The sequence below is a fragment of the Microchirus variegatus genome (assembly GCF_963457635.1).
Source record: "Microchirus variegatus genome assembly, chromosome: 2".
Classification (NCBI taxonomy): domain Eukaryota; kingdom Metazoa; phylum Chordata; class Actinopteri; order Pleuronectiformes; family Soleidae; genus Microchirus; species Microchirus variegatus.
Window position 1 is genome coordinate 7,081,029 of NC_139803.1, and position 72,089 is coordinate 7,153,117.

General features: G+C 41.3%; 3 protein-coding genes across 6 annotated transcripts in view; 1 reads left to right on the forward strand and 2 right to left on the reverse strand.

Moving 5' to 3' along the window:
• Nucleotides 1–8,891: 8,891 nt before the first annotated feature.
• jakmip2 (janus kinase and microtubule interacting protein 2) lies at nucleotides 8,892–14,817 on the reverse strand (the record flags this gene model as incomplete). 2 transcript variants are annotated; one of them, XM_083910069.1, is made up of 22 exons in its annotated part: nucleotides 8,892–8,942; nucleotides 9,159–9,224; nucleotides 9,310–9,462; nucleotides 9,730–9,780; nucleotides 9,871–9,948; nucleotides 10,075–10,143; nucleotides 10,242–10,307; nucleotides 10,399–10,452; nucleotides 10,534–10,635; nucleotides 10,970–11,068; nucleotides 11,234–11,296; nucleotides 11,388–11,471; nucleotides 11,574–11,702; nucleotides 11,799–11,921; nucleotides 12,224–12,280; nucleotides 12,556–12,696; nucleotides 12,777–12,923; nucleotides 13,022–13,120; nucleotides 13,729–13,938; nucleotides 14,028–14,270; nucleotides 14,352–14,606; nucleotides 14,689–14,817. In XM_083910069.1, 22 exons carry the CDS (start codon nucleotides 14,815–14,817, stop codon nucleotides 8,892–8,894), a joined length of 2,469 nt encoding a protein of 822 aa, XP_083766195.1. The 2 variants fall into 2 exon arrangements, with proteins under 2 accessions (XP_083766195.1, XP_083766196.1); XM_083910070.1 differs by lacking the exon at nucleotides 11,234–11,296.
• A 5,382-nt stretch (nucleotides 14,818–20,199) lies between these two features.
• On the reverse strand, nucleotides 20,200–33,385 carry LOC310942663 (prolyl 4-hydroxylase subunit alpha-2-like). Of its 3 annotated transcripts, none has more exons than XM_083908078.1 (16): nucleotides 33,248–33,385; nucleotides 28,794–28,900; nucleotides 27,886–27,982; nucleotides 27,355–27,506; nucleotides 25,870–26,007; nucleotides 25,198–25,437; nucleotides 23,946–24,142; nucleotides 23,677–23,853; nucleotides 23,485–23,555; nucleotides 23,295–23,394; nucleotides 23,102–23,155; nucleotides 22,562–22,585; nucleotides 22,394–22,459; nucleotides 21,826–21,894; nucleotides 21,454–21,550; nucleotides 20,200–21,069 (listed from the first exon to the last, which is right to left on the reverse strand). In XM_083908078.1, the coding sequence occupies exons 2-16, from the start codon at nucleotides 28,876–28,878 to the stop codon at nucleotides 20,999–21,001; spliced, it is 1,638 nt and encodes a 545-aa protein (XP_083764204.1). In that variant the 5' UTR covers nucleotides 28,879–28,900; nucleotides 33,248–33,385; the 3' UTR covers nucleotides 20,200–20,998. The 3 variants fall into 3 exon arrangements, with proteins under 3 accessions (XP_083764204.1, XP_083764203.1, XP_083764205.1); XM_083908077.1 differs by having other exon boundaries at nucleotides 22,526–22,585; XM_083908079.1 differs by lacking the exon at nucleotides 22,562–22,585.
• Nucleotides 33,386–49,505: 16,120 nt separating this feature from the next.
• Nucleotides 49,506–72,089, forward strand: part of pdlim4 (PDZ and LIM domain 4) — a 34,244-nt gene continuing 11,660 nt past the window's right edge. Inside the window, exons 1-3 of the mRNA XM_083885797.1 lie at nucleotides 49,506–49,738; nucleotides 57,717–57,868; nucleotides 66,538–66,619. Coding sequence (XP_083741923.1) covers nucleotides 49,637–49,738; nucleotides 57,717–57,868; nucleotides 66,538–66,619 — 336 coding nt within the window. The 5' untranslated portion in view covers nucleotides 49,506–49,636. The remainder of the gene's footprint in view (nucleotides 49,739–57,716; nucleotides 57,869–66,537; nucleotides 66,620–72,089) is intronic.

Below are 72,089 nucleotides of genomic sequence, written 5' to 3' on the forward strand. Positions count from 1 at the left end.
AATAAGTTCTATTCATGTAGGTTCAGGGTTCAAATCAGGACCAGTATTTATTATTATATATTTAATGTCTTTGTTTTTCAAAAATACAGTGTGTGTGTGTGTATGTGGGGAGGAGCAGCTGTCACAGAGGCTGTCCACCACATTACACACACACCCCATGTCTACACACACACACACACACACACACATAGGGAGCACGTCCCCACCCATCCATGTGTCTCTTTTGTTTGGGCCTAAAGTGGACCCCCCCTCACTCCACCAGCCATTTCCTCTCTCTCACACACACACACCCCCTCTCCCTCTGCAGCACTAATGCACTTCTATTGACGTGACTGTGACTGAGGGCGTGTCTGTACAAAATCAGACTTTTCACAGTAGTTTTCTGATTGACGACGACGACGATTGAGTTTCATAAACTAACTCACGATGATCTCATCCATTGATTGTTTTCTTCCTGCGGTCAGGACACATGTGGACATGTCCTTTCATGGCAGCAGTGAGACAGTTAGTGAGACATTACCTCAGCATTCCCAGGCCTGAGAGAATGCAGCAACAACATGCTGTGTGTGTGCTTCCTGTGCAGCAGCAGCAGCAGCAGCAGCAGCAGCAGCAGCAGCACATTAACCAGCTGACACTGACAGATCAGATCAGATCAGGGCTGCAGAGAAGACTCTGTCAGGTCGTCACACTCACAACCAGCTGACTCTGATCACCTCTTCACCAGGACCGGAGCGGCGTCCTTTTGGGTAAAGGTTTTGAATTTCATCCATGGAGGGAGTTTGTATCGACTCACTCTGCCATAATAGGATCAATGTGTTTGTTTCTGGCGTAAACACTGACCATGTCAGGACCAAATAGAGAACCAAAAACCTGGTTCTAATGAGGCTTAACCACATTTCTGAGGAACTGGTTAAGTCATTAATGATTGAATTGTGGTGAGGTGAACGTTATGGGTCACGTTGATGTGAAAAGACTTTGTACCTGTAGAAATTAACAAACATTTTTGCTTCAAACGTTGATTAAATCTGATTTTGCTCTCTTGTATTCCCATTAAAGGGCAAATTTACCCCAAAATACATAGTGTTTTACTAATTTCCAGAGATAAATGTGTTATTTGATCATTCCCCACAACAACAGAGGAGAGTTGGGATAGTAAAAAAAAAAGACAAAATACTTCCTTAAACTATGTTTCTGATTTTTATCTGTAAAATATTTGGATAAAAATCAAATACTGGTCAAATTTCATCCGAATCTGTGATAGAATGTGCATTAAAACATCAGAATCATTATGATTTTAAGCTTATTCTTCCATATAAATAAGGAAAAAAAGAAAGAAAAGAGTTAAAACTGTGAGAATAAACACTGGATTATTAAGACTAAGAGAGACTGGTTCACATAATGTCAGGAGAGTGCCCGTGTCCTCCTGTCCCTGTTGTCAGTCTGATGTCCTCAAACTCTCTCAACTCACAGCAACAACAACAAAAACCTACGCAGTCATGTCTGTCTGTCTGTTTGTGCAGAGTCATCTTTTACCTCAGAAGACGCAGTTTGGTGCCAGGGCCACAAGGTGGGTAATTGGGTAATTGGCCACGTGCCACACTGGATAAATACTGTTTTAGGACGGATAGAGTTTATAGACTGATACTGTTATATAGACCGTGATAGATGATAGATTGTGAGTGTGCTCTGTCTTGGACTGTCTGCATCAAGAATCAATGAGGGATAAACGGTAAAGACAAACCAATCAAAATAGAGACAACAATATTGACAGGAATTCATTTGTTATGTCTGCCACGAGCACATGTCTCACATGATGTCTGTCTGAGTGTCCAAATACAACACAACAGCATAAAGAAAAGAGCTTTAGGGAAAAAACAGTATGTTTTGTTGTCTGTTGTCCGTCTGCCTTCGCCTCATCCCATGGTGCTGAAAAGTTCAAACCCTGCCTCCCTCTCCATGGTGCTGAAACATGAAAGCCTGTCCTCTCCTTGAACGTCTCTCCACATGCACTCACATGCACCATCGTGACACCATGAGGACACACAGCTCACTGCCCTCAGGCCCAGTTCAACCAAAAAACTCAGGTCACGGTCACTGTCACACACTGTTAAGGATCACTGAGAAAGAAACTTCAACCACTACAAACCAAATGGAAAAAAAAGTCCCACCCACGACTGAGTCTCGAGTGTGCGATGATAAAGATATAATTACAGAGAACACATTCAGATGTGTTTGAGCGTGTTACTATCATGAGTCTGCAGTCGTCACGCCATAACTGCAACACACAACACATTGCTCGACGTGCAGAGGCAGCACTTGTTGCCTCCATCAACATTTCTTTATTTAGGACTATTTCTTGATCTTATTTGAATACTTTTAGCATACACTGCAGTGAGAATACTTATAAAAATGGCATTTTCTTGTCATTGTTATTTCACTTAAACCTTAAAAATGCTCATGAATAATGCTATAACGGTTCACTTAGCCTCCATATCTCGTTTACTAGGGGTGGATCAAAATATCAATTAGGTGATATATTGTCGTCCTTCCTCGTGCAAGACGATATTCAAATGAATTAAGAAGCACTATGGGAAACTTGGGTGGAAGTTATCTGAACTAAAATGAAGTTTACAGCAGGATAAAGTGGAGAAAACTACATTAAGTCAGTTAGACAGACAGATATCGTGATGTATCACGTTACGATACAATATATTGATTATCGCAGAATTGTATCGTGATATTATCGGTATATCGTGGACCATGTATCACGTGATCCCTCCTCTAACACATTTGAAACACTTACTTCAGTCATCATGACTGTTTGTTCATGCATTCATTCATTCCTGTAGACTATTCATTATGAATCCATCCCTTCCTTGGTCATGTTCTAATATAAAATAACTGTTATATAAAGGTGTGGTGACAGCATCACTGCATGAGTCAGCTCATTGTTTTTCATCATATTCAATATTAATGTTATTTATCATGCATTTAATCACCATTTAACACCCACTAAAGTAAAGTAAAGTGAGAACCAGCACAGCTGTCATTGTCAGTAAAACTTTCTCCTCTCTTACCTTCTCTTCTTCTTCCAGGTTCTGCAGCACTTCTTTATCACCGGTTCTTCTCGTCTCCACACCGGCGGAGCTCCTGCTGTCACTCACCGGGCTCCTGGACACATCCTGCCCGCTGCTGCCTCTGTGCCCGGTGCTCGGAGTGCGGACGGAGCCTCTTTGGCCGACGCTGAGCGCGTCAAAGTCCAGGGTTTTGCTCTCGAACGCGTCCTCGACGCTGCAGAACAAGCCGCCGCGTTTCTGCCGGGCGACCTGGTCAGCCGTGCCAGGCCGTGCTAAATACACCGGGAAGTCTTCTTCCTGCTCCGCTTTTACCCTGCGCTGTGCCATCGTGGAGAACCTGCGAGTGACAGAGGAAGAGACTGTGGAAGTGTGGAGCTGCTGGAGCTGTGAGAACAGACAGACACAGACAGAGAGACAGACAGGATGTTAGGTGGCACCAAATAATGCAAAGGTGTTTTAAAAGTATAAAATAACCTGAAAATGAGTCATTAAATACCCTTGATATTGGATCCTGAAGAATGTCTTTCTCTTTCTGATCATCCTTGATATGACTGTTAATGAAGCAGCTGTAGATGCACCATGAAACACAGGAAGGAAAATAATAAAATCATCATTTATTTAATGATGTACACCTGTGCTTTTCTTACTGTGAAGCTATTACTTTAAGCAGTCCTGTATAAAGTGATACTTTTAAGTAAAAGTACAAGTATCTTTGCAGAAAATGACTTTATATATAATATTACTTCAATAAAAGTCTTAAATTATATAACATTTACTGTAATTAAGTATCAAAAGTCATTTAATTCTGAGGCATTAGGGTTGAGCCCTGGTGGCACAGTGGTAGGACAAGTTGTCATCATTCATCTGGAAGGTTGTGGGTTAAATTCCTCTGTCTGCAAAGACACTTAACCCCCACCTAAATAAACCATTTTATTTGGTAGTAACAAAGTATATAGTTAGAGGAAATACAGTGGAGTAAAAGTTAAAATTGATAGAAATATAAGTAACAAAGTTAACTCCAGATATGTGCATTTTAGACCCAAGTACACTAACTTTGTTACATTATAACACTGACTTTAATTTGCACTGTATACTCTGCTCCCCTTAAACTCTTTGGCTACAGGCTGAGACACTAACTGTAAGAATGAACTGGGATAAAAGTTGCTGCTTATTTAACTCCCTGAGGTGTTTACTTTACTTAGTCTGCACAAATAAGACAGGACTCTGTCAACACCACTGACTGAGAAACTACTGAGTCGACAGTGTAACAAACAGACCTGGAAACAGCCATGTAATCATCATGTTTCCCCAAGTGTAAGATGTGTTTGTAGACTCCCTTCTCCTTAGAGGGATAAAATAAAACACTGCAGCCTCCTGATTCAGTGTTTAAGTTTGGCAAAAATGACTAAATGTCACTTTCTGGACACATTTTTGGACATTAAGTGATGCTGAAAGAATGAGGACAAATGAGGACATCACTGTCTTTGTCTTTTGCCACACAAGGACACAAACTGGTTGAGAGGACTTGGAAATAATCTGTGAATATTGTGTAAGAGAACAAAGACATAAGGACAGAGCTCAGAGTGTGTTTGTAAACTGTGATAGAGACAGAGCAGAGGCAGCAGAGGCCCACACTGACTGCTCGTCAATGTCACTGATGTCATAATGGCTGCAAAGCATGAAATCAAATGAGTTGCATTCTTGTTTATTGTATAGAGAGACTGTTCAAGCAGACGGTGTAGCTGATGACTCCACTATTTCCTATACTGAGTCATTATTAGAATGACATGAAGCCGTCTGGCACTCGCTGCAGAGAATCACTCGCAGGACATTATTGTTCTGACTTAATGAGGCTTTTATAACAATGACTGCATCGATGCTGGAACCAAACCCAGGAGGTTATCTAACGTCCTCATAGGGCCTTGTAAAATGAAGACAATAGCTTTTCCATTTTGTTACTCTGGTTAATAAAGGAGTGCATGTGCATTCATTCAGGCGAGGAGGAATTTGGCAAATGCAATGTGAGTGATCTGCACCAAAAGCCTCGAGGCAAGAGGTGAAGAAGTGGGTAAATGGGCCAGTGTTTCACAGACAAGTCAACAGGAGATTATTTATATGAACAAGTCGACATTCTTAACGTCTGACTGAGTCGAGTACTGTAGAATAGTGTGCAAAGGTCAACACCAACTTTGTTGTTCATGTCAAATTCTGTGTTCATTCGCATTAGGGTTGGAATAATGTTGGTCTTCTATCAAAATGTGTGATTTTAAAACTGCATACATACCTTCTTCTGTGGCAGCTGCTACACTGAATGAATGAATGAACGTCCATGAACCTGTACTTTACAGAAAAAGACAAAAAGCACAACAGGTGATTAACACAGATATAGATTAAATGAATGTTTCTGTCTCACAGGAACACAGGTCATGGAGGTCAGCGTTGATGAGGAGCTGCAGAGAACAGATTGGGGCAGCTGCTTCCGCCGGTGATGGTTCTGGCTGTTGACCAGCTGCTGCTGAAATAAGGTTAAAGAGCCTCCAAGGATGCGGCGTGTACAGTATACACGAGAGGACTTCACTACTGAGTCACTGTCCATTCTGCTTTTTTCTCAGCGCTGTCAAGCGATCGGTGCTGGTGAAGCATCCACGGGTTTCCATTAGCACACAATAAATATGTCAACGAGGATTACGTGTCCACAAGAAGCTGAATTTAATGTAGATTGCAGGGAAACATCAGTGGACGCTGTAACCTCTGCGGTGACCTTTGGGGGAAGTTAGGGCAGAGAGAAGTGGTTTCATGGCAGACGTGGATCCACAACAACAAAACGATCTGGCTCGAACCTTTGTTCTTTTCTGGCTTGGCAGGAACAGTCGTGACCAAAGTGAAAAGACAGGCTGTTATCCTCGACTGACTCTGCTGCTGCTGCTGCTGCCTAAAAAATGTGGAAAACCCCAAAACTGTTTAATAAGCTTTGTGAGATAACTGGAGCATTCACTGGTTCTCTTTTAACAGAGCAAAACAAAAGCTGCGAGATTATGAAACGTGTTTACAACAGAATATGACTTTCACACAGGCTGAATGAGGACATTGATTGTGAATGAACACGCAGAGCACATTACATGACGGAATAAGCAGCAACAGCAGCAGCTCGCTGTGTTTTCTGTTTTCTAATCTGATCCACACACGACGACTGATGTCAGTTTTTAAGGCAACCAATAAAATTCTGCATAAAAAAGAGATATATTTGACAAAAACAATCACATTAATGACGTAGAGGCTGTTCTGAATCTGTTTTTGTTCCCCCGAGATCCAGAAATACATAGAACTATTGACATTTTAATAAAAGACAAACAATATTATGAGGAAGACTGATAGAGCAACTTATTTAAATAGAAAACTGTAACGCATATCAGGTAAATAAACATATTTTAGACAATAAATGTAAAAAAAGTAGACATATTAACCTTACAGGTCAAAGCCATAATTTTGTTTTATTATCTTTTTTTTTACAGCAGTTCACCTTTTTCCAGTTTATTTAATAATAATAATCTAGGTGAAATAAGGAGGAGGGATTAAATTTCTTGTTGGAAGACAGACAGGGTAACGTTAAAAAATAAATAAAAACAATATACATACATACATACATATATATTTATACTGTACATTACGTTAAAATAACAAATCGCCTGGAAAAATAATCATTAAAAAGAAACAGTGGAGGGGGAAAGAGAGAGAGAGAGAGAGAGAGAGAGAGGGAGGAAAGTGCAATTTAAGGCAACTGCTTCGTTCGAGCTGAGTTTGCACAAAAAGAGTCTCGGTCGTTCCCCGTTGTTGAGCGAGTGGTGTGTAACGAGACGCCGGTGAGGCTACACTAGACCTGTGAATGGAGGTCGTGTCATGGCAGATACACGAGCTCAGGTGTACGGGGGGAAACGAGTGAATATTGCAGGGATGATAAGAGAAAGAGAAGTGGAGCAGCAGGTATAGAGTTGCACTCACTTTCTCCCGTTTCATTTTGCGGGCAGGAGAGGAAACGGCCGGTCGAAGGTAGAACTGTTAGTATCAAAGACATTTTTGGTTACTAAAATAAATAAATAAAAAAAGCAAGGGTATGAGATCGTGAACCTGCAATATTCAGAGACTGAACCTACTGTCGTTTACGTTAATGTATAGATTTATTTTTTTGTGTGTGGACCAAGACTTTCATTCTGAAAATATTTACATGTTGGCTTAAAGATAATGTAACTTTAAAGGGTGCATCATTGAAAATCAACTCAGTGGAAACCACTGCCCCCTACTGGCCACCAAGAGCAACATAACCAAGTGTTCTGTATAGAGGGGGAGATAAAATGAGCCAGTGGGAGGAGAAGAGGGGGGGGCAAATAATCCATAATTCCACATTCATATTTTTCTGACGTTGTTATAATTTAAAAAGGAAATAAAAATCCATCTTTTGCAGCCGTCACCACAATAATACTGAGCAATTATGTGCTCATTCTGTGTAAACTGCAAAGTATACGACAACTGCTCGAGCTGCTTCAAGAGAATGGTTAAAAAAAATCAAAAAAAACAATAAACTATTCACAGAAATTAAAATTCACTCATGTAAATTATCCACAAATGTATATATATATATATATATATGTCAGAGTTCAGAATAGTGTGTTGTTTTCTTCAGTGGAAATCTTGGGGACACAGTTGTAAAAAAAAACAAAAGCTGGCTTTTTGACAATTTGTGGGTTTTTCTGTGGAGATTTTTCCCTCCTCTCATCATGTCTCTTCAGTCAGGTTATGTGCCGTGTCAACCCGAGTGTCCCTTTAGTGTCCCCCACTGTGTTGTCCGTACACACCTGCTGTCCTCACGGAGAGAGAGAGGGAAGTCCTGTCCTGTCCTGTCTGTGTAAAGCAGCACCATCCTGGGATCAGTGAGACACAGTGAGTCCAGGGCGTCCCCAGACCAGCGCTTGCTCCTCTCCACACTCCAGTGCCCTGAGTTGACTCGCTTCTACTCACCATTCATAAAGAAAGTCCTCTCAGGCTTTCGAAAAGTAAAGGAAATGAGAAAATGAAGAGAAGCTGTGGTCTGGTGTTTGTGTTTCTTCTTTCCTCTTTTGTCTATGAGTTGCTCTATGTGTCTCTTTATATTCCTACTGTGGCTAAACTGGTGGTGGATGACATATTATTACCCTGCATGGCAGAGAGAACATTTCCCAGGCTTTGGTTTTTGGATTTGTCAAAGCGTGTGTGTGTGTGTGTGTGTGTGTGTGTGTGTATAAGTGTGGTTTGCATCTGCATGCTTCTCTGCATGCCTGTCCGTAAACTGTACGCATGTATGTAGAGTGCATAAAGTGTGTGTGTGTCATTCTTCCAATCCGAAAAAAAATATATATCATCACGGAAATCATCCTGAGGACCCATCTCCATTTGAAAAATAGAAAAAGAAGAAGAAGAAGAAGGAGAAGCGGTAAATGTGAAGTGTGAACATCTATAGCCATTTTACACGACACATCATCCACCGCACACTGACTGACTGCTCCACGCTTGTTCCGGTAAATAAATAACACTGTGGTCACACAAACAAGATCTCCAAGCTGACACAGCACCTGAGAGACGGGAAACAGAGACGCAAAAACAATTACAACATGTTAGAAAATACTGGACGACTAATGTTTCTGTTGGTATTCAGCAGCATTCATCACTAAATGTGCAAGTGTTTTGACCAAGGTCCAGAAAAGAGACGGTGGTGGAGGTTTGAAGTGTCTAAAAGACGCCCACAGGACTCACTCACCTCTTCTACAGCACACGCCAAAGACTTCAAGGCCAAAGGATAAAGGCGAGAGAAAAGAACAAGAATAGAAACAAAAACTGAGGAAGGAAAGAGAGGAAGGAAGGAAGGGAGGAAGAGAGAAAGTGACAGAATTAGAGAGGAACACTTCAAAGATACGTTAGCAACAGCAGAGGCAGAGAAACTGTGTTTAAAAGTCAAAGATTAAAAAGTAAAATAGTCTCATAAACATAATCTAATATATTTGTGAGTTACGTCATATGTTCAAACTTTAAAGTAAAGGAAACCCGCCGTACCTTCTCCTCCAGGTCTTTAATCTGCCTCCTCTGAATTTCCGTCTTGTCCTCCAGGTCACGAATTCTCTGCAAACGTTCAGATCATGAAAGGATGAAGAAAAGTGTTTCTTAACATTTTATTATTATCACACACGTAATGACAAAGACAGACCTGGTGCGCCTGGTGCAGCAGCTCCATCCTCTCCTGGAGGATCTGGCAGTCGTACTCTCGACTCTTCCTCAGCATCTGCCTCCTGAGCTTCTCCACCGCCGTCCGCAGCTCGTCCCTCTGGAGCTCATCCAGAGGCTCGCCGTATTTTATCACCTGAGAGGAAACAGGTATTCATAATGATTTCTAGATTTACAGCATGTGATCACATCCATATCCAATGGAGCATGTAAATAGGTCACATTGATCCATGCAGTCTCCATGCAGATTGTGCTGATGTTCCAGTTTAGTGCATGTTTTCTCTCAGCCTGTGCTTCTCGTTTTTTTATAGCCATAACAGCGATTATTAGTCTAAAAATAATCAGAATACTGAAAGTACAAGTTTTGTTATTCTATGAAAAAGGCTGCAGTGTGTGGAAGAACCTTGTCCTGCTGCAGGGCGTTGTATAACGTTGCTTCCAACTCCTGGATTTGCTGTTAAAAATAAGAAAAGGGAAAAAAATACGTCATATCACAGTCCTGTTGTGTCACACATGGTGTCTCCATACTGTAAAGTACACATACCATGTAGGCCTGGTCCAGGGCCTGTTTCCTGTAGTCCAGCTCTTCTTCTAGATATCCTTTTTGTTTACAGAACATCTCCTGTACAGAGGAACAAGGTGTGAGAAACTGCGATATGAGCCTGAAATGACTATAAATCTAAAAACCTTTCACACCAGATTCATGCAGTAAGTTGTATTTTCCTATAGGGGGCATGTGTTGACTCACCATCTCTATCTCCAGGTCCATCATCTTCTGGTGCAATGCCGCCTCTGTCCCCTCAATCTGCTGAATCCACTAGAGGGCAATAAACATCGGGGACACAATTCAGTGCTGCACAAATGATTAAACGTGTGTTTTATATAATCTCTGATTTCTTAAATATAAAAACGTACCTTTTCCGCAAGTGACAGAACAGTGCTGGCCTGAATAATGGCCACTTGCTCTTCATTTCTTAAGTTCTACAAAAAAATAAATGTTGATTAATTAATAATGAGGCTGCTTATGCATCATAGGGCAATTTTTTAAATGAACATGAATTATTTGAATTACCCCATTATCTCCCAGGATATCGAGAAGCTTGATGAGATCTGGTATGCACACGTCCTGTCAGATAAAATGAAATAATCAGGAGCAAATAAAGACACTTTGCAACTTTACAGCTCTCATGTAGCTGAGATTGTGTACCTTCACGCCCTCCTTCATACAGTAGATCTGAAGAGCGCTGACTCCCTCAGAAAAGGGATGCATCCTCAGGTGATTAAAAGGAGGGGATCTCCTCTCACGCTCCTACACAGGAACAGAGAAGCACATTTATTATAAACAGATTATCAGAGATGATATTGTTTTGAGTTTCATAAAACCTTTGTGATGTTAGTACCTACAATAAAGTAGAAGGGTTTCAGTAGATGTCCCTCTTTCCATATTAAAAAGAACATCTAACAGCTATGGTTAATGCTTAAATTAAAATTGAAGTGAGATCTCTTTACCTAACTTGACTGACAGGGTGTTTAGAAATCAGCATCAACCATCTTTAGAGTTTGTTATAGTGTCTGTTAGTTGCTTAAACAGTAAGGGCAGACATATTTTTGAAGGCCTTTGTGTAAAGCTCTTTGTGACTCACCTCGAGCTCCAGTATCCTAAACTCCAGCAGCTCATTCTGGTCTCTGGAGTCTTGCAGCTCCTGTTGCAGCCGACTGCACTCAGACTCCAGCTTTTCCACCTAGACACCATTAAAAAATCAAATCAGATCGAATGAGCAGACTGCTTCAGGTGCATAGCAGATACATACAGGAAAATTTACCTTCTATTAAATAAGTAATTATTAAATCATACTAGTAAATAACAGGTTAGAAAAGGACGTTTCATAGAAAAAATATCTACAAACCTTCTCAAATAGCTCCTGATTCCTTCGTAAGAAAAGCTGCTTCTCCTCCACCCATCTGGAATCCTGATAGAAAACATAGAAGAATATAATTTGATAAACTGATGAAAAGCTATTGGTTTTTGTATTAAGTGACGAATGTCCATGCAGGTCCTACCTGTCCCTTAAGGGTCAGTTCTTTCTCCAGGTCCTCGATTTTGGCTTTATACCTGAGAACGTCTCCTTGGAGCTGCTCTTGAGCCTGAAACACAGCAAAACAATACATAATATTTTCTGTGTGTATATGATCTGGACTTACAACTGCTGCTTACAATTTTATATTAAATTGCTCCTCTCATTGTACCTTGGCTTCCATCTCAGCGTCCAGTAAGCCTCCTTTCTGTTCCTGCAGCAGAGCATAGGCTCGTTGTAAGGCTTGGTACTCTCTGGTCAGCTGACGGAAACGGAGCTCTGACTCTTCATTAGCTAGACCCTTGTTTAACACACAGACACACAGTGTTGTTAATTAAATATACTATGGTAAATACACTTTGCGATGCATAATCAACCGGAATTTGCGAAATCTAACCTCTTCCATGTCTTCATCAGGAGTAGCAGGAGTTCTGTCCATCCGGAACGAAGCCACCGAGGACGTCTCCGAGTCCATGGACTCTTCGTCGTACCCGAAGAACGTATCGACGACAATGTGCCTCTGCAGAAAAGACAAGTTCAAAGGTCTTTTCTTTCATACTGTATCGTGTAAAACAAATACACCTCTGTGGGCAGAAGATGGAAAGGTGTTAGGATTATTACAGATTTCCCTTGTACTCAGAAACTTGAGAAAGTGACATCAACATTAGTCACAGTGATTTTTTCTTGTGATCTTTCATTAACCAACACACCCACGGGTGCTCATGCTGCTGCTGCAAGGGCTGCTTAATATTTTAATCACATAACACAAAGAATATGTGCTCTTCAATATAATAAGCCATTAGCAAATGAAATAATTTCTACCTTTATTGGCCTTGAACTTCTTTTATGCCTTTTCTTTCTTAGTAGCTTCTCACGATCCTGGGAAAAAAAGAAAAGATGACACATCACAATCAGATGAATGTGTAATTATGAGTCATGCTCTTTTCTTTATCATCGTTACAGTTGGAATACATCATATAATTAATGTTCGTCCTACATTACTTATCACTATCTTTCTTTTTAAGTGAGTAACAGTTCAACAACACAGTGTCACTGTTTACTCGTCAAGATGATTAACTGCTCTCAAACTCGTGGATTGATTTATCTATAACAAAGTACATCAGGAGGGAAAGGGAGATGAAGAGGATAAGTACTCTTGTCAGCTCGTCAATGATGTTTTGTTGCTCCAGGACTTGAAGTTTGAGAAAGGCTATTTCCTGGTCGTCGTGGGCTTGGTCCAGGTCATTGAGAGACTTGAGCTTCTTCAGCGGCGGATGAGAGCTGATCTTCTCCTTCTGCAGACACAGAGTTAGTCATGGATACAGAATAAACACAGAATATGTAAATGCCAGTGTGACTGACACATCTGACTGACCATCTCGAGGTTCTCCTTAGCCAGACTCTTGAGTTTCTCCTCCTGCTTTTGGATCGTCTGGGTCAAATCGTCGTTTCTCTTGTTCAGCAGCTTGTTCTTGTCGAGCAGGGGCTTGCACTGCTTCTCCGACTCACGCACTCTCTTCAGCTGATGGACACAGACGAAAGGATAACACATTAAGCTGTGGCTAACATGAGAAAAGTAGGGATGAAGTTTAGTTTAAGTTGCAGAAAGTAGAATCGTACAAGTTCATTCCTCTCATCGACCAGCAGTGAGTTACGATCCTCCAGTTTGCGTATAGTCGAGTTGAGATCGGCGAGACGCCTCTGGTTTCTCCTCAGGTCCTGAAATAAATAAGACAAGAGAAAAATCAGTAGAGCTTCATCACTTTGTAGATGTAGGTCAATACAACAGTTAAGTGTTTTGCTCAATATTTATCTTGATTGGACAAAGAGTTCAGTACTACTTGGAAAAACAGGTCACTTTTCATTTACTTGTGGTCTTAAATCAAATGGAATAAAACTGTTGAGTTAGTTTGTTAGGTTTCTGTGTAGCAGGAAGTCATGATTCTGAACTCAAACATGTGTGGATATCCATAACAATCACTGTGTATCACTGTGTCACTCTGTCTCTTTCAGTGGGCATCAGAATTAACAGCATGCAGTCAAGTCTGTGCCCTGAATATCAATACACTGCCTCTCTGCTGAAGACGTCTGAAAACTTCCTTTCAGCAAAAACAGGTTTTTGTTTTTTTCTTTGAGTTAAATGTTTTGAGTAAAATCTTCTCTCTCAAGATCCTGAGTGTTGGGAATGTGTAATGGGATTCTTGTCTACTAAAACTATAATCCAGCAGGGAAATAATGGCAACTCGACTACAAAGTTGTATTTAAGAAACTACAGTCAAGAGGGAATCAAACAAACATCGACGAGCTCCAACTTTCTCTCCACTTACTGGGCTGCCGCAGTGTTCTGCTCCGTCTCCGGCTCGTCCCGGTATCTCTCTTTTCGGGCTCCCCAGGCCACACTCGGCTTCTTTGACGAGGAAGAGCTGCTCGTCGAGCGCGTCTTTCTGCAGCTGCAGCTTCTGCAGAAACCCTGAGGTGGACTCCAGCTCCTTCTCCAGAGAGAAGATGGTGCGGTCTTTCGATTTGATTTCATCCACCTGTGGTAGAGGAGAAAGAAATGGCGACGAAGTTAAGAAATTGAAAGAAAGAAAATCTTTCTGTTATTGAGGAGAACGGTAATTCGTACCAGTCTGCGGATGTCCTTCTCACAGTCCCACTTGATTTTGGAGATCTGCTCCTGGTGCTGCTGGTGCTCCACGCGCAGATCCCCAGCCTTCATCTTGTCAGACTGGATCATGTTGCTGAGAGCCTCGTCCGTCTGCTTCTTCGTCGATTTCAGCTCGACTATCTCCTGCAGGAGCTTGACTCTCTCCTGGTCAAAGAAGCGACGCGCGTCCTCTTTGGCTTCCAGGGTGAGCGCGGTGCGCACCTGAAGAAGACAAGGTACGGTTTAACCTAATTTTGCTTCCCCCCCCAAACGCTTCGGTCTCTGCCATAACCTGCACCTCACCTTCTCTCCGCTGCCATCACGCATGGCGCTCAGAGCAGCTTTGAGCCTCTGGTTCTCCTGGTCTTTGATTTTGGCGTGGCGGGCCAGCTCCTGCTCATGCTGCCGAGTGAGGTTTTCTCTGAGCGTCTGGAGCTCCTTTTGCTTCTCCTCGTGCCACTTGGCCCGCTGCTCCGTTAACATGGCAGTGTGACGGTGCTGCTCCTGCTCTCGCACGCGCTTCACCTCCTGCACCTTGTCGCGCTCCAGCTTGCTCACCTTTGCGGAGGAGAGAGAAATGAGGTTACTGTGACTCACAGCTGTGTATGTAACGTAATGTATTGTAATGTAACTACAGTACCTTGCATTTTTCCTGGTGCAGCTCTATTTGAATGTCAGTCAGCTTGGACCTGAGATCTTCGTTGGCTGCCTGCAGCGCTGAGATGAGCGCTTCGGGCTTCTCGCCCTTCGTACGCCCCTTCTTGGCCATTTCAGTCGAATCCTAGGCAGCCTCTCCTAAAGTTTTCATTGAGACTTTCGTGGTAACTTTTTGCAAACGTCCTCCTACTACACTTTCCAGGTCTTCCTCTTCCTCATTCTTCCATCGGACAAAAGGGCTGGAAAGACACAGAGCGACAAAGAGAGGCTCAATACAGACAGCAGAAAATTGAGTGTAAGTCTACAGCCGTATGTCTTTGGATGTATCTATACACAATCCTAATATCTGTCTGTCCAATTTGCCTAATCTGCAAATCTGCATGTATTTGGACTGAGGGAGGAAACTGGAGAACCCGGAGAAAACCCACGCACACACACGGGGAGAACATGCAGAGCCCAAGTCTGTCTCTGTGAAATAATTCTAATTATTAAATGACATAACGTTGCTTTTAAGATTTTGAAATGCAGTATAGAAATTCATCGTCCACACAGGCTTTTAGCGCTGCAGAGCGATGCGGCCTCAGATCACTTATGGAGGAGGAAGTCCATGGAAACAATGATGAAAACCACTGGATTTACCATAAGTGCTGTGTATGTCAGTATGTCATGCAGGAAAAAATGTACTGCACTCCATGGTTTTAATGGGGTCAAGGTGGCCACTTTTCATTTTTCCACACAAAAACACATGCAATAATACAGCTTTAAGGGTTTGACTAAAGTCAGCACAAAAATAAGGTTTGATGACAAATACTATATTAACCTACAAACATACACAGCAGCCAGATAGTGCTGTGTGAACAGGGTGGGACTAGAGATTAATTTGCTGCGAGTCCTGGGTCAATCTGATTACTGTCATCACCAATTTTCCTACTGCAGTGAGATATAATCCTCTGGCTGCTCAAAACACAGCCACAAACACAGCGTCACAGACAGCTGATGTAGTGTCTACTGCCATATTTATCGCTTATTCCTGATTTTATCAGTAGAAGGCATAACTACTAATAATTGAGAGATAAATCTCTCACGCAAGTGCAGTCAGGAAGATCACTCTTTTGTAATCTTTGGTTGCAGCCTATATCTACAGTATATATTACATCTAGGGCTGCAACTGGATTTAATCCGTTTGTGCAATAATTAAAACAAGCTTTCTGATTTTTCAACTTCTTCAATGTGAATGTGTTCTGCTTTCTTTGCTCCACACAACAGAACAATCATTACAACTGAATAACAAGACATTTTTCAACATTTTCTGACATTTAGCAGCTGTCTTTTTTAAAATAACGCTATTGATCTTTCACAGTTTAAACACAAATGACCCTTTTAAAACGTTATTCATTTGTACAACGTGTCCTCATTTAAATACTCTTAGTCAGCACTCTCCGCTCGCTCCTCTCAAAGCATAGGCTCTGCGTGGAAACAATTTTAATATTTAAACAGACAAGCTGTGTCGCCTATGTTTTAACCGCTTCACTGTCTACTCTTACTATAGCATCATATATATGGCCATGCACTATAAAGCAGGCTTCAGTTAACAAATAGTCAAATAGGTGCAATTCATATTGCTTTTGGAGCACTGGAGGTTTAACATCCATGTGTAAAAGTGATGAAATTCTCAGGAGAACTCTGAGTGACAACAGAATTTACGCATTTCTGCCACATGCAGTGAACTCCGAGCACTTCAAGTCAAGTGTGAGAAGCGGGAAGCTCAGGCCAGAGGTGCAAACACGCTGTACACCTAATATTTCATTGATTTTCTAAATGCTACCCTTAACTCGATATGTCTGCTGGAAATATCTGCCTGAGCACATTCACTGAGGAGACTCTGGTGATCTGAAAGGCCCATTTTCTCTCTGTGCCCTGGCTTACTGAGAGTAAGAGTGTGTGTGTGTGTGTGTGTGTGTGTGTGTGTGTGTGTGTGTGTGTGTGTGTGTGTGTGTGTGTGTGTGTGTGTGTGTGTGTGTGTGTGTGTGTGTGTGTGTGTGTGTGTGTGTGTGTGTGTGCGTGCGTGCATCTCAGTGATGGTGCATTAAATACTACAGCATGAAGCACACTGGCACCATGACCCATTTCCATGACTCCCCTTCAGACATCAGATTTGCTTGTTAGCACTTAATCTTCCCAGAGTCAGAATCATCAGTCGCATGCTGCTGCATTTCGGCTTTAATCCGATGACACCGAGGTCCTACAAATAATTATCCGTGTAATGGGTGACTTGACTTGGTTAACCAAATCTGGCTCATTCAGTGCAATTCAATTTGTTTAATGAACAGCCAGACTCTGTGTTCCACATCAGAGTCAAATTTTCAACAGTGGTTTACTTTTCCTTAATAAATAATAGCCAAATTCTACTTTAACAGGATCTACCAAGAACAACCTGGTCTACTCAATGCAAGCTCTCAATCAGCAGTGAGATTTGGAAATAAAATGGGCTATGGCTGCTTTAGGTGACTGAATTTAGATCAGGCACTCATGATTATTACTTTTTTCCCCTATCCTTAACCACAATCCTTCTGCAGCTTAAACACAAGTACAATACTAGAGGTATTAAAAGTTTCCCGATTTGTACATAAGCCAAGAAGAAATTAGGATTTCCGTAAGACCATTTAGCATCTCCAAATCTCTAATCACATAATAATTCTCTATCTCTATCTTTTATTAAATATTATATATATAATATTTAATTTTAATGCAGAATTCAAAGGTCCCCCAATGGGGGACACTATTTCCCAAACGCACTCCATACAGCTCGAATGAAAACAGAGAGTACTCCGCTGTTTTTGACGGTATTCGTCAAAGCAGTCTACGACAAAGCATTACAGAGATAAAATCCAAAGAATAAACACAATAGAAATCGCACAAGTGTAAAAAATAGCGACTTTTGATGTTTTATCCGTGAAAAATAGTTTTTCAGTGAAAACAAAGCACTCTCGAGTCAGCCGGACTTCCTGTGTTACACTCAAAACATTCCTGAAGGGAAGCATTACCCTATAAAAAGGCAGAAGCCAGTCCCGTCACATCCGGGCCTTCTGCTGCTTCTCATTGGCTTACAAAGCTATAAATTGAAAATTCGAGACGACAGCGTCCTTCTATTGGCTGTTAGGAAGCCACAGAAGCGTCAATCATTGCTGAGATACAGCTCAATGGAGCCACCTGGTGTTCCTTTTTGGAATGGAAAATATATAGAATTCGGCAGGAACTTTGAAACAAAGCCATAAACTGTTTTATTGAACACTAATAGTGATATAAAAGTAGTTTAATACATGAAATAATACAAATGCTCTCAAGTTTACACAGAATTGTCATCTGTACAAAGAGAAAATATCCAGTAAGAGGCAGTTATCAGGGCAAAAACATGCCTTCTAAAAATAACCACTAAAATACTAAACATACAGTAAGCCCTACTTTATCAAGTCTTGTGTGCCTTATAAAGTGGCCGGTGAATGTATGTGAATGAGTGATGAGTGATATATGACTCTTCATAATCGGTGGACATAGATGAGAAAAGTGTCCACGATCCACCTCTGCTGATCTTATTGATTAATTCCATTTATAAACACAATCTGAAGCAGGATGTATGAGTATATCCATCCATGTACAGTACAACACAGCCCCTCAATTTCATAGCACTATTGAATGAATAGCTCCTGCAACTGCAGCTGCAATCCAATCTATAAACTATTAACTTGTGGGCAGTCACCACACCAGGCTACATCTGTGCTGCTGACCCTACAACTGTGGAAATGTGACAAATGCCCTCCAGGCAGCTCCAGCTCCAACTGCTGCTGCTGCTGCTGATGATGTTTGTTAAACCAGGCCAGGGTACCAGAGGAAAAATGAGGGCCTGGATAAACTCCATCCTGCATCCTCTCCATCATCTCTGCAGCATCCCTTTTAAATAATAGCACATGCAAAGCTGTGACGTGGACATTCAGGTCTAATTATGCATGGAAGTGTCAGTCAGTGAACATCTGGATTCACCTGCAGCACAAGCATCAACAGCTGGAACTGGAGAATTCACACGGGACAAAAGAGGCTGCGTGGACGTGGACATGCGTCGTGAAAAACACCACACACACACACACACGCACACACAGCAGCAGCCTCCTCCATCCCTGTCATCTTCATTAAAGGGCTGCTGGTGGAGTGTAGGCCAGGCTCTCGAGCCACTTCCGACATGCAGGCTAATCAAACCGAATGCTACAACGGTCAAATGACACTAGCGTTAGCATACGGGGGGGGGGGGGGTTTGTCGCCGCACGAAACACCGTGGACGTGTTTTTGTAGCTTCCGCTTCAGTTAAATCACAACCCGAGTGTCATGTCGTGAATGTTCCGCGTAAGAAAAACCAACCTGAGTGGGAAAAAACAGGCCCCGCTAGTTTCCCCAGCAGCTTACCTCGTAATCGATTTCCAACAATGGGATGCGTCGTAATGCGCGTAAAGCTGTGTCCATGGCACGGAACTCTGACTGTAATATTATTATTAATATTAATAATAAAAGGAGAGGTTAAATTAATGGCTTCCTCCGCAGCATCAGCGTTACAATGAAGCAGGAGCAGTGATGGCCGGTGCTGCTGCTGGTGGTGATGGTGATGATGATGCTGGGAGCCCCGCCCTCCTCAGCATGCAGCCACGATGAGCTCACTGGTTTGTCTCCAACAGGAAAACCTGCTCCACTGCAGCCGCAGTCACACTGTCACTCTACTTATATTAGTTAGATTTTAATAAAATTATTTCAATGCATTTTCTGTGCAATGATCAGTGTTCTAATGTAACAAAGTGCACATACTTTGTGACTGTACTCAAGTACACGATACACATATATGTACATAACTTTGTTATTTATATTTCTAGCAACTTTTACTTTTATTCCACTACATTTCCTAAAAAAAAAAGGTGTGCTTTTACTGTCTTATTTGTGTAAACACCAAGTGCAAATACTTTGTTACTGTACTTAGTACTTACTAGTACAAAATTCACATATCTGTACTTTGTTATGTATATTTCTAATAACTTTTACTTTTATTCCACTACGTTTTCTGAGAAAAATTGTGTACTTTTACTTACACCACCACCTCAGGCTGTTGCCACTTAAGTGCAAATACTTTGTTACTGTACTTTAGTACAAAATTCACATATCTGTACTTTGTTACGTAAATTTTTTAGCAACTTTTATTCCACTTCATTTCCTGTGTGTTTTTCTCCCTAACTTCTTCCTACCAAATAAAATCAGAAGAAGAAAAGTTAGTTAAAAGAAAAGTTGGTTAAAAAAAGGTCTGTTTTTATCAGTCACTTTAAAAGGGTAAGAATATTTGTTTTTGACGGATTCATGTGAAAATGTTAGAAGCAATGTAACGTTTGACAGATGACGTCACTTTGATTACAAAGTGACAAAACTATGCGTGTAAAAGTGAATGAAAGAGCGAAACATTGCATATATAAAAACACTGTTTATTGACTTTCTTGTTTGCCATTCTGCAGTCAGGACACAACATTGTGCAACAGTGTAATAACTTAAACTCTACATAAATAGAAATGGTGAAGACATGATTTGAAACATGAGTTGGGGAGAAACACAAAAAAGCCAGACGATGGCAATGATTTTGATAATATTCATTTTTGTTTTTTGTCAAAAATCACCAACAGAGACATCTGTTTTTGTTAGACTTTTATATAAAATGGTCAGCACATGAGCTGGTCTTCAGTTTTACTTACAAACTGGTCTTAAATAAGTTCATACCATTAAATTAAATGGCAAAAGAAATTCATATCTCAGGTGTTTGGAGATTTTAGTCCAAATGATTCACTGTTATTTCTCACTAAAACAACTTTTGCTTCGCTCTGTTGCTGCTTTTTGCTCACATATGAACTCACGTGCATGTGAAATTAAGAACAAGTCTGAAAAACACTTTGGTAAGGCGAGATAATCCTTTCTGCACTGGTGTTCATGCAATATTATCTCTAATGTCTGAAGGACAAACTATTCACTTGAAAGCCAAAGGACAACGGGATTATTTCCTGGTATCAACGGAAACATTTTCACAGTAGACATTTTGGAAAGTTGTGGTTTACGCACCAACCTACGACTGATAAGATCAAAAAAAGAAATCTGTCAGATCAGTTTTGAGAGTAAACACTGATGTAAATGTTACAGAACGTGAAAGTCACACTGATAAAAGTGAAATAAGACAATAAGGAGCGTGTATGTGTACGAGGGTGTGCGCACGTTTTTGTTCAGTCCACTTCCGTCAGGCCACACGGTCTCCTGAACTCCTGTCCTCGCTCGTGAAGCCACTTGTTTGACACTGACACAAAAAAAAGAAAAGAAATCAAAACAAAACAAAACTTAAAGTAAAGCCTGGGTAAGAGAATGAGAAAAAACACTATCATTGACAAATATTTTCCACATCTGCATTTGATAAAGTTACTTTAAATGTGCTTTTTTTAAAGAACCAGACCTGGAAATGTCGAGTTCCAAGTTCTCCACTTTGACAATTGACAATTTATTTATAGGAAAACCTCTCAGTATAACCTTGTAAATCTCAACAGCATCACAACATCAAGAGCTTTCCAGAGGATAAATGACCAACTTACTATTGTTATACTGTTATATTAGAAGACTATAGTGATTATTCTAACATTTATATACAAGTATTAATTAGATTTAGATTCAGTATTCTTTCACTCACCCCATTTACTTCCTACTAAGACCGGACAGGCTGCGTGTCTGGTCCGATAGTCTCCCTCCCCGCTCCTGAACAGATTGTACCAGAATACAGCTGTTCCCTGTGGAGACATGGAATTCATGAAAGAAACGATAGTAACATCTGGTGTTGACAAGAGAGAGAGAGAGAGAGAGAGAGAGAGAGAGAAAAGGAGCGAGAGGATCATCCAACACACGTCAAGACAGAGACAGATGCTCGATTAAAAAAAGAAGAAGTCCCAAAGGCAGCAACATAAAGAAACCTGAGACTTCCTGAAGGATTTTTAGTCACATTAGGCCGATATTTCCATCCCTTATGACAAGACACTCTGGTGTAGTTCTCACAGGAACACTTTACCTTTCTCGGCCTGATGGCTGCTCCAAAGTCAGGAAAGACCGTGGCACCTCCGGCCTCGACGTCACTCATCTGAGAGGAAACAAATGTTTATCAGTATTTTTTATCAGAGCACAAACAAACGGCACTCGACTGTCCTTAAAAGGTTCACTTGGCCGGATCTTTTTTGGTGTAATATTGATTGACTCATCTGAGAGAGAGAAGCAGATTTCCATTTAGAGAGTTGGAGAAATCTGGCCCTTTTTTTTAGCATATGAGTCACTAATGTGGAAAGTTTGGACCTCATGCAAGAACATTTTCTTATCTTCATTTTTTCTTTAATACTGGATTTGTGGGGATATTTCGCATCAGATTCAGCAAACTGCTTCTAAATAATCTTAAAAAATACCCTACAACCCTAACCCCTAAAGTTACAAAGAGAAATGTCAATCATCTCGTTCCTCTTATCAGACTGGACAGTCACAACAACGTTTACATGAATACACAGCTAATTTAAAATGTTTACCACGTAATTAAACCCACCCAAGTCACCAGAGAGGCTACACCAACATCCACACGTACACATACTTACGTAGTTCAAAAAAGTTGCCACACGATTTCCAGTGCCTAATCTTTTGAAGGCATCTGGTTCATCTTTCTACGAAGATAGAATTCAAAAGTAAACAAAAGTGACAGAATACTGCACACACACACGCGTACTTACATAGTTTAGGAATGTGGCAAGTCTATTTCCATTAACCTTGAGGTCGCTGTCAAAAGAACGCTGCAACAGATGTTTAAGATGAAATAAATGTGTTGAAATCAACCAAACACTAAACGTTTAACCCTAATGCTCGCGTTTGACAAAGACGTTTGAACTGTAGGGGGCAGCATTGCACCACTCTGTGTACAGCCTATTGCTGGATATCAGGGAAAAGAGGATAAGAAGGAACATACTGACAATAAGGAGCATGAACCACCGTTGTCAACAACATTAAATAATGGCCTTTATTAACTTTTTAACTACACTTAAACACTTAAGTAGTACTACTACTACAGAACAAACATCACATAATAAATAAAAGCTGGATATTTAATGTATGGAAACTGGATTTTGGTGGCCAACCCAAAACCTTATTTCTAACTCTGACCCAAAGCTAAGCTCTAAAAATGTCCATTGAAGTTGTGAGGATCTGTCAAAACTGCAGACCTCCAGAGGATTGATATGCATGAAATTTTGTCCTCACAAAACATAGAAATGAATGCACAAGCACATAAATACAGACGGGCAACAACTCACCCTGGAGAAGTCAAAATGTGGCTCATACTGTCCTCCAACTCCATAGTTTGCAACCTGCAAAGAAATAAGACATAATCTCATTCACAAAAACAAACATTTAAGTGAAATGTCTGATATTTCTCTCACTACAACTCTCATTGTGTGGAAACTGATAATAATTTTGTATGTAATGTGACGTGATAATGTTTATTACCTGTAGTAACTCTGCAGTTTGGACGTCAAGGCCTGTGATGTCTCCTATTCTTTGGTTGACTCTTTCGATAACGGGATCGTCCTCTTCCTCCAACCATGCACTAAAATCACACACATTATTATGAGTGTCAATAATGACTGAAGTCCACCAGAGGGCAGTCATTACCCTCCTTCTGTGCTGAAGGAGTTACCTTTTAGACACTCTGTAGTTCGCTGTGGTCAGGACACCTGTTTTGGGATCACGGACAGTCGCTCTAGCAAGCTTTAAAAAAACAACAACACGAAAACAGAGGTGAAAGGTAAAGGTGAATATGATGTCTTAGTAGTGTACTATTGGAAAGTATACTATCCAAATTGTTACGCTTAATTTAAGTTTTTCTCACCCTGGGTTTAGCCAGCACCTTAATCTTCCCAATCTCCTCATCCGACAGAACGTTCAGATACCGTACGATGCGAGGGCTGTCCCACTCGTCCTCCTGCAGCACAGGCTTCAACAGGAGACGAGGGTTGCGTTTTCCGTCGTGGTAACGACAGAACAAGCGGCTGCGCCTCGCGTCAGTCTGGTGAGAAATTTCAAGAGTGTAAATTTCACAAAGTGATGGGTTCCAAATACAAACAACAGCTGCATTTGAAATGAATTTTCATGTCTCACCATTTGGAGCCCCTCTCCTCTGCAGAGGGCCTCGTAGGCCTCCCTCTCTGGGAGCTGGTCTTTGGGTCTGCTGTAGGTTCCCAGCTGGATGGGTTCCTCAGATGGAGGCTGGTATGGCTGGTTGAGCTCATTGAGCTGCTTGAACAGGAGGCGCTCAAAATAACGCAGGTTTCCTCCCGCTCTCTCATGGTTAGAATCTGCCAATGCCAAGAAAATGAACGTATTAGTGGACTTCTAGTCATCCATGTGATATGTGATTCAAAGGTTATGGCTTTAGTTACAGTATAATCAATGTGAATCTCTGGAGTGTGTATGTAAAGCAAAATCATAAAAGACTATACTTTTTACACATTATATAGACAGCCAATTGCTAAGTGGTAAAGGAATTGAGGTTGTAACCACAGGTGTTGCTGATTCGAAGACTGAGAAAACTGTCAAATACATATGTTTAAGGCTTTGCTATGGTGCTATTCTGACACCTGGTTGGCTCAGCCGTAGTCAGTGGCTGCTGGTTTTTTGAGCACTTTACGCCACAAAGCTTTGTCTAACTGCATCTGCTCCGCTTCAACTCGTTTCACTTGACAAGTAAACAAGCACATCACCACCACCACAACTCTAAAAAGAATCGAGTGGAGCCGTCGACACAGCTCCTGCTGCAGAAACTTAAATAACAGTGAGAAGAAACCACCAGCCTTGACTCTGGAAGGACTACACCCTGTCGCTCTGGTAACCGCTGCACTTAAAAAGAAGGTGAACTGTGGTGATTAGTTGAACAGCAAAGAGACAAACCCATTAATTTACCCCCGCTCTGGGGCACTGTGGATATTTAGGTCAGCTAACCGGTGTTTCTCTAATGCTCCTTAATCACATGTTAAATATACTTTTTTAAAAAGTTTCTTTAGAACTTAAGACCGTGAACCCACTCACAGATCACTTATGGTTATAAGACAACCAAATAATGAGGGTCTTGTCGAGATAAAGCACTGTAAGATTATGGGCTCAGTGCATGACTGTGTCTTTGCTATTTTCAGATTCACTCAGATTTGAATTTTCCTGTCCAGACCTCACACTGTTTGAAAAGCAAATACACTCTGAATTCCTTTTGAATGAATGTGCTACAGTGAACACTATTTACACACTGTGTGTCCTCATGTCATGCACTATATTAAACCCTGCACTTAGGAGTAAAATATCATTGGGTATTAGTTTTCAATAGTGATTCAAGCTCATGCATGCCTATGCTGCACCTTACCGATCGCCACCAGCCGGCGAGTCAGCTCAATGGCTCGAGGCAGGTCTCCCATTTGGTAAACAGAGTAGCTGAGGTAGTCCAGAATGTCTGCCTTTGAAACCACCGACTCATCGCCAGCATCAAGCTGCTTTAAAGACTGCTGCATCCACAGCACGGCGTGGTAGTAATCCGCGTCGTTATAGGCCGTTTTGCCCATGTCGAAGCAGTCGTCCACCGTCAGCATGGCGTTGGAGTGCACACCTGTGACAGGAAATGTAAATACGGACAATAACGCACTGTGACCATGTACAAAAATACAGAGTTTTCATTAAGTAGGAGTTCAAACCACTGATAAAGACACCATGTGTCCAATGTGAGGGTTTCTAACGCCTATTTCTTCTTGTAGTATAAAAGAACACCATGCTGAGTCAGCACTGCGTGGCAGATCTGTGAATAGTTCAGTAATTGTACCCTTAACTACACTCAAAAGTTAATTATCAATCCTGCTTTGCCCAAAAAACAAACAGGACAACTCTAAAACAACCATATACTTAAACTCCCAACCCCAACTAAAAAAACTAAACCCTATTTAGAGGTATTCTGACATCCAAAACTAAAATGACTAAATAAATGGAAAAACACACCGCAGTTTAAAAGCTGAAAGTATGGATGAGTTCAGTGCTTGGTTTTTACCTGGCAGCTTCCCTCTGGAGAAGGCCTCAGAGTCCAGTTGGTACGTGTCCTGAAGACGCATCAACGCCTTGGCTGCGCCCGTCACGTCCTCCGCATCTGGGAAGTACTGTTTGTGTATGGACATGTTGGAAATGAACCCTGAGGAGAGAAAGTGAGAAGAAATGTGAGGGAAAATTTACGACAATTGTGACACTGACGGTGAACTAATGACTTACAGAAAATACAAACTAGTATGGAACTCACTCGTTTTTCCTTCCAGATTGGGCCTATTGCCATGTCATTTTGAAAGTTAACATTATATTGCTTTTACTTGGGCCTTTGACGTTATTTCCTCTCCTTTTCCACTGTCACAATGTCTAAATAGATGTGTTTAGCAGTCAGCACAGACCTTTCTGCTGCAGCAGGAATCATTCACTCTATCAATAATACACTTTCTATAATGCCATCTGTTGCTCAGTTCAATCAGAAACACCTCAGGGCAAACCTGACATTTTTATTTAAGTGTAACTAAGGTTAAAACCACTGTATCTCGTAATATAATTTGCTAACCCAGGTGCAACTGAACTTATGTTGTGATAAAAATCAGTGGAGCTACTGCCTCTCTGGTCAAATTGCTTTCAAATGTTGGCTTTCTTAGTGCATGATTGTGTCAGTGGTACAAGAGTTCCTCACACTCTTGTCCAAACAGTAAGAGGTTCATTGTCCCAGACTCCTCCCGTCTTTTATAAACACCAAAGCTGACACTTTGATTGACTGGCAGAGTTCAAAAATGACTTTCTCTCCCAGCGTGAATTTGTCTTTCATCTTTGCAGTCATATAATATGAATACATCACAGTCTTACCAAAATGAATGAGGAAGACAATATGATTACAACTGATGTAAAGGGAGAAAAAAACAACTTTAATTAAACTAAAACACTACAAAAACCCTATATCTACTTATGTTCCCATCAAGCCTCTCTAATCTCTCCATCCGTCTGACTCACGGCCACGTTTACAGATTCCCTTGTACGACACGCTCACATCATCTGCCTCACACAGATACGGACCCAAGACTAAACACTCCCACACTTCCAGCTCCAAACACACACACACACACACACACACACGAATAAGAACATGAGGAGAGCATGCAGCACAGACGCAGAGATGAGGACCAGCTGCAGTTACAACATGACAGCCTCTCCACTCAGAAACTTTAAAGCTGTAATCACTCACATCCGCTTTGCATTTTTTTTTTTATTTGACCACTCACTTTTACCAGAGTGGTAAACGCTGCCCTTTCAGATGTGAAGAGATCTCTTTTTTTAATGATGGAATGAATGCAATGCCAGCAGGAATGTTGGCAAAGATTTAGCCAAGGCAGCATAAAATGATACTGAGGGAATGTTCGATGAGATTAAAAACTGCTTTGGCTGTAGCAACAGTGGAAAACATTGATGCACAATCTTTCAAACAGACACAGAGATAAACACATCTTCTTACCATCCGCGGGGTTCTGGAGCACCAGACTCTCCACTTCAGACCACTCCGTGTTGAGTCTCTTCATCAGTTTGTAGGCGTTTACCGGGTGGGCGAGGTATCCCTCAGGGTCAGAGGTGGACACTCGGGTCAGAGCGTCAAGTTTACTGGCCCAGCTGTGAGAGGGACAAAACATGCATGATGCAAATTAGATGGATTTGTTGATGTTGCAGCTCTTAATAGTAAACTTCCATGACTTTAAACACGAAACAGTTAAAGGAATATTACCGGAAACAACGACAACAACCGTGTCAAAAGACACAGGAAATGACATTTAAATATTATCAGCAGTACTTGATCTAAATAAAAACAGTTTGTCCAGTTCTTCTCATCCAAAGTAGAGATGATGGGTCATGATTAACAGTTTCGTCCAAATTCAGTGAGGCATTGAGCAGATCATGAATAAATATAGTATAATAATAATAATAATAAACTAAAAGTACATGATGTTATTGTGTTGTTCACTTATTAAATGTCACAGGGTTAAACATGTACCCTTTGACTGCAGCGAGTTTGGACTCCTCTGCTCGTATGTATTCCCTCAGAGACTGAACCAGCTCCTTCTCTGTGTAGATCAGGTCCGTCATTTGACCTGCAGACAAAAAAAACACATAATGAGTCAATAATTCAGAATTTAAGGTCAAATTTTTAGGTAAGGTGTTGGTCTAGCATTTTGGAAGGAACATGCATACTTCACTTGACAGAGCGAGTGTTTCTGGTGCTTGAAAAACTATCCTATAAAATGTATTTTTTGCTACAGCCACAGACAGAGTTGCTTTGATTGTGCATTCCTCCATGTGGATATGGGTGAAGCGCAGTGTGCATAGTAAACAACGCCATGGAAATGTTCCACCGTGATTTATTCACAGCGGTTGCCGGGGAAGACGGGATAGTTAAAAAACACTTTCATTGTTTTCTGCATGAAACCAGTGCAGAGTGGCCAAGTAAATCAGTGAGCGTTTAACTCACTGTGCAGAGAGTTGTTGACTGAAGTGATGCACACTGAATCTCTGCATGGGTCTGTGTAAATCAGTCTGTTTTAGAGTGAGTACAAACTTTGAGGTCCAATCAGTCATTGCATTTAGGCTGAAAAAAAGTCACTAACTATGCCTAAGTCACAGGAAATGTGATCGATGTCATTTGAGACCTTGACCTTTGCCCAAATCTGTTTACCTTTGAGCCCATGTTAATATTTCCCACAAAACTAAAGGAAAACCCTCATGGAAATCCCTACATTTGACTTATAAATAGCTAATTCTAATCAATTTATCCTTGAGTCCCAAGAGGAGACATTCTTTTGAGGTCTTGCCGAGACATTCAAGTACACTACAAATATGCAAATACAGATTAAACAGTTCTGAGAATTCTGAGAAAAGAACAAGAAGTGACAAAAATAAACCAACTGATGGAAGTGAAGATCTCTGCCTGCGTGTTCCAGCAGCAGCAGGAGAGCAGAGCCCAGGAGATGAAAAACAGGGATTTCCCCATTCCTTCTTTTTTCCCCAACAGCCTGTAATGAGAAACATGACATCTCGTCACAATAGATTCATCATACAGTACGACCTCGGATCATGTTCCTCTCACAGATTATTCCTGCACAGTCAGCTGTTACTCTTCTAACATGTTGTGTCGTGGGTTAAACATGTTTTATATGTGATTCGTCTTCACACAGACGATATATGGCTGACATTGAGTATTTTTTAACATAAAAGTCATCCCCTCCAACTCTTAAAAGAACAGATAATAAAACAAACTTGCAGTTTGCATTAACCCGAGTCAGCCCCTCTGTGCACTGAGGCTGTGTTTCCAAACTACACAAACTGAGGGTCTAACAATATTCAAAGTTTCCAGCATGTTTCCTGTGAATGAGTCACCGCTGTCTGCTGCCCAGTTCTACATGTGTTTTTCTTTTTTGTGCTGAAACATTGTTTCTATATATCACAGTGAATATGGACATCAGCATAAGACGTGAAAACATCTGCTTCATGTAAGTTTGGTACGAGTTCATTGCTGGTTTTAATTGTTCTAGTGCAGAGCTCAACGTGGTCAACGTGGTCACCGGAGGTCTAATAAAAAAAATGTTCTTAACTAAATAAAGCTGCAGAAGTGCAGAAACTGCTCAAATCAATCCAAGTACAACAGAATAAATCCTTCATGTTCTGAATAGATATATCAGAAGGTTGCCGTCCTCCAAAGACACGTCCACAGCACATAGGCCAGCGAAGCAACGCCAATATTTCAAGCTTTCTTGAGATTCTCTTGTCAGATGTTGCCATAGTGACCTCATCCTTTTGAGCAACAGTGTTATTCTAGACAAAGAAAAACGGCAGAGCCAATAACAGGGTTGAGGCTGAAAGAGCACGGCTACACAATAACGTATCACCTGGCAGACAGTTCCTGTCCACACTCCCAAGGCTTTGTTTGGTGAAAAGTGACACGACTCAACTTTCTCCCCCTTTGGATTTGGCTTAAGTCTGCTTCTTCTTATGGCACGTACACACACACACACACGTACACAGTGTCATCAGTATCTGCATCACTGTGTCATCAAAGGCTTAGCCAAACAGAGGATCTGAAGTGTGGTAATAACCCGGTGAGGACGTTCCTCCTGGTGAAAGAAAAGATAACTTTCTATCGCAACTAAAAATAGGTTATGCATCAAGCCAAAAACAATGAAACATTATCAGAACGTCAACATGCATAACTCTTTCTCTTTCTTGACAGGGTGAATACTTCAGGGGGGAAAATAACGCTGTTAACATGGTCGAATTTCATTTGTTTGTGAGGTAACAAGGTAAACATCCAAGACTACTGCACTGTGGGGCTAACAAACAGCAGAGCTTATTAGTGGAAAGCTGTGAAATGGCTTGGAAACACAGAGCAAGTTAGTGTGAATTCTTATCCATTATCCTGTGTGTTTAAGTCTTGGAGAAGACCAGGGTTTGATAAATGTAAACAGATTCTTAGATTCTGCATTTTATGTGACTTGCGTTTTCTAAAGAGTCAGCAAAAGAAATCTAAATTATAGTCATCTCGCTGCACTCCTCATTGGGATTGAGAATAGGAGACAGAGAGAGCGCCTCTGTGTTTAAGCGTCTCAGAATATGGCCGGCGCATATTTTGTGTGTTGGGAGTTTTTTTGGCTCGGGATTGATCAATTTTCTACCGTGCAAAAACAGTCATTCTTTTCTCCGCCACGGTACAAGACAGCTGCAGCAGCGCTGTCCTGACTTGTTGGGAGTTGCCAGCCAGGTATGAGGAGGACAAACATGCTCCACAGATGTAGAAATAGAGAACACTGCACATATACTATATATGTATATATATATATATATACAGACATAACACTGATTGCATATTTAGTGAACTGCATATTTATAAATCTAACAAAAAATATCAATAATGCATTTCAAAAAGGCAGGATTTTTAACCGACAGAGCAGGTGCTCTTTATTCCCTGTTCCACAACGACTACTCATGCATGCAGGTCCCTTCCGGCACTGGATGCACTGACAAAAACGTCTTATGCTGCTAATGCAACCTAAAAAAAAGGGGGGGAAAGAGTTCTAAAAAAGCAGAGGTAGAGAGATCGCCTTGGGTCATCTGTCACAAATAGACCAGTGTATTTATCTGGCCATGCTTGTGTAATGAGAGCAGCTTTGGACAGAGAGCAGTGATCCAAAAATGTCTTTTTATAAACCTGTGTGAATCTTCTTTCCCCCCCAACAATCCTGCCTCCCACAGCTGTTAATGCAGTGTTGTAAACAGAGATGTCCTTAACTTTGTTTGGAGCATGACTAAAGCTCCGTTTACTCAATGAGACCCTGTCCAGATAGCCATTACTACCGCCCTAAACAACCAAATCTCTCTCCCTCTCTCCTTGTAATATACACAGCCTGTGTGATTGACCAGCCCAAACACAGTCTCGTCTGTTATTGCAGGCTGCAACACCCATGCCACATTCCTGGGAATGGGTCTGCAACATTCAAGCCGTGACCCCTTGCCTGGCATTTCTGGCAAATGTGCAAGAACAAGGCACAGAGGCCAGGCCAAGATGAGGTGACAGAACAGAGCAGGTGTGTTTTCTTTTAATCAAACCTCTCCTCAAATGATGCTCAAAATGTCTTTACTGTGTGAGGCTCCAACTGAGAGAGAAGAATCCAGAGGAAGTCAAGGTTCCAAGGTCTGTAGTGGGGCAGAGGTGCGAGAATTTACTCAGGGAATAAAATCCCCCCGCTGTACATCTGCAGTTCAGTTATGTTTTTGACTGCACGTCACAAATCCACAAAACAGTGTGTGGCTGTGGCGAGACAACAGCTGCCCTGGATCCAACACGTTTCCAGCGGAGGAAACAAAACAGATTAAACACAACAAACAAGTCAAGCTGAAGGGGACGAGGTCGATTTTTACAAAACACAGTTAGTGAAAGTAATCGTAGCAGTGCCAAGATTTAAGTAGTGGGGATTAAAGGAGGCAAAAATGGGTGTTACAAAGTCAATATTAAAAGTCTTTCAGTTACACTTCAAGAACAACATCTTCATGGAAAGAGACAACATCTATATCAATATATAATGATTCCATGAGAGAAAAGAGAAGCTGAGGCAGACTTTCACTTCCTCGTCCCGTCATGAGGGCTGAACGGAGAACATTAGCGTGTCCACTTTGTGAACTTTACACCCAATGGAAAACACCACTTGCGGTCTTTTCCCTACACTGTGAAAAGAGAAGTGAAAGCATTTCCACCAATGTTTCACTGAAATAATCAGGAAGGAAAGGACAGTGTGGTAAAGTGATCTCTGCTGAACACATGTTTGTGTATGACGGGAAAAAAAGAAGTTCTAATCTGTCTCAGATGCAACCAGAACTAAACAATATCTAAGGCCAGTGTGGTTTTTCTGTATAAATACAGCAAAAATGGGAGTGTAAGAGTTCAGTGTTAAATATTTCTGAATTAATAAGTTCATATAATTTAATGAAACAATTATGAAGCACTATCAGAGGCTTGTCAATGATCCAGACACAGTGCATCTGTTTTTAATCTCACGTTAATTTTACTTACATGTTTCTCAAGCTTCTGTATTTGTGTTTTTCAAAACAAACATTTAGTTTAGGTTAAGTGTCAATTCTTGCAAAATTATCTGATTGAATAGTAATAATTCATATTTCTTTCAGAATAAAAGCCTCTGAACTTGGTCATTCCCACCCCTACACAGTGGACTGATGCCACAAATGCCATGAAATGAGAGTTAATTTACTAATAAATAGCTCCAAATTATTTCAGATGAACAGAAAAATTCTTCTATTTGTTAATCAATAAATGTTTAACTGATTATGAACCCCTCATAATAGAGTCTGCTGCTCATCATCCTCATCCTCTCCAGCTGGAGTGACGTCACTCCAAGACAGTAGTTTCTAGAAATCCCCGACATTTATACCGGTACTGAGCAGAGTAAAGTGAGCCTGTGTGTCTTTATCTATTATTGTAAATGTATCTCATCAACAACAACAACAACATAGTCACGTGTGCAGGTGGAGGTTTTGACCCGGAACCAAGTTTCTTAAAACTTTGTCCTGTAGAACATTTAATGTGAAGCGAACATGTCGGGAATAAACACGCACACATAAAACACACCGAGCTCACGAAATATCAACTCACTTTTAGTTAAACTTCTCACATCTACGAGTCACTGTGTTCCCTTCAAAGTTAATAAGTTAATAAAAACATGTTGGGATATATTATTGACAACCATCCCAACATGTTCTGTGTAGACACACGAGCTCAAGGTCTCAGCTCCGCTTTCCAGTGATGGCAAGGAGCTTCGGTGGCTAATTACAGCCAAAATATAGCATTTTCTTACCTTTAACTTCTCGAAAATGGAAGATAAACGTCTCCGGACGGTACCGACAACCAAAATACCTGGCAGCGCAGCGTTCTGAACCGAACAGAGAAGTGTTTTAGTCGCTGCCACGTACAGAACCTCCTGCAGAACTGAACGTAATATTAAGAGTAGACGAGCGAAGACATTCCTCTTTTTGACTTTCCCCGGGCTGCCTTCAGGGACACCTCGTAAATCCTGTCTGCTGAAGTCAAACATAAAATACCACACTTATTAAATCCTGGACCAGGTTTTGTTTTTGTGTGGTATAGTTGGTTTGTGAAGCACAAGCGAGACAATAGGGTGAGACGTGGGAAGTTTAAATCCACTTTAAAAAGGTGCTGGATGTATTTTTCTAAAATAATCACGATTTGATGGGCTTGTCTGCGCCTCTGGGCTCAGGGTCAATACTGTGTCTTTGAATGCATCTTCATCTGTCAAGGATAAATAAAACAAAAATAATGTTTTTTAAAATTAGTTTATGATCAACTCCATACAATGTACTCCAATAATATTTACTGATCAGTAAATACAGTCTTTAATTGCAGATTAATATTTATTTATTTTTCTCCCAAGTGAGAAAAAAATAAATCCTGAAACCAAATTAATTCCTGTAAATCGAATGTGCAATATATAAAATGATCTTTTAGAGGGCAAAACATGGTTATAATCAATAATAATAATAACAGTCTTCTGTATGCACTATTGTACAATCTATTAGGATACTTACGGCAATGTAAGCCATGCAGTTGGTCACGTTTGCAGTTGGCATGTGTTTTCAGAGCTTGCATCTCTGCATGGACTGAACTCCAGATGTTCATGAGGCAGTTGACGTCAATAAGATTGCATTGAAGTTTTTAAAATGTGTTATATAAAAGAGCCCTAAAATAAAATAACACCCCATAATCTAGTTTAAAAAAATACAACAACAAAACATCAGTTTCATTCTGAAAGGACAGATTTCAGCACAAATAAGATTTTAAAAACACTATTTTTGTAACACGATAAAGCATTATTATAACAATAATACTGAAGTAGTCAAAGTTAAAGCTTCATATGGTAAACAAAGGGATTTTATTTCAATAAATAAACCACAGAATAGCTGGACGCTGTTTGTTAGATACACACAATGTGGTGTGGAAAGCAGGGACACATCTGATGAAACACACATGAACTATGAGGGAATAATGGTTTTGCTTTACTGTTTTTTTGACATGATGCATGCATGGTCCATAAAATATTTTAATAATAGATTAGGCAGTAAAAAAAAAATCTATTTTTAAGTGATCTATTAAGGTCCATTTGGCTGTGAGTGAATGCAATCCATTCATTTATATTGTTGGGGAAAATCATGATGGCACGTGTAATGTTGGGGTATCACCAGCAGATGTCAGTAAAGGGTTGCAATCAGTAGTGCAGACATTTCTCAGACTTTTGCTGCAATTTGCTCAATGGACAATGGACAATATTAATATTATCTTTATAATACAATTATAATACATTTACTAAGGGTTTGAATTCTCTCACTAAAACTAAAGCACCATTTCATGTACTTATGTCAAAGCTTGATTCGGTTTAAAAACCCACAGAAATAAAAACGTTTTCACATCTTTTAGTATTGATTTATTTTTGTGTGCCCTCTAAATTAATTTAGATCCATTTAATTTAAATTAAATTAGCTTAGTTTATCTGTATAGCGCCTTTCAACAACACTGTAATGTTGTTGTTCGGTCAGCAGGTGTCACCCTCTGCCCATTTTTTGCACATACAATTGTTCACTGAATCATATCATATTTGCAGTTGTGGCCCATATCACATACAACAATTCAACTTTTGCAGCATGCAGTCTTTAGAAGACATAAAGTAAAAAAAATTTAACTTCAGAATTAATACAATTATTAGTTTTTACACACTTCCTTTTACTGCTATATAACTCAAACGACTTTATGTGGATAGCCCACTTTGGCCAGCAGGTGTCACTCTTTCACCACTGTATATTTTACACTGAAATGTGTTTTTGTTTCTACAGTGAATGACTGTGATCAGTGCAGGTGCACTCAGTTTGAGGCATATATTTGCAGAACATTCCACCTTTCCCACACACACAGCAGCAGCAGCAGCAGCTCATTGCACAATAATGCAGACTATTCATGTCGTAAATCTGGCTTTGTTGACACAACATGTTGTTTTTGGCGTTGGCTTATCACAAAGGTATTTTTACGAGTCTGAAAATAGAACATAAAGGAGAAGCAAACACCTGTCAGCTGACACACATTTTAACACAGAGAAATAAACACAAGGTAAAACGTACACCTCTGTTTTGTGACGTTGACGTCAGTGCACGGGGGGAAAAAAATGCTCTCTGACTCTGTGGCATCATGTTTTTGCAGAGTCACATGATCACAAAATAACGTGTATACGCATCCACTCACACACCCAGTCATTTTAGGTGAGGTTAAGTCTTTCCAGATGTTCCCAGTGCTTCTATCTCCTCCTCCCTGAAGGCTCATGCTGCATTTGGCTCCGGCTGGTGAGTTGTGAATCACAGAGATCACAAAGGTCAACAATGCACACACACACACACACACACACACACACACACACACACACACACACACACACACACACACACACACACGTGTGTACATGTGTCTTCTCTCTCACATACGTACTACCTGTGCTCTTTTTTTTTGTGATTGAGAGTGAACACACACGGTGCACGTTTTGGGTTTCAAACGCTTTAATCAGCTAAAGTCAGCGGGCTCTGACAGTGACTCTCCTGGGAGTTTAAATAACACAGTAAGATGTGTGTGTGTGTGTGTGTGTGTGTGTGTGTGTGTGTGTGTGTGTCTGGTCCAGTGACACACAACAACCAGGTAATGAGGCAGAAGCAAGACAAAGCAGGGATTCACTCCTGCACAGCTTATTCCCATGGGTTTCCTCTTTGTGTGTCTCTGTGTTTTGTCATCGCAGGTTAATCTGAAGATGTCCTTCAAATCAACAAGTACAGCACATTAACACAGCATATTGTGTTGTGCTCTCTCTCTTGTGTGCGTGCGCCATGAAGCGATGATTCAGGCCTGCTGCCGTATATACCCGAGGATTGGGTTACATGCGCTGTCCGTCAGCACAGACAAAATGAGCCTTCCCCCTCAGGACACAGGGAGACAGTGTTGTTCCCACCTCGCTGATGTCTAATGTGGTTTGGGAGTAATCCGTCACATTTTGTCTGAGTGAGCTCAGAGACCCAATACCTTTATGCAACTTTACCAACAGTCCGTCCACTTTCTCTGTACTCACTAATCATGACCGGGGTCACGAGGGGCTCGTGAAACTGTGGACAGATCTGTCACCACCGGACAAAAAAACCCACACAAAAACATTCACAGCTACGGGCCATTTAGATTCACTCGCTCCATCTAACCTTCACCTCTCTGTAAGTCACTGCACTCGCGCTGAGTAACTGTAACTGAACGCTTTATTCCCTCAGGGTGTATTATCTGATTACTTCGATAAAATAACGGATAAAACGAGAAGTCAAGTCTCAGGTGACTGTCGCCTTCTCAATGAGGTGAATGAGGCACAATTTCATTGTCTCGTTACCTTTAAAAAGCAGAATTTGCTTTATAAAAGCTATGGAATATGGAAAAAACACGTACCCACACTTTCCATCATTCATACAAGATATGAGAGATAAATATGTCACAGTAATTAGTAGCATTTGTAATTATGACTGCAGCTTTTTGTGTTTTTATGAACAAAAAGAAAAGAAAAACTGTCTATTTTTTTTATGTCTTCTGCACAATTATTGCTCCTTTATATCACTAATAAATATAATATTAAAAAATATATGTAATTAATCATAACTTTGACCCAACAGAACATTCAGAAAACGCCCGATTATGTGACCTCTAACACCCACAGAATGTCCATATAAGGAGTTGGCTTGGTATCAAAAGTAATAATTAACACTATAATATTTTCTAAATACAGTCAAAAAGTCATTTAAAACAAGTTACTTTAGGAACAAAAATGAGGAGTTAGCCTGCAGAACAACAAACTCTCTGTTTTCTGCTTATTCCTTCAGATGTGACTTGCTATGACCTGCAGCATGAACACACCATCCCATCATAACATGGTAAAGTAGTAAAAATCATACTAATGTATGTTACTGCCTGACAGTGGTCATCTGAAATGTCTTTCCTGCTTATTCCCATTCCACCTGGACGGATGTGTTCCTACTGTAAATCACTGTGTGCTAGTGATTGTGCGTCTGTTTGCACACGTCTCAATCCGACGAAAGGCGCCTGCCGCCGAACCATGATCTCTAACAATTCAACTTATCAGTGAGTTACGGCTTGGGCCAATATTTGCACAGCTCTTTCCAGTGAAAAAGAAAAAAAAAAAACACACACACACACACACGCACACACTCACGCACATGCAGCTGGAGCAGATGCACAAACAAAGGTCACGGCCTCTTACAGCTGTGAAATACAGGAAGCAGGAACTGGTCTGTGACACGCCACGCCAAAACGGGAGTTAACAGTGAGAGATCCTCACTTGACGAGGGATGTGAGGTAATATTATAAACAACGCTCAACAAAAGCAAAGGGTCACCATGTGTCAGTTATTGGATTCTCTCAGGGAAAAGGAGGAAAAACCGATGACATCTGTGACTTTAATTACTTATTTTTCACCTGACGATAACTTCAACTCTACGTGTGTTATGAACTGGACACTTCATACCACAGTTTCCAAGGACTGCTGTGGCACTCGTTTTTCCCACAGCAATAAAAGATGAGAAAGGCAGATTAGCAGATGCTGGATTTAGGAATAGATGGTGCTTTGTGACCCACTTGGCCCTGTTTCCTCAAAATCACTGTTTTATTTCTCCTCTTCCTCGCCGACATTATAGTTATAAAGTCTTTTTTTCTCTTGGGAAGCCGGTGAAGCCCTCTGAGAGCAACTGACTCAACGCCAACACTACAACTCCACTAAACCTGACTCACACTCTGGCAGTCGACAGGTTCCCATTCAGAAAGCAGGTCGGTCGCATCATAATCCTTTGTTGTTTGAAAATGACGAGCCAAGCAAATCCACAAAAAAAACACATTTGCAACACTGCTGCTGCTGCTGCTGCTGCTGCTGCTTGTCAAATTACATTGACATCTAAAGCACTTTTGTTCCCATTTGGTTGAGCAGTAACGGCACAAGGAGGCATAGAAAAACACACTCCCTCAGACATGTGCTGCAGCAATCAAGCATTGGAGACAACAGAGAAAGAGAGAGAGAGAGAGGCTTCCAGGTCTTCTCTCTTCATACTGAATCACAGCTGAACACTTGAAGCCAAAAACCACATGCGTCTCCAAACCGCTGCCTGTTAAAGGCATAGAGGCAGATTCCTGGGAGAGAGACAGAGGCAGAGAAACACTTTGAGCGATGCCAATCAGATATGACAGTGTTTATTCACTCTGTTAAAGATTTAAGGGATTCTTCTTTCTCGTGAGTGTGTGTAATACTCTAAGATCTGAACTCCCTCAATCTCTATCTGTCTATCTGTGGCTCCAATTCTTCTTTTTTTTCCGCTGGCAGCGAGAGCAGACATGATGTCACTGACATCAGCAGGAACTGTTTAGCTCAATAAAGTATAAAAGGAGAAGAAAAAGAGAGAAAAAAAAGGGTGCACCTGTAACTGAATTAAGCAGAGGGAGTGGAGATTCAATTACATGATTACATGTGGAGGAGAAGTTTGGTTAGTAACTCTAATCGCTCCATAGTGGCCTGATTGTTCGAGTTCAGCTACCAAAGAGTGAGGGGAGGGTTCTTAAATATTCTATTTTTATTTCTGTCCTTTTTGTATGAAGGTGGAACTTTTATGACGACCCCCTTTTTTAAAAGGGATTCCAATGGAAAAAAAACATGTCCTGACTGCACGGAGGCGACCTCAATGTGAGAGATCTTTGTTTCCTGTGGGATCTGGTTTAATGAATCCATAAAGACCACAATATAGTTGAGCCATGTATGTTTAAAAATGGCGAAAAGCAACCAAGTGCTTATTTGAGAATGACAAATTGGAAATATTCCACATTTAAAGAGTTTAATAAAGTATTTATAAAGCACTTTAAACAAGCACATAAACAATAAAAACAGTAACATCCCAACCTGATTTAAAAATGTGGTTTAAGAGAGTCTTAGGACTTAAAAACAGCCTGTCTGAAGTGCCGTGCCGTGCCGTGCCGTGCCGTGCCATGCCGAGGTGAGTCGCTCTAGTGGAAACACACTATAAGCAAGTCGTGATCAAAGCATGGATTAAAATCCCAAAGTGATGCTGAGAAAAGTCATGAATTGAATCTATCTTTTTAAGTTTGTCACTAAATGGATGAACCCATCAATCAAAAAGCATTCATCCCTTTAATTTCAGATTTTTAATGATTGCACTCACACAGAAACGGAGGTGTAATGGTGTGGACAATGTCATGAATAACTGTTACAATCAGGCATCGAGTTCCTCGGTGGATTTACGTTTACCGTCTCATTTTGCGTTCGCAGGATATTTTTGAACTCCAGCGTGGATAGTTTTTTTTTGTTGACCCACCAAACATCGCCAGCGCAACTTGTACGAACGTCTCCGTTTGGCTTTGTTGGAGACATAAATCAGTCAAAGCCTAAATCCCCGGCCACGCCATAAAAAAAAACTTGGTTTACTTTGGGGTTAAGTCAGTGATGGACCCTGACGACTGGGGGTATGGGGGGGGGGGAGAGGAGCAGCAGCGTGTGATGGAAGTCTGGAAGTCATTACTCAAAGGAAACTGTCCCTCGTCTCATTCCTCTGAAGCAACTGAAGCCTCCAGGAGGCTGTAAACAGGTTCTCAGGTTCTTTACATCCCCTCATCCAAACAACACACATGACAATACACTTCCTGGAGCCACAGCAAACACACAAACAAAACTTAAACAAGTCCACTATTCTTCTTAGGATACATCCATTCATTTGGTCACCTTGAGGCTATAACCCCAACGTTTACCTACAATTAAAACCAGCAGAAATGAGGATCTTACTCAGTAGGTCCAGGTTCGGGTCCGAGTATTCACACACTCAAGATGTGTTTGAAATTTCAATTTTAAAGGTTTTAATCTCTTTAATCTTAGGCTCAGTGAGACAATGCGCTTGCAGCATGTTTTTTGACTGACATCTAACTCATGCTTTGCTGTACCCGTGAAAGAGACAGATTTCTGTAACCACGTGAAAAGACGTGTCTCAACACGTGTGTGTGTGAATGTGTTTTGAGAGGCAGGTACTGTAATGAATGTGTGTACAAAATAAATAAGAGAGCAGAAATATGCTCCTCTGTGTTTGACTGGGCTGTGAAAAAGTCCAGATATAAGTTTTTAATTAATACCCAGCTCGGGTGGAGTAACAGTAACATTACCTCACTGCTGTTGCTATGGAACTGAAGAGACGACGACATCTTTTTAATTTACTCCCACACTCGATAGAGTTTCGTGTTGAAAGCGCTGATTATTTGTGGTCAGCGCTCAATAAATGTTTATATGAAACGGAATCAAAGTTTCCTTAATTACTGTTAAGTTGAGTTTCTGCTCCAGTTCCTGTGAACAGAGTTTGATATTTTACACATTGCCTCGCGGCGCCGTCGCCGGAACGAGACGAACTGCAGGCTGCTTTAGCTCAGCTCAGGGTTTCTGCGGCCGCAAAAAGTGGACGACAGGTAAACAAGCTTTCAAGACAGAAAATGAAACAAAAGCCAGACGTGGAGTCATTTCCTGTGTGTGTGTTGTTTGGTGGTCTCTTTTATGTCGCTCTTTCACAAGTGTTGTTTGACATTCCTTTACAGGGCTCGATTCCCGAAAGGATGACAGAGGTTTAGGAGTGAAACAGGAATTATTTATTCACAAAGGACTTCAAGAATACTTTCTATTTTGGTTTTAGTGGGTGTGTGTGTATTTATTTGGACCTTTTCTGTCATGAACTCTAGGTTAAGTAAAGGGCTATAGTGTGATTTGTGGTTAGTTTAAGGTTAGGGGTCGGGATAAAAATGCGGTTGTCAAAATGAACAGAAGTCAATGTCCTGAAAAGGATTTCTGCACAAAACCTGTGTGTGTGTGTGTGTGTGTGTGTGTGTTCCTTTGCTCTTTAGGACTTTTTCTTGCATGAACACTAATCTTATAAGGACCAGAAGTCTTCATGGAGACCAAAACGAAAGTGTGATCCGTGGTTAAGGTTTGGGATAAAAATGTGGTTGTCTGAACGAACAGAAGTCAATGTCCTGAAAAGGAGTGGTGCATGAACCTGTGTGTGTGTGTGTGTGTGTGTGTGTGTGTGTGTGTGTGTGTGTGTGTGTGTGTGTGTGTGTGTGTGTGTGTGTGTGTGTGTATCGTGCAGCTGTTGACCAGTAGCAGTAATTCATGCCATGTTCCAGCAACTCCTCAGAGAGGAACACTGTGATCTTACAACGTGGACACTTTTTTTTTCCTTTTCCCCCAGCTTAACTTACTGTGTTGTCTGCACTCAAGTTAAAATCTGAGTTATTTAGGAGCCGAGTGGGAACAGATCGTCATACTTACTTCCACAACAGGCCCAAAAAAGGTTATATGTTGAGTTAGAGGCCGAGATTCAAACCTACTTGTTACATTTTCAGGGGACATATGAGGTGTGTTCACCATGTAAAGACGTTTATGTTCACACTCTAAGACTTAAACACTTGCAGGGTCTCATTGTGATAATATCGGGGACTTCCCCCTCTGCTTTTATGACGTTTTAGTTTTGCTTCACAACACCTGTTCCTCACTGTGTGTGTGTGTGGGGGGCCTCACACTCAAAGATGTTTGTGGTTTGTGTTTCTCCTTTGAAGCAAACGCTGTAAAAAAAATAACAGCAAAAAAAAAGTATGAGTGTAACTTTCCAATAATCAACAAAGAAGTTTGCACTTGCTAACCACAATTAACAGACAGGGGGGATTACAGAGCTTTGAGCTGGTTAAATCCCATAATACCCACTTTGTGGCCGCGATTGCAAAAACACACAGTGAATGAACAGTTTGGTGGCACATGGTTTGATGTGAAGGTGAATTTATTTGCAAAAATGCACTTATTTATGACTTTTTGGTGGATGTTTGGGTGCAAATACGTCCTTGCAGTAAATTAATATAGAAACATGAGAAGTGGTTTGTTTATATCGAAGTCATGAGAGCACGAGATGAAGTCATGTAAAAACTGCATTGAATGAAAATATTTAAGTTAAACATTGACACATTGACACATTGACACACAACATATATATATATATATATATATATATATATACAGTATATCATTAGAGGGACAGGCATCCACAGAGGCACGTGTGCCAGCTGGCATCAGCAGTGCAAGCTTTCAACTCCCTGTTATTGCACGTCAACTGTAAATAAACACAAAAGAAGTGAATGTGCTGAACTCAGTTGTTGACAGCTAAGAAGAAAAAAAACATTTAAAGCCCAGAAACATCCAGAGTACAGAGTATACATGAATACACATGAGCATACGTGGTCACAGTGTTGATCTGGTGTATAGTTTCTACGTGGGGTGCTTTTTGAGATGATCAAATTAGTTGTAGATCAATATCAGATGATTGTGAAGCCAAAATCAAGCCCCAGAGCTAATTATTTCATTTCTGACTCCAGCAGCAGGGGTCCACTTTCTGCTATTAATGATATATTAATGTATTAATTTAACTTCTGTTCCTGAGGGAGGTTTCCACTTATTTTCTGTCAGATAAAACTGTATCTGTGGTGGGCACCACGGAGTAATCTACAGCCTTTGGAGCGATGCACTTAACTTACGTATGTGTTGCAGTACAATTCAAGCACAACCACTGATATTTAGCGATGTATAGGTCAGAAAAAAGTGCAGAAACAACATCATTGAGGTTACTATTGTAGGGCCTTTCTCAGATATGGGAACACAGGTGAAACACAATCACAGGAGTGGGAAAACTCGACATAAAACAGCCAAGAGACACAAAAAGTACACCCCAGGAAGAAGTGAAATGTAGAATTTGGACAAAATCTGGAGTCAAAAGGTTGAAAAGTCATCAACTGTTGAGTTCAAACAGTATAATGATGTAATGATGTGGTCCTGTTCCATCATTGATATTTATATGTGTCTGAGTAAAGGTTTAAATGAGCGTCAGATTGGCTCGCTCTATGCTGTGGGAGCTTTTGGTACCAATTAGGGTTTTTTAGTTTGAGATACTGGAGAGGAGCTGTCTGACGCTCATTTCAGTTTGGTGGAAATGGTTTGATGATTCATCCTGGTGAGCTAAATTAGATGTTATGTGTGTGTGTGTGAGGGAGAGAGAGAGAGAGGGAGAGAGAGGGAATTAAAAAAAGGGAGGGAGAGGAAGAAAAAGTGTGAGAAAGAAAGTTTCCCTGAAGTTAAAGTCCAATGAGAGAACTATGTGTACAAAAACATGTACAGGATCTTTGATGTTTAGTTTGGTTTTAGGCACAAAAACGACTGTTTTGAGGTAACGTTTGAGGACTGACAGTTTAGCAAATCAGGAACAAACAGCAGTCTCCGTTATTAAAGTCCTATTAGACTATTTGTGGCCGCAGCAGCCACCCGATTGTAAACACATGTGTTTTGGGTACATCGGCACAACCGGTGCCAAGGACAAGGATCTTGTAAATGGCTCTTCCACTTTTACACTGTTTCCGTGTACAGAAATAAAAACAATAAAGCAGTAAAGTCAGCAATTAAACCTCAGCGACTGGTAAAAACAAAGCGCTTTCGAGAGCTTCTACAACTAATGGCAGTGTAGAGGACTGAAGGACATTACAAAACCGTTTGTTTTATGCATGATTATGCAGCTAATGAATGAATCGAGCTGCAAAGACCTTCGTTTGCACTCTGTACTCCTTCTACAACATCCTGTTTTATTCATTTCACAGAACATAACCATGTTTGCCACATCCTCAAATAGGAACGTCGACGTTGGTCGTCTGATGTGATTTGTTGCAAAAGCAATGACATAATACCATGTTTTAGACGGTAGAAAAGCAGCTGACCTCTCGATATAATTGTATTTCTTTATGAAAAGCACGTGAAAGGAGAAGATTATCCTGTCTATCTTCACTTACATGTGACATTTCACTCAAAATACTGAAAGTTACAAGTGCAAGAAAAGCAAATTCATAATCAGGTCAACTCATAATATTTCTAAACACTGCACTGGATCTGTCTCTCGTCCATGTCAGCGCTCGCTCTCAGCACAGAGTAAATATTTGATATTCCCTGCTCTTATATTTCATATTAATGGAACCCTCCACCGTTCACATCTGTTTGTTATTCTGACAACAGTAATACTGTAAAAGCACCGCATTTAATATTCATGGCCAGCATCTGGTCACTGTGTGTGTGTGTGTGTGTGTGTGTGGTAAAGAAATAAATGTGTGTTAACATAAATAAGCGGCGTAAAACTGTATATTTTTACGCCGATAAACAGCAAAATAAAAGCACGGCTATTATGCACAGCACAAAGACCAATATGTGACGTGATTAATGTTGAATGAAATTGTTAGTGAGTGCACAAAAGCTCTTAAGTCCTTCATATTTACTGTATACGCCGATATAAAAACACAGCTGATTGCAATTTCTCTGCTGAAATAAACGACATTCAGGAGTAAATGTGAAGGCAGCACATGCTGTTCACATAAAGATTAGCATTCCCTCCATCATTTACGCTCTCGTCTGTGCATTATTCATAATCGAATCAACGTCTTAATGGAGTATTTTATGTACATGTGTATATATGTGTATGTGTGTAATAGCGTTCTCATGGGATGGCTCTGGGTCTGCGGTGGTCCCTTACACGATGAAATCATCTGTTTTTCGTTTGTGACTCAGCAATAATGTGACCGCACAAATTAAGGCTTCATGATTCCACGATTATAACTAACTCGCTTTGCTTCGCCACGGGGGTTTCTCCAGGCACGGCTTTTTGGTAAGTGGCACCATTGTTTTCGCTGCCATGTGTCGTAGCGAAGAGCGAACCGTGTTTTTCAGTGCGGGGGGAACATAAAGCTTCTGATTGTTGGGAAATAAAATGAGGAATCTATGTTTTTCTGTGAATGTGGTACCAATCGTAAGCCTGCTGCTGTCAAAAAGATGAATGTGAGGCAACGTCGATTAATGCACATATTGATGTTTGGGCACAAGCTCTACCCAACACTAAGATATTATTAGTTTGTTGATGGGAATACATATTTAGCCAGGAAGGTCATATAGCAGCACAAAAATGCTAACTATAAATAGTTTTCAGAGACAAAAACGATGTCAGATATAGAACTCAAAATTGTATATAAGACATAATAAAGTAAAGTGCAGCAGAGCACAGGCCATACCAACAAGATCCTGAATTCAAACGCCTGGAAAACAACACCACGTTTCCTTCATGACGCTCCATAAAATGCCTTTGCAGTGTCTCGAGTGAAATCGTGTCGTTCCATGTCCACGAAGGAGAAGGAGAAAGCAGTTTTACCTACGCTCATATATCGGTCTGCTATAGTTGTCTGAGTATTCAACTTAAATTGGAAACAGCTTGACAACCAGGGAGACACTCGTCTAGAACAACCACCTGGTGTCTAACTGATGGATTTAGGTTAAATATTTACAATTTATTCTCCTGTGTCTTATATACTTTTTTCAGCATAACCCTAGACAATCTGATTAAAAAAAATATATATTCTTTTCACTATTTTTGAGCAAAAAGTACTCAAAATGTTTAAAATCGGCTTGAATTTGTGAAATACGTCACAGTTCAAAGAAAAAAGCAGACTCATTTATTCTGGTCTGCACAATTATTGCTACTTTATATCACCACTAAATAAAATATATAAAATAAAATCATAACTTTGACTCAAAAACACATAAGAAGCATGTTTGAATATGTGACCTATAAACACACACACACCCCCAGGATGTCCATATAAGGAGTTGTGTATACTTTGAGGTTTGTCTTGAAGCGTTTTGGGGGTTTCTTCACTGCCATTTGCACATTAAAGATTGTTATAATACTTTATTTTCTGCACCCACGGTAAACGTTGTGTACTAATTTCTAAATGTGGGCCACAAAAAAGTGTTTTTTTAAAAAAAAAAAACAATATACTGTATATGATGAAGAACACACCTTACTAAGTCATTTGTCAGAGATGAGTGGGAATCATCTGACGACATTAATGATAATAACCGCAGTCTGTTTTACATCCAGTGAGAAAAGAACAGGTAATGGACATTTGTGCAACAGCTCAGATGACGTCGCGCTCTCCAGACACCTCATGATTAAAGCTCACTGCTCGTCCTAACCTGCTGCCTTCACGCTCACCTCTGTGACGTATGTAGAGTGCGAGTGGGAAAATAACAGAGTAAATAGATTTGTTGGCATTCGAGAAGACTACTTCTTCTTCCTTCTTGGTGCGTAACAATAATGACCATGTGTGGAAGAAGGAAAAAAGAACAGAGAGATATGAGTTCTCTGTAGTCTGACTCAGATTTATTGGCAACAGGCTTTGAAGAAGATACATATCCGAAATGTCATCTGCGCTGTAAATCTCAGCCGCCTTCGTTCCTCTCTTGTATTTTGGGTTTATCTTTCTTTTGATGTAACAAGTGACAAGCAGTCGACACAGATACTGCTCAGTTACCCCCCAAAAAAACTGTGTTTTTCTGTGTCTGGATGATTGTTTGTCAGTTTGTTTCTTTCCTTGGAGACTCTCACGCCTCAGATCATTATCACGTGCATGGATGTTGTGATCGTGTCAGACATGACGCAGGCGTATCAATGCACCTGATGTCTAAATGCACCTGGTTTGACATCAGAGCCTCTTTTTCTTTTTCCTTTTTCCTTCTCTGAGACAGTATCTGGGACGAGTGACTCAAAGTGAGTCAGAGACGCTTGGACAGAGCGACACACGTCTGCTGATGTCTGAACGTCTGACTGCAGGAATGTCGATGAGCTCATTCACCGCTCACTGCGAGCACAGAGGTCGTGCTCTGGTTTTTTAACGACTCACTTTTTTTTAATTGGAAGTGGAAATTTAAGAAATCAAGATGTATGGCAGAGGGTTTTTTTCACCAACAGGCTTCACTGTTGACTGCTTCTGCTTAAGACCTTCATCAGTGAGCTGCTGAGTGGAATTAGCTGTAAGAGGATGTCTGGATTATCTTCTTAGAACAACACATGTCGTGGAACCCCCCACGAGTTTCTTTGTTTCTTTTGACTCAGATACTCAGTTTGTGTCTCACAACACATGGGGATTTTTCTTCTCTACTGTCTCAGCTACCAGGAGACTGCACACAGCTCTAAAAAGAAATGTTTAGACTCAACAAAAAAAATCAACGCAACAGTTTCCATTAGTCTTTCTTAGTTGTGACAACTTAATTTGAAATTACATTGAACCAACAAACTATATTACTTTGGGCGAATTAGCTTTTCCTTTTCAGTCAAAGCTTATATTAACTACTGCTTACTTAATAACGGTTAGCCTAAAGACATGTTTTTAAGTTGATAACTCATAAAAGTTAAGTTACTCCAACTGGCTTTACCATATTATTATAAAGTACTTTTATTTGTTGTCTAGGTAATTACAGTAATAATCCACACAACTTTTTAAGTAGCAACAATATAAAAAAATCTGTTGGTCCAATTAGATTTTCTGCAGGTTTTTTTCTTCTTCTTTTTTGTAGGTTTTTTTTTTTTTGGTAATGTAGTAGCTTTCAAGAAAGACAGTTCAACCACTGCTTTTGCAAGTAACTTATTTTTATTTTTTATTTTGAACAAGTAGGCCTAAAATTGTCACAAGTAAGCCCACATCATTAATTTCGAAAACACACAAAAACATTCTTGGTGAATACATGGCAGACGTTCCCCACCGTGACCATGACGTAACCTGTAGTGCCGTAGCAACCCAGTTTGTGTGGAGATTTCAAATTTACATAGTATGCACTCAAAACCCATCTTTGACAACAATGGGAAATTTTACAAAATGTAAATCTGATTTGATTGTCCAAAGTCTTTTAAGATTACATCATTACAGTCACGTTTGCTTACCTCTTTGCTACACTTTGCCCTCAGTGGAAGAACACAGCTATACAACAAAAACAAAACAAAAAATTAATTCTGGTTCTGACAGTGGGGTAACATTACAATCTTTCACCAGATTTTAAACAGGCAGACAAATTAAAAGAAATAGTTTGCTTACTTTCCTCTCACAGAAACCAAACCACAATTTGGAACAACACAGCTATACATGTGAATGAACAATTATTATTATTATTTTTTTTTAATTGTGGCTGTGACTGTGGGTAACATTAGCATGTAGCTGGTGGCCGCATGCAATTAGCTAAATGTGAATAATCCTTTTCCCAACAGCTCTCTCTAGCTGGGCACACAGGCTATTATCGAATGAAAGTCACTGAAACAAATGTAAATACAATACTTCACTAGAACTATTATAATAACATTTTACTCACCATGAAATGTTGCTTTTATGAAGGTTCAGCCTCCTAACACGCCGTCTCTTCTCAGAACTTGTCTGGGAATGTTGTGTGGGTAGGAGAGGGAACTTAAACTTGTGAAGTCAATGTTGAGAAAAATTAAGTTATCAAGCTAAGTTTTTTAAGTTACATCAACTTGAATTTTGTTTTAAACCCACCAACAATGAAATATGAGTATAAATTATATACAAAATTAATTTGATCTAATTGCCAACATTATTATTTGATCACAACTTAAAAAATAAAGTTTGCAACTTAGAAGGTTTATTTAAATGAACTAATTACAATTTTTAACTTGAGTCCATGTATTAAATCAAGTGGTGTTAAAAGGCCCTCTGAGTTGCTTTTTAGAGTGAGTTCAATGAATGAATGAATGAATGAGGAGATGAAAACACTGCCTCTGTATTCAGCTGATGATGATGGAACAGCATATGCTGAGTCCACATTTGTGGCTCCAGTGTTGAACAGAGAGCAGATTACTGTGTGTGAGTGTGTGAGAGAGAGAGACTTCCCGCTCCGTCCCCTCCCACTCCACACAGTCAGTCAGTCCGGGTGAACGGGTGAACGAGAGGGGGGAGGCAGGACGAGCCGTCATCCCACGTCAGAGGCGGCTTCGTTATTTAAACTTGAATCAAGTGGGGAGGGAAGTTTTTCACGGCTCGGTCAGTGTTGCCTAGCAGCCAGGCTCAGGACTCCGGCTCCTTCACTCCACTCCACCTCACTCTGGCTCCTCTTTCACTGGGTTTATTATCGAGGAAGCGCGCGGACGTTATTTCCCTCCTCAGTCCTGTCTGTCTGTCATTTTGTCTCGCAGTCTCCATGCCAAACATGTCCCAGAGCGTCACACTAAAGGGACCCTCTCCCTGGGGCTTTCGGCTGGTGGGAGGACGGGATTTCAGCACGCCGTTAACCATCTCCAGGGTAGGTAGAGAGTCAAGTCAAAGTCTGCTGCTGCTGCTGCGCGGTGTCTGTCTGCCTCGCCTGTGCTGCTGTGTCCATTCATCCAGCGCCGTGCGTAAAATACGCATTAGCTTTGGCAACTGGTTTCTGATATAGTGCGCGCTAAATCGTGATGATGACACTTATTTATGAACTTAAAGTGTATACTTGGTGTGAATTTTTGATGAATGAACGTGAGATGCAGCTCAAGTTTTAACACTTTTTTGTCATAATTTGAGTTTACTGACCTTATATTGTCAAATATATCATGTCAAAGAGTTTATCCTTGATTTTAAAACACAATACCGAAATAAAGTCTTAAAATGATCATAAAAACAATTATAGATTATTGTGTTGTTTAATGATACTGAATTCAGGAAGCTCCACTCTTGCCATTGCTACCATATTATTGCCATTGTGGATGATTGTATGGCTGAAGTTGTGGTTGCAGTCTTCTGAAAAACCCTCCCGTGAACTTTCCTGACCCTCAGAATATGGGTCAAGAGTCAGTGTGCTGGCAGTGGATCTGGCAGTAGCCTTTAAGTTGATCCCAGCCAGGGTAAACACAGTGGCGGTCCTGCTGCAGGGCTTGTAGAAAGAGAGAGGTTGAGGTGGGGGGTGTGCTGACATTTGTTTTTCATCAGAGCTCATTGGTGCTGCTGAAGGATTCCAGGTGTTCAGTGCACGGCTGTATCGCCAACCCCCCGAACTGACCCTTTAACTACAGGGGGCACCTAGCACTTCAAACTGGAGGTGTAATTTTTAGATTTACGTGGGGGGCAATTAACGACTTTGGAGAGAAGCAGACGACTGCTTCAGGTCACCTGAAGTGCTCTTTCTGTTGAGACAGAATCAGGGGTGAGGTATTTGACTCTGTGCGGATGCAAAGTCTACGAGCAGTTGAATATATTGGTGAATATTTCAATTATATTCAATAATATTTCATATTTGAAATCAGCATTGTTTGGAGAGGATCACTCGCTTTTATGGTTCAGATATTGCTGATTTTCCATCACCAGAATTCATTTTGAAAATGGGAAAATCTTCTTTGTTTTGCTTACATTAACCCTTATACGTATACACAGAGGCTATAAAAATGTGCAATATAGAGTGTATTATATCCTCTTTTTTTGCACCACCTATAGGCAATCTGATGTTGTTTCCATTTTCACCAACTATATAAACACATTCGGACTCACATTGGAAACACTTCGCATTTTCAAAGTTTGCTTGGCTCATTTTATAAACAAAAATACAAGAAAAATTGTCAATTTTGTCCATATAAGCGTTGTATATATGCCACGTGAGCACAAAGGGTTAAAATAACAGATGAGTCAGGTTCTGTGAGGCAAAAATGCCCCCAAAAAAATCCCTAAGTCATTTGTACAGTAGCTGTGGTTTCTCTAGAGTCAATCAAACACTCACTGGAACATTGGATTAATCTGTGCATAACTGCCAGTAAATCACAATTACGGGGAAATCTCTTGTGCATTGTGATCACAGTGTAATGCAGTGATGGCGCGGCATTAGCCAAATTAATTACGCTGCGTTTCATTTTCGCAGACACTCGGGTGCCAATGAAAAGCAGCGCTCACATGGAAAAGGCTTCTTGCAACAATAAATAAGAGGAAAATTTTGGCCCAGATCTTTGGCGTGAAAGCTGGAGAAGGAAGCAGCTGTTTGAGATGCAAGCATATTTAGCAAAACATGTCATGTCAGAGGCATAAATACACAGTCTCTTGGCAGCGAGCAGCAGCATTACACCTCCTGACGCCTCTTTGCCCTCCTCCATCAACCATTTCAGAGCTGTTCAGCGTCTAATTGAGCGTTTAAACCCCGGCTGTCAACACACAAATGTAGGTCACTGGCAGCGCTTGGTAATTGTTTTATTCTTGTCGATGATGATGAATAAATACAGAAATTAAAGGGTTGGAATTTGACAGAATAGAAGTAATGGAAATGGAATCCTCTCTCTCTCTCCTGGGAGCTGACTGTCTTTGGAGTTTTAAGGCCAGACTGTGATGGATTGCGTCTGATAAACTCAAGTATCTCTTAAACTCGGCCTCTCCATCATATTTCTGCTGCATTCTTTCTTGCAGAGCAGTGCGTGCCCGGGAACAGTAATTACACCGTGTCGAGTGGGGAGACGTTAGAGCGTTATATATGACGGGAGATGGAGAGGAGTGTGATTGTAAAAGTGTTTCGGAGAAGGATACTTTATGTCTTACACGATCCCAAATGCTCCTCGGGGGGAATTTAGTGTCATCTAAGGCTTCGTGGAGGGTCCGAGAGCGTCTGCTGGTTCTGGAGAGGGGAAAAAGCTGTCTTTGCTCTCGGTTTCGGACATCCCCTTAACTTTGCTCGACACATGCCCTCCCTTTCTCCATATACATACATTAAGCTAAATGCCACGAAACACCTGCACTTGGAGACGGTGAAAGTTGTAAATACCAGAGGATGATGGCAGCAGCAGCTGGTCCTTAGCTTCAGGTGATAATGTCCCAGGATGGAGCCATTAGTCTCCTGCCAGTCAGCCCGTTACAGCTCCAGCCACTTTATGGCACTCTGGAAACATTATGGTCTGATAGTGTCTGTGTCTGAAAAATATAAAAAAAAACCTTATGTAACGGCCCAAGCATTTAGAGAAGATACGCTGGATATGGCAGCTGTGGTTTAAGGCCTTTTGTAAACCAATGTCAAGATTGAAGGTGACGCAGGAACGCCTCTCAGTGCTGCCAGCTGGCAAACATTCGGGAATTTACAACTGAGTGTTGGTCAAATAACAACCTAAACATCACTGTCTGTCTGCAGCAGCACGTTTCAAATAGTTCGTCTTCATATTTAGACGTTTCTCTGTACACAGAGACTAAATTTAGTCGTGTTTGGATTGACATGTGGTTCTTTCTTTTACGGTTTGTTGTGTGTATGAAATTGTGAAATTGAAGGAAAAAGGGTAATGTCTCCAAATACAATTCAAACTTGAAAGAGATTGTAGTCAGAAATGTACAAACAAATCCTCTAAGTTTAAGAAGCTGGATCCCGATCATGTTTATGACATTTTATTTTAGTTTTCTTGGAGCCCCGAAAACCAAGGCTGCGATATTTTCAACACATTTTTGTTTGGTCTGAAAAAATGTGAAGCATCCCATATGGTTTATCTTCAAATCGCTGTTTTGTTTTTTAAACATTGGCATTAAATCTAATAAGTTTCAGTTCACTGAGGGAAAGAACTGGGGAATGGTTTTCATGTTAAATTATGTGCTGTAATGACCTAAGTCCACTTCACTGTTGTGGCTTCCTTTGGCTCCTAATTTTCCTCATCTGAACACAATCCAAAGTCCAACCTCAGGCTGATACATTATCTAAGTAGGACAGGGACCGTCTGTGTGGTCGCGTGTTGTTTATGCATTTAAACGGATTGGTAATACATTTGGAGTCTACGCTAAAACAACACTGTAATGCCCGCATCCACTTTTAATGGCGGGGGTGATGTGATGTGCAGTAATTGCCTCCCTGTTCGAAACTGAACCACAAAATAGACGTCTGCTTGTAGTGGTTTCAGTGGTGAATGGATCACAGCAAAGTATGGACTCGGAGTAATGATTATGAAGACCAGAAAGTCTTTTAACAGAAATTGTGAACATGTCTCTGAAGGAAGAACGAAATGAGAACAGAGTGGAGCGGTATCTGCACATTCCTTGTCGTTAATCATTCCCTACCTGTACGCGCTCCACATTTTCTCCTGTTTGTGGAATTTCTGGAATTTTATAGCACTGAAGACAGAAGACTCGCTTCATTTTTCTTATGCTGATTAAAGCCTAGTATTGGAATCATATTGTAGTGCATATATATAACAGGAGTTGTGTGTCAAATGAACTTAACGTCCTTTTGTCCCCTTTAATCTCTCATCCAGCTCTCGGCCCACATACCAGAGACAGAACATGTGACCTGAAGCCACATGGGTTGTTCCTCTGACTCTGTTGGGTTGTTATATAGCCAGGCTGCTGCTGCTCGCTCTCTCTCTTCCACAGGCTAGAATTACAGACGCTGGAGAAGAAACTGAGCGAAAGATAACAGATGGTATACTGTTGGAAGAATTTCCTGTTGTCATCAAAAAGCCGTGAAGCTCCTGCAACAAAAAAAAAAACTAACTGTGAAGGCAGAGGGAACAATGCGGGTCGTTGGGTTCTGAATGCTGAGCATTTCCTTCTCATCTGGCTGTGTGACGTATGGAGCCTTGAAAATGAGGTTTCTTGGTCTTTAAGTTGAACCAATTTAGTTTATATTCATTACACTGAAGTCAGGCTGCAGTTTTGGCCTCAGATCTTCTCTAAAGTCATGAACTTATGATCCTACCCAGGCTTAAATCACGTCACTTTTCATCCCTACAACGATCCCTGATCCATAAACATGTTGAGGCATCACAACTCTTCAAGGGAATAATGATTACTAATCTTACTGTGAATCCCTTTGAAATGGATTTCCAAAGACTTATTGATGAGTCACACTAATGAGTAATAATGTGGTCCTAACAGGCTGCCTCGCGGTAATAACCTCACGTATGAAATCATAAGCGGCGGCGGCGGCGTTGTTGCTCTTGGCAGATTCAGCCTCTTTGTTTGAGAGTGTGATAATCGCACACTATTCAGAAACTCACACCGCGCACTATGGAACGTCTCTCCAAGGTCATAACCATGGCTCTTATCGCGGCACCAACAAGCAAACAAAGGCTTTTGACTCACTGCCAACTATTATTCCGTCTGTTGTCGAGACACGAAACTCAGTATTCCCATAGCGGAAAGTGACTTTATGGAATTTCTGCTCCTAATGACACATTATATATATATATATATAAAGGTTAACTATTGTGTGTGTTTTTTTTATTCAGCTTTAACCTTGACATCTGTGTCTAGGCTGCATATCTAAAAGAGGAAGAAAAATCATTCCCTTGAATGAACTCAATGCTGACTGATTACGCAACTGCAGGAGTTATGACTCGTCTTATACTGAAATTCCCATGTAAATCTACATTTTTTCCAAAAGAGGAAGAAGCCCATTCCACATCCAGAACAGAAGCTGTTTTCTCAAAGAAGTATTAGACCCTCACCGTGGATCGTAAATTTGCTTTACATAGTCTCCACGAAGCTCTAGGAAAACTCCACACACAAACATAAACACACTATTGATGTTCACATCCTCTCTGTTTCTGCCTAAGACAAAAAACACCCGGAGTGAAACCACACACTCCAGCACTCATTCATTAGGCGTCAGTGGGCAACACCATGACTCGATGTGACATGAGACTGTCATTTGCTAAACCCCTTCTATCTGTTAGCAATTAACTTGTGTGTTGCTGCTGATTTTATTGCTCAAAAGTCACGATTTCTTAGCCCTTGTGCAATAACAAAACAATAACACCGTTATGGTTCTGGTTCTGGTTCTGCTTCCGAGTACACGTGTTAGGTAACATATTTGTTCAATGACAAGGTCATTTTCTGTAATTACGTGTGTCTGTTTTAGATTTTCTTTACTCGATTTAATTGAATTTATTCTCATTTCTGCACCACGCGATTAAGGGCCAAGTGGAAGTTGTCACGTTTGATTCTCACTGGCAGGAGTAAAGGGCGACAAAAATAGAACGTAAACAAACACAAAATGTGGGAACTCACTGAAGCTGCCGGGATTAGACAGTTATATATATATATATATATATATATATTCTTAAGTCTTAAGTTCATGACATCACCACATCTGCAGGTTAAATATAGTCGATTGGGTCGATGATGTCTGCACCACATACACCCTGTTTGTGATGACCTCAGTCGTGCCATTGTGGCACCACTGTGTGTGTGAGTGTGTATTCATGACCTGACCCTGAAGTACTCACTCACTCACTTTGTGCGTGAACTTTGGTCCACTCCTGACACTTAACGCAACCCAGGCAAATACCCCAAACACACACAGACCATTCTCGCCACAGAGGTTGTGCAAAATGACGTGGATAAACAGAGCCTGTGTTCAGTGTCCATTCACACGTAAACTCGCGGACAAGAATAACAACAAGAATCTGTTATGTTTCACAAAACCCTTTCCTTGTTTCCTGCTTTTAAAGTCTGTCATTCCACCCCAAGTGAAATCCTCATTCATTCATGTGATTTATGTCACATTTCCTCAGAAAGTGCGCATGAATAAGAGCTTGGCTTTGACACTCACTCACACACACATTTTTTCCAGAATGCCGCTGACCTCTGACCTTTGCCGGAACTGAGTCAGGGACACTGGGGCAGTCAAGAGCTGTAAATTAGCAACTCCACATCTGAACCGCACGACTTGGCTATTAGAGCTTCATGGGGCGTGAACTTGTGTGCCTTTGCTCGTCCTACTTAGCGTGTCTTTTCTTTTTTCTTTCTTCTCCTCCGCTAACAATGTTTCTTGGATTGGATTACACGATAAGTGTTATTAAACTCTCAAGATCTACGGAAACAAAAGCCCCTAAACGGCATGGTTTAGGTGGTGTTTCCATTACAATAGAGTTCCTCCTCAACGGGGGCGGAGTCATCACAGCACGGCTGCATGAAAGTGCCGTGACTTTGTTTCAAACACAAACGAGTGACGAGTGACTTTAAAAACAGTTCTTTTCAGTGTAACTGAATCATTAGAATCAATAGAATCAGTTAATTATGCCGACACCAGAATCCTATGTTAAATATTGAGATTTTAGACATTTCCCCTGGCCGGCTTGAGTAGCACGAGTGGAAACACGCTTAAATGCACTCAAAAACACAGTTGACAAAGACTCATTAACAGGAACACTGTCATAAATCTAACCTTGTGCCGGTGCCTTGTGCAGTGATCGTGGTAAAGTGTTGGAAAAGGAAATTCCTCCAAGTCACTTTTTATTTGGTGACATTTCCATCAAGTTGTCCAGACACTAATAATGAGTTTTACATAATTGATGTGTTGGAGTAATGGGCATCATTTTAGGCTTACTTGATTAATCGAGAAAATAATTCCATCCCATCTGTCGCTGCTCGTGCCAAATGTTCACTGTCACCACTACAGAATCTTCTGGCTGTGTTTAAACGTTGAAATCCCGTCTTAAGCCTCAAAACCGTTTATGCATAGGTGAAAATGTTGCAGATTAGTACGTTCGGATTCCCCGCTCCCATCCAAAAATACCAGTACGACTATGCTGCAATTGAATCCAGCTGCGGAAACCTTCCTCACATTTTGTTGGGGGGGTTGGAAAAATACTGTTAAACTAATAATCGCACATGTCACGACTTGACAAAAAAGACAAGTGGAAAACACGAGGATAATTGTTCACATTTGAATACATTTTTTCATCTCGTTCATTGCTCGTAAAAAAAAAAAAGAAAAACAGAGATTTTTCCCTCGGCAGCTTGCTGCCATATGACAGTCACTGGTTTGATGGAAGACGATTTGATTGGTTTCTGGAAACAAGGGGAGCATTTTGTGCCTGGAAAAATAGTTATCATGTGTTACTTAGTGTGGTCTAAGAAGGTGAAACGCAGGGAGGAACCTGCTCAAAAAACATCCAGCGAGATCATCTTCAAAAATGAGAATGATGTGGACATAAATGAAATGAAATGAAAAGGAAAAGAAAAGCCAGCAGAATATATTAAACAGATGCTTGTACATGAATTTAACGTAACACAGATACAGTTGTTCGAGGGTTCAAGGTTCAAACGGAGAGAAACCGCGTCACTTTTTCACATTTTCCTGAGCAATTGTTCAACTGCATGTTGTAGAGGGGCCTTTCACTTATAGCTGTCATATGCAATATGACATGAATCAAGAGAGAGCTGTTGAATTTGGCCTCTGTGTTATTGACACTACCACACGAATTGGATTTTCTTGGCACTGGCATTTTGACACCACTTATAATTTTCTTTCCTTTGCTTTTCTTGGCTTGTGTGTGTGTGTGTGTTATCTTTAGGTAACACCAGGCAGCAAGGCGGCCCTGGGCGACCTGTGTCCCGGCGACACCATCCTGGCCATCAACGGCGACAGCACGGAGCACATGACCCACATGGAGGCGCAGAACCGGATCAAAACCTGCGTTCAGCAGCTCACGCTCAACGTCATCAGGTACGGGAAAAAAAAAAACACTCTCGACCACAAAAAGTGTGTTTTCAATCGCCTGACATAGAACCGCTTGTGGTCGGAGCTGTTGCACCATAAACACACTTTATGAGGGAGATGGAGGGGATGAGCCATTAGGCACATAAAAGCTCTGACATTTCCTCCTGGGACTTTGGCTCTCAATCAGACTTTTTGTTCTCTGAATTAAGACAAAGATTGCTAATTAACAAAAACCCATTTAACCACGGCTGCTTTGAAGGAGACCTCTGCTGCGTTTGCACATGTGTAAACAGTTGTATAAGAGCCGCGTGAGCTCGGATAAAAAGCTGCCTCGAGTGAGCGGATCACGTGGTTGAAAGAGTACAATGTTATTAAATGAATAAAATGTGGGGGTGTGGAGTTAATAGAAAATGAGCTTAGCAGGCCTCAGAAGCCGCTGTTCCTCGTCGCCGCTCCAGGCTCCAGGTTTTGATTTTTTTCCACTCTGGAAGACTGGTGGGACATCTAATGTGCAGAATAAACCGATATCAGGAGGAGTTTTTGACATTAGTCACTTGCTGTGTTCAGAAAATTCCCAGGATTATTGCTTTGACCCTGAGCGGAGTCTGCTTATGGTTTTTGCTCAAGTCTCATTAAGTGGATTTGAGTTGAAAAACCTGACTCATTTTTTTTACGTCCAAGGTAATTTACTGCTTCTTGTCCTGAAACACATATTGTTTCTATTTCCTGTGAGTCCGCTGCTTCGACTTTGGCACACTGGAGTCGTACGGACAGATGACAGGTTTACGACGGTTAAAATGATCCTATAGAGCGCCGTCAATGGGGCTTACGCTGATTCAGACGGTGACCTTTCTACAAAACGGTCTATATTGTGCATTTTACCACTTCATGGAGCGGAAAATCGTCTTCCAATCCTACAGACTGGCGCATGTTGTTTAGACCCCCGGCTTCTGAGAATGGACGATTTGACCTTAAGTGCGAGACAAGAGCAATTTCTTCTTGTCAACGTTAACAGCGGGAATGGAAATCATCCATCGAAGCAGTTAATGACACAGAATGCGTTGTCGGTTGCTACCCACATTTTATATTAGATGGCTTCTTCGGGGTTGCCAGAGTGCTGGAAAGTGAAGAGTGAATCTGGCAACCTCTGAACCCCAAGCTTCTCAGATGGGACACTGTGGTTTCAGCCTCACATTACACACATTAGAATGACAATATTGCCAAAGTGAGGAGTGGTGCTTCAGCTCCCTCTCCTTTTAGGGCTACAACACTGTCTTACTCTGCTATCATGGTTTTGGAGCAAGATGTGTACCTGCACATGCAGTGGAAAGTAATCGGACCCGTGAGGAGGAGAACGCTGCTCTAAATTTAGACTGAAAATACTGTTTTATACTCAGCCTTCTCAGCCTGCAGTGGAAGCCATTCATTCATATATCAGGCTGAGTGAGCGCCTGAGCATCCAGTGGCTTGTCCACATAGGAATAGAGGATTTATTTTAAGGATGCATAAAGTGGTATTTAGTGTAAAAGAGCAGGGGAGCTCCTCTCCTCCGCAGCTGCAGGAGCAAAAAAGAGGACACTCCCACACACACGAACCATGTTTCCCAATTCAACTTAAATTTTCCCCTAAGGTACTGAAAAGTTATTCAATGTATGATGAAGTCTGACAAGGCCAGAAGTGATAGATGTGCAGTGGAAAATCGATGCAATTTGGCTGACCCTTTTGCCCTTTTTTAGCACTTTAGTGCAACAGGAGAGCGACACAGTGGAAAATATATTCATATTTAGCTCAAAAGGTGTTTGTCTAAATTAGAACGGTGCATGCTTTTTCATTTCCCGTTTAAAGTGTTGATTGCAGGCTCATGTAGCATCACAGGCAAGCTACAGTTGCTGGAATGTGACCTTCCTTCAGTATATTGGTTGAATAATTACAGTGAGAGTCGACTGCAGAGGGAGGAGGAGGAGCAGGGTCTTCGGCTGAGAGATAGGCATGCACCTTCTTAAATGAACTGTTGGTGAAGGAGAAGAAGACAATTCAGTGGACAGGGAGCGGCTGTAACATGAGTGAGAGAGAGGAAAAAGAGGAACAATAAGAAGAGAGAGAGCAAGGGACACTACGACAGAATGAGGGGAAAGTAAAGTCAAGGATAGAGGAACAGTGAATCAGAGAGAAAGCGAGAAATCCACACGGGCCCTTCCCCTCGGCTCAGAATGCCGTTTTACAGCCAACGTTTTCTGCTTCGTGCTTTGCTGGAAATCCAGTGACTGTGACCGGTGGAGCTCAGAAATGTAGTTTAATAGTAAAATAATCTATCCATGCTTTGGCTGAGGGGGGAGGTGTTGGCACAAAGCATTTGTATATGAATAAAGACTTGCACCAAGCATTCATTTTCGACCAGAAGCCAGGTGATTAAGACACTGACATCCAGTGTCCCAAACAGTCTCTTCCCATGAAAATGGCTCACACAGGAAGTTATGTGTTAATAAACAGCAACAGTTACCACGACGGAGCAGACAAAACAAAACAGAGGCATCTATAAAAGCCTCCGATTCATTAATAGGGAACAAGAGAGTCACAGCGTCGACAAGAGCCAAATTACCACCAGATAACTCACAGTAATGGTAAACAAGGAAGTGCATACCAATAGGGGGGACATTAAAAACCTTTAAAACCCGTACATTTATGTGGGAAATTGTGAAATACGTCCTTTGATGTTAATTATCCAGACAATGGGATGTCATCTTTAGAAGTCCGTGTTTCTAATTATAGTGATTTCTCTAAAAGAGCTGTGAAATATGGGACTTTTCAGTTCATTGAAAACACTCCTCAACTGTGGGCTCCAGCAACAGCCGGTGATTATTCAATTACAAGCATTGATTCTGGAGTCCAAAAGAAATAAAAAATGACTCGGGAGTGACTTGGGAAGGCCACGCTGACTCACGAGAGAAAATGATATTGTGGAGGAAGCCAGATTTCAGCGCTCATTAAAAGCCTCCAAACAGTCACATAGTCATAGAAGGAAAGAAGAGAGAGACGTGTAATTTTGTGTTGCTGCCGATGGACAAATATACGAGTCTACACGTCTGCTGTGAACCAAAATTACAGCACACTGCATTGCACTCGAGGTTCTTGTGTAATGCAAGAATGTTTCTGTGTATTGTTCCCAAGTTTCTTTCTTTCGTAAACTCCTGCTTTTTCTTCTTCTTTCGGGGATCATCTTCACAACATCCATGATCCTTCTCTGTGGACTTCATCTTCACCATCCTTTGTCCAACATAATCACTGTCTTTCCTCTGCGCGTCACCACTTCATTTCCAAACTGTTCCACCTGAGAGCTGTCCCTCGAATTATGCTCAAAATCGTGTTTTCCCTCTCACAAACATCTCAGCATCTTCAGCTCTGCCACCTCCAGTTTCACCTCCACAGTCTCTACTGATGTTAGGAAGGCAGAACACTGCTGGACCCAAATGCTCGAGACTGGAGGCACGCTGGAAGGTTTTAAGAGTCTTTATTAAGTCTCTAGAATTCAAATCAAAAGCGTAGCACTATGGCTTGAAGATATTGACAGACTTGAATGAGACGGGCGTTCGGTTGGCAACATAAACAACGTACTGACACATGACTGAGGGACTGGGAACACTATATAGGGGAAGAGGGAATTAGGGTAGGTGTGTCAAGGAGCACGAGGTGACAACGAAACAGGAAGACATGAACATTACCAAAATAAAAGGGGAAGTGAAAATCAAACCCAACACCAAAAAGGTGACATGAACTTAACGTGACTCTAAACCAACTAACAAACAGACTACACAAACAAAAAAGACTAACATAACTGACGCCTCGTGACAGCTGACTCCAAGCCAAACATCATAGCAGGTCTCACTAGACCTCCCCTTTCACTGTTTGCTGCTCTTCTTCTGTCGCACATCACTCGTCTCCACCCGCTCCTCCTCTCGCTACAGATTACAATATCATCTGCAAACAACACAATCCACAGAGACTCCTCGCGTGACCTCGTCTGTCAACCCGTCCATCACCGCTGCACTGCTGCTGATCCCTGACGTAATCCCACCTTCACCTCTGTCACTCCAGCTGCACTCCACTGTCTCACTCATAATTATGTGCCTGCACCACCCTCGCATACTTCTCTGCCACTCCCGACTGCCTGCATACAATACCACCTCTCTTGGCACCCGATCGTGAGCTTTCTCTCGATCCACAAAGACAAAGGCAACTATTTCCCATAATATCGTCATGGTGCGGCTGATCAGCTCCATGCTAAGTTCTGCACATCGTCTTTGAATTTCGGTACCCCTCCACTCCGTTCCACAGGCATTTTCTCTCTCGCTCTCCAAATATGGTGTTAAATAATTCATATTCAGGAGTCCTCTGAGGATTATTAAGATGAATAATTATGGAAAATGTGGGGGCATGCAACCTTCAAACTATACATGTCAGATGTCATTAATCTTTACTTTCCAGAGTTTATTTTTGTTGTGATTGAATACCCGACCATGTCTTTGGCAAATCCACCCCTACCCCTATCAGCTAACCCAGGAAATCCTGTTTTATTACCTATTTTTTTGCCATTTAATTAAAACACCATCTGTTGATCGCATTAAATTCTGATAAAGTGAGGTCGACATTCTGCCTACACTACTGTTGATCTGCATCTATAAGAACAAAACCAAACTTTCTTGGGTGGATTTCTGTTTGTCCAAGCACCGAGGGAGAAAGATGAGAACGTAAATGAAGTGGATTGATTGGTGAGGGAAGAAAAAAGAAAAAGAGAGAAACAAAAAAAGCACTGTGGAGGTACCGTGAGGTCACCGCTTTAACACAACTTTTCATTTTCCATCAGGCCTTATTATGCTGCAGGGCCTGTCAGCACTCCACTGTGAGTTAAAACACTTTTTTGCACTCCTGGCACCGGCGATCAAATGGAACTCTGTCGTCTTGATGGGGAGGGAAAAGTGGCTTCCATCCCCTCTCCGCAAAAAAAAAAAAAAAAAACGCACACACCCTAAAGTTCAGTGTAATGTCAGAGGACCTGGACTGGGCTCATAGTGGAATGTGTCACTGTTGCTTTGCTCGGCCTGTGTCTGAGCCTCTGGGAATACATGAACCGGCTGCACTCTCTCCTCCATGGTTCAGCCTCTTATCTTAATCATCACACTCCACTAATATGACTCTGTTGATTCTGATTAGAACTCCTTTCACTCTTCACTCTGACCTCACGTTCCCTGCAGTTTCTGCCAGAAACTTCTTCTTGGAGAAAAAAAAAAAAACGCATGTGGTTGCAGAAGCCGGAGAGAAACACGGTGACGGTGGTTGGTGATGTGTGTTTCCACTGCTGGTCAAGCTGTTCCGGAAAGAATCACGCTGGGTGGCAAGTGAAATGTGCCGAGAAATAAGTCATATGAGGCGTGAGCTGTGTGTTTAGTTCTTTTTACTGTAGCGTAATATGAAGTTTAGGTGAAGGTTTGACTGTAGAACTGTTGTGCAGATGGTTTTCTAACGTCATGGATCAATTCTGAGTTTAAACTCAGAATTTCTGACTTTAAACTCACTTTAAACTCAGAATTCTGAGATTTCTTCCATAGGAAACATGTTGTCGCTTGATTGAACTCATCTCTGGTTTGTTAGGACGGCAATAGGAGAATTCATCTTTTGGTAAACCGTACGTGGAATAAATGACTTTGTGGAAAGTGATTCAATACTTCTATACAATTAAGATGGATGTGGAAATATGTGTTCACTGTCTACTCTTTGGTTACCTCAGTGTAAACCATAGGATGCCTGATAACAAAGTCTGGTGTCTCAGTTCAAAGTTGGGAATATCTCAGTCCATGTGGGTGACAAATACACATTTCAGGAGAGTAAAACCGATTCCCAGGAGGGAATCAAAGACAACAGAGAAAAGTCACCGGGTCAGATCTCTCCGCTGTAGGATTTACCCCCGCTGTCTCACTTTGACTCAAAAGACCCGTGACTCACAGCTGAGGAAGCTGCTGTGACCAAAAGGAATACAGGACTCCAGCTGGGACTGAAAAACCTCCCTCCAAATGCCTCTCCACAACCAAGCACCACTGCTTTTCCCCTCATCCCTTCATATCGTCATTCCTCTCACGCTCTCCCAAGGTCTCTTTTTTGTGGTGATTATAAAGGAGCTTTAGAGTCTGGGAGGATGGGGGTCGACCACAATCCCTCCCCTCCTTTAAGTTCCCTCTTGCGTCGATCTTGTCATCACCCAAATGCAGTGTCTCCCCTGCAGGTTCAAGACCCCGATAATTGCTCTTCAAACAGTGATTTTCTCCCCCGTTACTTGTGGGGGGGAGAGCGCATTTAGACTCCTCTCACATTACAAAAATTACATAGGAGCAGCTCCAGTGGTATCTGATGTAAGACGTGCCTGAAAACCACGCTCGCTCGCATTGGGTTTGATGAGGTGAGGCAAGACTGTGAAGTGAACCCTGAAAATGTTCCGTTGGGTCTTAATTTGAAGGCACTCGCCGGCCTCCGGCCGTCTGTGAGCGGGAGCTCCTCCTTGAACATGGTGATCCTGTGTGTGCAGCCAAAGTAAACTCATTCAAAACTGTGAAAATCAGGATATTAAACCTCCATGGCTGCAGAGGCTCGGATGAAAACTGCAAGACCAAAGCAAAGAACAGTAAATTAGTGAGGTCTTTCATTGTCTTATGTGACTGTCGTTTTATGAATGGGGCCTTGCAATTGTTTTAATTTATTGTATTATGGTTTATTATGTTGGATTTCAGAGATTAGTTCCCCATATAATGTTGCTCTACAATCCGTCTTTGTAACATTCTTTTCTTCTGCGTTGTCTGGATTTAATCTCGGCCCACAGTGATGTATACAGTCAGTGGGTGGAAATCAAAGACAATAGTGTTGGAAACGAGGCTCGTCCAATTTATCACCGTGAATCGCTTTCACGAAGCTGCCGCTGTAAAGATGGATCTTCTCGCAGAGGGGGGCAAAACTGAGGAGCGTATAAAGTTCCCTCAGCTTTCTGCAAGCTTGATTTTGATATCGAGTTTCCATGAGCCTTATAAAGTAGATCCAGTTAATACAGGTGGAGTGGTTTTTATATAACGCTCTGGCTGGATTCATTATTGGATCAGACAGACGGGAAGATGAAGATGTGTGACGGCAACTTTGGAAATTAAGCTCCAATCTTATCTTTAGACTCTAGAACTCTTTCTCATATAGGTTTCCTGTGTAAGTCGCCTTGTTTTTTGACTAATTCTCTGTGTAACTGCACTGAAACTGCTTAGCAGAAAGTAAATAATTGTGTCTGAGACATGCATTTAACCCCACACCACTGTGAGGAGGTGTGGTCATTTGTTTCTGTGCTGGATCCTGATTCCCTCCTGGAAGAGCCCCCCTTACACAGCAACCCATTGTGGACTTGTTTCTCCATACAATAGTACAAGTCAATTGCTTGATGCTTGAAACCTGATAACGCGAGAAAAAAAAGTGTTTTGAGATCCAAGGACGTGAATGACTTCACACTGCCTTTGAATATAATGAGCGTCCAAAGTGTTGCACTCGCAGACCCCGAGTCTGTGTCTGAGTTTCCACTCTGAGTTCACTATGATGGATGGATGGTAATCTTGTGTCTCGCAGTTCCAAAATGTCAGTTCAGAAAAGGCCTCTTCAGTGTCTTGAATAGGCCGTGTGTGGCAGTTACCATCGAAACCAAACACATCTGAAAATATGAAGGAGTTCAGTGCCGGCATCATTAGGAAATGGCAAAGAGGAGGAAAAGGAGGGGCTGGTGGTGGTGTCGGGGTCATCCTACGCAGTAGCTGTTACTTGTTTGCCAGACACTCGGCGCCTCATAAGAGCGTCCTTGATAGCAACACCTCCGTGGCCTCATACTTGAAGCATTGCTTCAGCTCGGCCAACGCCGTGCCAGCTGCAGTCTGATTACCTCACACTGACAAACCCACACAGAGTCCTGTACAGAGATACTTTGAGCAATGTCCCGCACGTTGGCAAAATTGGATGCTTTCCCGCTAAAGCGGCCCACGCCATGGCAACAAGAAAACATCATGAACCAAAGAAAGGACTGGATGAAACAGCAGCAGCGTGACTCTGTTAGTGACACTTGTGATGAATGGAGCGGAGGAACGAGGCGCTGTGCACTCACAGTTTCACTCTGTCGTGTAATTCTCTGCCTTTTTAATGTGCAAGATAAATTATCGTTGCATATTCACATTGGCCCCATTCATAAATAATGTGTTTTATCATTCCTTCAAGTCAGTGAGAACACAACTGGAGTCAATTACTGCTAATCTCAAAAGTAGTGTGTGTGTGTGTGCGTGTGTGTGAGTGGGGGGGGGTCCTCAAATACCACTAATTCGCTTATCACTGCTTTTGAAGAGTTCACGAGTGCAGCAGCAGCAGTGTGTGTTCTTTGAAAGAGCAGACGGTGGAGTTATGATGTGATGAGGTCCTTATCTTTGCACCAGTAGATGTTAAAATCCACATGTAATCACTCATTTGCGTGCATGTGAATGTACACGAGACAACATTATATGCCAGCTTAGAGTAAATCTAAGAGGATTACGGTAAAATATGTTCGTTTTCAATGATTGCATACCTGTGCTTGGGTTATTACTCACATTCTTTCTCCCATGGGTATTGACTTTTAGGTCGGGATCAGGAGACAGAGTGTGGTCGCCGACTCTTAGTGACGATGGCAAGACAAGCCCTTACATGGAGCCTGACTCACAGGTAACCACTGTTTTCTCTGGATTTACAGTTGACACACAAGTCGAAGGCATTTCAGTGGATTGAAATTCACACCCAGAGTTTCTCATGCACCCAACACAGACTTTTGGCCATTCTCCATTTTATATCACTGTCTGTTTTTTTGGCTTTGTGGCAAGACAAGCAAGTACTAATATCACAAAAACAATATTTTACACTTGGGTGTTTTTCTCCTTCTTCTTCTTTATTCTCATTTACATTTTTTTTTTCTTTAAACAATAACCTCAATGTTAGACAAACAGCGTCGCCCAGATACTGCGATGATCTCATGGGAGAGAAAACATTATATTCTGTCCATCAATTGTCCAAACACACACACACACACAGGTTTAACTACTACAATACCCATGAGCCTTGGCTGTCACGGCTGTCAAGCAGAATCCAGACGAGGCCTGGATCAATGTGGCAGAGCTAATCCTTAGCGAGGTTTTGTTGCGGGAATTATTTTAGAACAATTCAAAACTGTCCTGGAATCCGTTTTTCCTACTGTCGGTGGCAAACACTACAAACAACCAAGGCACTGTCTAACACAGCAGAGTATTTTTGATTGACGCACCCCAAAGGGAGAGTTTCACATGCATCCAAGTCGTAGATGTGCTTCATCTGTGAGGCACGTACTGTAACTCTGGTGTATTGGGGAAAATAGATATGAATAGGCATTTTACCAACTGTCCAAAAGGTTTATGATCTGGTCCTGTAAGAGTACCGTCACACCAATTCAACAAAAGCACTATGTCACCCCGTATCAGTGCAGTCTCCTGGGTGTAAGACCTGATTCTTCTCCGTCTGTTTACATCACAAACAGAGTCCATGGAAACTGGCGCAAACCCCTTGATCTGTAAATTGCATATATACACTATAATTCACGTGATTATAAGCGAGATAATGTGTCCCACTGTTCGCAGGGGTTTTGACATAGTGTCTTGATTGTTCTCCGATCATACGCAGCTGCCAAAGGGATGGATATTCAGATTCGGAGCAGGATGAACTCGATCTTGATCCAAGTTTTCCAGTGTTTATGAGCACACATGCTGCGAGTATGTCGAGTGTGTGAGCTAAACAGACGGACGGACAATGAGCGTACTGTGGCTCAGATATGTGAGAGATGGACCGTTTGTCAAAGCATTGTGTGCCGTCAGGAATGATCTGAGACAGAGGAGGTATTCTTGTCTCAGAAAAAAAAGAAGAGGGTGGAACAGTCAGCGACACAAAGAGCTGAGGTGAAATCGATCCGTCCAACTCGTCAATGGGAGTTTGACACCCAATAGGAAAGGTATTGTCTTCAGGGGCAGAGACAAAAAGTCAAAGAGGCTCTGGTGTATGTAATCAATCAGTGCTGTTCTCAAAAGATGTATGAATACTTCCCAGGGGACTTCAAGACACAAATATAACACGTGAAAGGTATGAATGTAATGCATGAAATCAGCAGCTGCATATCACAGCCTCAGCACCAGCTCTCGTCTTGCTTTGATTTGAGCAAAGACCAAACCTGAGAGAGACAGAGAGAGAGGTTTATACAAACACAGGCATGCATGGCAGGAAGGCAGTGCATGTGTGGGTAACACAAGAGTATAACAAATCTGTCTCTCCCATGCTTGTATCTCCATAACGTCCTCCTCACTTCCACACAAACTGAGGTTTGAAAATGTTTCCCTCGGCGTCTCGCTTAACGAAGTGAGCCTGGGCGCCTGGAAACTCCTCTGTCGGAGCTTCACGCTCAGGTAAACGTTGTCTTTGCGTGGAGAAAGGAAACATCTGATCCCCAGGCGTCACATAAAAGGCCCCAGGCCCTCTTTCATTCTTTTCTTTCTTTATTTCCTGCTGTGCCAAGACACCCTCAGACACTGAGGGCCACCAGTTGACTGACTCACAACAGCGTGTGTTGCACACTTCCTGCAATGGCGTACAAGCAAAAAAAAAAAGACTGGCAGGAACGAGAGTTGGGCTTTAAAGGTGCTCACTCCTAATTATGCTTCTCGGACCTGAAAAAGAGAGCAAACCAAGTATGTGTAAACAAATTCTTCTGGAAATGACCACCCATATCTCCAGCCTACACTGTTATTTTTATAGCGTTGCAAAAGGAGCAGCAGATGGCATCGCACCGTTATTGTTATTGTTACCACATAAACTAAAGGGGAAACGCTTCTATTTTCAGACCAAACTACCTTAGTTCCAATCTAGGAATGCAGGAAGTGATAAGTGTTTCCTCTTATCCTGGGAACATGATGTAAAAAAAATGGATGAGGAAATCTTTGTTGAAGTGACAAACCGAAATCGTGGAGTGTTTGTTTTGTCTGTTTTCTACGATGTGTTTCCAAGGAACCGCTCTCATGTCTTGGCAAAGTCTGTCCATTGGATGTCATACACAAATATTTCCTGATGATAAACAGGCCTGGCAGTGAGGAAGATGATGATGTACATATACTGAACAGAACAGCATGAAGGGCATGAGTAGTTTTGACAACCTGTTTGATCTAAACTCCATCACAGAATCACAGGTAAAAACAAAGGAGCTGTATTGAAAAAGTGCTGTGAATCATCACTAAAGAGCTTAAATAACATAAATAAACCAATGCCCCATGTATATTTAATAATATTTGATGTACAAGACATATTATTTGGGAAAAAATACACTGAAAATTTTAACTTTATTCAGATAAGAAGCCTCCAAAGCCTAAATCTCTAAATCTCGATCCTCCCACGGCTCGCCCTTGATTCTCTTTTTCTTTCATGAAATCCCACTTGTAAGCAAGCACTCATCATTCCATTTCCCCGCTTCTCTTCTTGTTTATTCCCACATCATGTTCTGCATCAAGTGGAGAGAACGGCATTGACTTTTAAGCTAAGCCGGGTTTTTATTTATTTACTTTGGACAAAAATAGTTTAATAATGTGTTTTCATGTCTCGGTTTAGTTATCAGATGATATTTGAGCGGTCAAACCTGCAAATGATCACTTTCCCAGTAATTCTTTGAAAGTATTTGACCTGATATAAGTGCAATACCATGCATTGCATCTTAACTCTGGACATTTTCTTTCCAGTGGAAAAGACGCTGCTTGAGATCTCAGCAGTAAAACAATACCAGCAGTTATTGACATTTCATGGGTTTTGAATATTTTCCATTAAATTACACAGTGGTAGCACAGATTAGCTGAGAATGGTGTATTCGTCAAACGTGTTGGCAAGCACATATATTGTCAGAACGCCACTCCACGTCGAACTACCCCCGTTATTAAAGCGACGGCTATTGTGGCTATCGAGCGCTTTGGAAACCTCTGGAAAGAATGAGGGTCTGTGCGATGCGGAAGCAGAGAGCGAGCGTGGATCACGCGTCACACACAGAAGCTTCCAGTCGCTGGAGGAGCTGGAGGCCAATTCTCCCAGATGACATTAACAGGATCTGACAGACGGAGTCGTTGCATGACTCACTGGCACAGTTATTCCAATACTGCATGGAATTAAATTCCAATATACTCATATAGATATATAAAAAAGAGATTTGGTATGTATTTGTTTTAGGAAAGCAAACAAATCAGTTGCTTTCAAACATCTGTCATTAGTCTTTGAGAAGACATATTTACACAATTGTAAACCAGGTGAAATAGTTTTGTACTAAAAACTGAGATCCTGACAATCACTCGGTGCCAGGACCAGGATGTGTGCACTGTTCCCCTCTGCCTCTTAATCCCCCTGCCAGGAAATCTCCAGTGGAGTGGAGAGCATTTCTGGAAATAAAAGCCTGAGCAAGTTCCACTTTCATTCTCACACAGCAGGCCGCTGAAATCACAGACCTGCTGTGACCTCCACCCTTTTTGGTTGTTTGTGTTCACAAATCAGCCAGTCGTCCCAGAAATGTTCAAATCGGAGGAGAACGCTCCATGGAGACCAAGTTCATTCAGATTTAGAGCAAACTTACTTACCAAAGTTTAAATAAAGATGTATATATGTACAGGCGTTTTTCTTCCCCCTCCTAAATCATGTCACGTGTACTTGTATTGTCCTTTAACCCACGGAGTTAAACGTATTTAGTCTGAGCCATTATCTTTGTCAATCACACTGATAAATTACACATATTTAATTTTAATCCAATTTAGAAAGTGATAAATTGAACACATTTCATGAATTAGACGCCTGGACGTTAATCTTAATCTACACCCTCCTCCTCCTCCTCCAGTGAGGGCAATAAAGAGGCTGATTTGTGTTTGTTTAGTGGTCACGTGAAAAACCTTAATTTTAAAAAGGTCCAGAGGGATTTAACCGTGCAGGAGGCAGACGAGTGTGTGTGTGTTGTCGTGAATGTCTACGTCTCTGGTGAGGCAGACATAGGCTGAGGTCCTGGTCTTCAGTTAAACACAGGCATATGATTTCAATTATGCTTCCCCCTCTCCTCCACCACCTCTCTTCTTCTCCTCACTCACTCCCTCCCTCGTCTTTTCCTTTGCTGACCAAACTGTGGCTGTAGCTGGAGGTCGTCGTCGTCGTCGATCGTCGAATGACTTTAAGTCAGGTTGATGAATAGATAAACTCTCCTCACTCTAATACGTTTCCCTTTTTTGAATTTCTTCCTTCTTTCCTTTCTTGGCACCCACAGACACATGGTCAGTCACCCTGAACCATTAGTCGTGCTTGGTTAACGTTGTAAAACAGGTCAGTGAAATCACACAGCAGCCTGGATTTATTGGCCTATGCAGCAGTAGAAAAACACTGCTGCTTCTCATACGATCTCTGTAGTTATAGAGCTTTTTATTCCTTGTCAAAGTTTCTTCTCTGCAGTCAGGATTTAAGGAGAAAATGAAAGAGTGGCCATTCTCAAGAGAGAGGAATTAGAGAATACAACGTCTCACAGATGGCCTTTTTCAACATTTTTGGAGATAAACTGTTTTGATTACGTTGGAAAAACAAGATAACGTTGCAGTTGATAAGGCTTTTACCTTAACTATTAATCATACATGTGTTCCAGAGACATTGAAAGTAAAACTATGCCACCTTACCTTTTAGAGCAACTTAAAGCCCACTGAATGTTACTAAACGGCATTTTTATACGCTGAGCACCAGATGTGCTGCCTTGTAAATCTGCTGTCCACCCAAGGTGAGTATCTGGGCATGTTAGGCATGTAAGGCATGAAAGGAAAGTGTAGTTTTATGAGGAAAAAGAAAGCGGAGAAGCAGAAGGAGTCCTATCGAACCAGGCTGGAGTGTGAGGGTGAAAATGGCATTCGTGCACGCACTAAATCCCCATTTTTACTGTTTTAAAGGTTTGCAGTGACTGTTAACAATGCCTTAGTCTTAAGGATTCTGACCAGGAGGTTATAAAATAATTTATTATTATTCTCCATTCTTCTTTTTATTCTATTTTTATAACAAAATCCATATCCTTTCATTATCTGCACTGAGGGAGTTAAGGACACACAGAATGTTCTCTGTTGCCCGGATT

Bases quoted from the DNA above. Each gene is read 5' to 3' on its own strand.
- LOC310942663 (XM_083908077.1), bottom strand. From the start codon at position 28,878: ATGGGGAAATCCCTGTTTTTCATCTCCTGGGCTCTGCTCTCCTGCTGC. The intron at 26,008-27,354 runs GTAAGAAGATGT...TTCTCTCCTCAG, and splicing joins GCTCCAGAACCCCGCGGATG to GGTTCATTTCCAACATGTCC. The intron at 22,460-22,525 runs GTAAGTACGCGT...CTATCTTCGTAG, and splicing joins TTGCCACATTCCTAAACTAT to AAAGATGAACCAGATGCCTT.